Source organism: Staurois parvus, unplaced genomic scaffold (assembly GCF_062004578.1).
Source record: "Staurois parvus isolate SC_StPar_1 unplaced genomic scaffold, SC_StPar_1.0 ptg000558l, whole genome shotgun sequence".
NCBI lineage: Eukaryota > Metazoa > Chordata > Amphibia > Anura > Ranidae > Staurois > Staurois parvus.
Window position 1 is genome coordinate 351,025 of NW_028318354.1, and position 72,089 is coordinate 423,113.

Genomic DNA, 72,089 nt, shown 5'->3' on the forward strand with positions numbered 1-72,089 from the left:
ACAAACACTTCAGAGGGAGTGTGCCCATGTTATGTGTGTGCATTTATAGGTCATTCATAATTGGCACGCATTCTAGCGCGACCGCGTCACTGATCGTGGTTCGCGCATGCGCGATCGCGCAAACGTGGCCATTTTCTTGGAGGTTTTGGCATCTAAATGAATATAGACTCTTGCACATGCGCAGTAAGCGCTCGCGGACATTTTCCAAGTGATTGTTCGGGCAGATAGAGGCTCTCGCGCGTGCGCAGTGAGCTATCGCGATTGCCATTTTGTCGGTGCCTCAGTGCACATATACCAAGAGGTTGTAATCAGATAGATACAGCAAAGGGTCAGGAAACAATCTGGCCTTATCTTACAGTAATATCTCATATTACCACCACATAATTTTATATTTAATGGGGATAAGCTCCCTTAAATATAGTTATACTGATAATCACAAAATTATAGAGTTAATTATCAGTGCTAAAACAAAGGTGCCATCTAGTGGTAGTTTTAGAAACCATTCAGACATTCCAGAACTCTTCTTTTAAGACAAATTTATATTGATTAGCTATTCATCAGAGTCATAGGTAGCGTATGATGAATATCATGAGCGTGGAAAAAATATATTAATAATAAACATGACACTGATGAAAAAAGCAGCCGATACACATGAAAGCCAATCTAAAAGAATCGGTAAAATTAATAATAACTGAATAAATAGTCATAGCGTGAATTTGTCCAGAGTAATGGATGAGTAAATCATCTCTCAGTATTAAAACGTGATGATGTTAAAACACGTATAAAATCAATAGTTCATCAGACCCCCATACACTCCTATGAATGGGTATAATAGGAGTGAGCATGCTTGAGTTAAAATCCAGTGTAATTAAGATATATTAAAAAGCAACTGAGCGCTATATAAAATAAGTAAAAATATTGCTAATATAAGAACTTCAATAAGATAAAGATTCATTATAAATCTGTCATTAAAAATTCAGTATGAGTAGATCAATAAAAATAACAATGTATCAATAAAAATATATCAATAAAAATATCAGTTCCAAAATTCAAAAAATTTCAAGCAGAGATGTCCCCAAGATAGTAGTAATAATAATAAAAATAGAATAAAAATAAAGTTAAAAACAATCAACCAGGGTGTTAAATATTTTAGTTAGTATCAATAAAACAGTTGATATCTAGCTCTACATTCAAGCCTTGTGGTGCTTGAGTGCGTAACAGGTAAATCCACTTTGTTTCTAACATTGAAACAGCTCTCTTTTTGTGCATTCCCCTCCAGTTTTTACTAATTATGTCAATGCCTGTGAATTTCAATGTATGAGGATTCCTGTTATGATGCTGGCGAAAATGCATGGAAAGAGAATGTTCCTTAAAACCTTTTTTAATGTTTGATAGGTGCTCCCGCAATCTATCTCTCAGCCTCCTCGTTGTTCTTCCCACGTATTGCTTTCCACATGAGCAGTTTAAGAGGTATACTACATGTGAGCTGTAACAAGTAATAGTTGATTGAATATCATAGGAAATACCCGTCACATTTGAACTAAAAGTTTTTACTGGTTTCTTATGTATGCCATTAAAGGTACATAGCATACACCTGTTACAGGGGAAGAAACCCTTGGTATTGAGAAAACTGAAAGTCAAGGGCATAGGAGGGTTAATTGTATTAGGAGCCAACATATTTCTCAGTGTTGGTGCTCTCCGGTAAGTAATTTGCGGTAGGTTTGGTAGGGTTCCCCCCAATATAGGGTCATTCTTTAGAATATTCCAATTTTTCTTAATAAGTTTAGATACCTCCTTATATTGCGTGGAGAAGTTGGTAATGAAGGGGCAAATCCTTTCTTCCTGAACTCTGTTTTTAGAGATCAGAAGGTTCATTCTGTCAACATGGGCCACATTGTTAATTTCTCTTTCCAAAACGTCGGCATCATAGCCTTTTTCTATAAACCTTCCTTTTAGCGTATTTGCCTGAGTTCTAAAATCCTCTAGTTCAGTGCAATTTCTCTGGACACGGAGAAATTGGCCCCTCGGTATGTTTTCTAGCCATCTCGGTAGGCGACAGCTATCTTTAGGAATATAGCTGTTCCTATCTGTTAATTTAAAAAATGTTTTGGTGGAGATGTGTGTCCCATTATTACATAGAGTCAAATCTAAAAAATTAATCTCTCGGTTACTGAACTGAAAAGTGAGTTTAATATTTTGGTTATTATAATTAAGGGTGCTGAAAAAATTATTTAGCGTGAATTCATCACCATCCCAGAGAAGTAGGATATCATCTATGTATCTTCGATAGAAGATTAGATGGGGCCAGTCTCTCGAATATATTATATCCTCTTTCCATCTTGACATAAAAAGGTTCGCTAGACTCGGCGCGAACTTTGCACCCATGGTAACTCCAGTCAGCTGTAGGTAGTATTTGTTATTAAACAAAAAGTAGTTGTGTTTCATAGCAAATGCAAGTAATTCAAGTAGGTGCTGCTTTTAAGAGTAAGGTATATCCATGGCTTCATTGAGATAAAACTCCGCAACATTCAGACCATCATCATGCTTTATGTTACTATACAGTGCGGACACATCCGCCGTGACAAGGAGTGTGTATGCCAATGTGGATATCCTTAATATCCATCAACACCTGTTTTGAATCTTTAAGGAAAGATGGAGTTTTACAGACCAAGGGTTGCAGAAAAGAGTCTAAATATTCCCCAATACGGGAACACAGAGAACCTATTCCACTCACTATTGGGCGACCAGGGGGGTTGATGGGATCCTTATGGATCTTAGGCAGACAGTAGAGTATAGGTAGCCTGGGGGCCATGAGGCATAGGTACTCTTTTTCTTTTTTGTTTAGAATACCCAGATCTGATCCTTTCTTGATTAGAGTCTTTAAAATTTTCTTCTATCATCAAGGATATTCTGTACTTGAGCTAGATAATACCCTTTGTCCATCACAACTACGCTGCCCCCCTTATCTGCAGGTTGAATGACCAGATTTTTATTTTCAAGCAAATCTTTGGTCATAGTGTCAATCTGCTTCCTATCATAGGGTTTGTTATTCCATTTTTTCACTCAGTTTTTCTAGGTCTTTAATGACCATATTCTTAAATATATTGATATGAGAGTGGGCCTGTGGATTAAAAAGTGAGGTGTTTCCCAAAATATTAGTTTTAAAACTTGTATTGTCTGTCTTAGCGGGTACTCTGCTGATAAGGTTGGTAAGAAAATGCCTTTTTAAGGATAATCTCCTTGTAAATTTCTGGATATCAATAAATGTATTGAATTTGTTTAGTTTAGCAGGGGGAGCGAATTTGAGACCTCTATTAAGAAGTTCCAATTCTTTGGTAGTGAGGGTTTGACCACTGAGGTGAAAAATGCCCATGTTCGTTACATTTTTCTCCTTTTGTCGATTAACCCTGATCCCTCCTCGTTTTCCTCTTCTCTTATGCTTCTTTTTCTGCCTGAGCCCTTCTCTAAAAAATGATGGGAGTTGGGGACATTATAGTCATTAGGTCTATATTGATGGTTGTAGAATGGTCGTCCTGTAGGGGTTCTATAATCAGGATTATGATAGGGATAGGATGACTGTTGGCTGTGTCGGGAGTCTAGATATGTCTCATTGTAGGTATGGTATTCAGAATCATTATGTCTATTCCTTGAGGGAGTCCTTAAGTAGGGCCTGTCTTACTGTTCATCATAGGGTCTCGTATTATAGAGATCACCTCCTTTTCTCTGGTTGTTATTATGTGTTTCATTCCTAAATTTAGGCTTAGGTCGGAATTCTCCTTTAGGTTGATATTGATTGGACCTAGTATTGGGTCCTTTAGGTTATTGATGGTACTCATTTAAGGGATGTGTTCTCATATCCCTACTTCCTATTCGGGGGTCTTGATTGTATTCTAATGGTTCAAATCTGTTGTGTGTGGCTATGTTATAGCTATGCTTGGGTGTGTTGTATGACAGCATTCTTTGTCTGTTAATGGGAGTTTTTTGGTGTAGTACACTATTCACTGGATGAGAATTCTTAGCTCAATTGTTGTTATGGGCTTGCATGGGCTTAGAGTCTGGCTTATTTAGGGTGTCAAAATCATAATTTTTTGCTTCCCATTTAAATACAGATTTTTCTTTGTAATCATAACAGTCTTGTATAAATTTTTTCTTTTTCTTAATTTTTTGTTCTTTGTCCGTTTTCTCCAAAAGGAGTTTTAATTTATCAGACTCTGTTTTGTAATCCTCATTGTCCATGTAAGGAGCCAGTAATTCACGTGTCTTATTGATCTCCTTATCTAAATGGACCAATTTTTTCTTTTTTCTAAGAATGAGGAACTTAAGTAGGTCAATACCCATATTATTAAAAAAGAGATACCACTCTGATTCGCTATTGACATCTTCGGTTTCAGGTGGTACATCCCACCTGAGTGACCTTGGGACCATCCCTTCTTTGATATACTTCTCCAAAAAAGAGATGTCCCATAATGTGCGTATTTTAGAAGTGGTATGATTAGTGAGGTGGATGAAGAGGCCGTGTAAATTACTATTAGGCTCTTCTTCATAGGTGAAAACCTCTTCTGTGATTACAGAGCGTTTTGATCTGTATTCAAATATATCCATAATGGACAGAAAAGTTGTACAGAAAAGTTGTATGTAAAAGCCCTGCTGCTCAAAATTAAAGGTAACAGATAAATAGTAAAATGGTGGTAATTGAGCGCTGGGAACAGTAGAAATAATGAACAAAAGCTGCTAGCATAAGGCAACCTCTAACCCTATGATAGGAAGCAGATTGACACTATGACCAAAGATTTGCTTGAAAATAAAAATCTGGTCATTCGACCTGCAGATAAGGGGGGCGGCGTAGTTGTGATGGACAAAGGGTATTATCTAGCTCAAGTACAGAATATCCTTGATGATAAGGACACATACACAGAACTACAAAGTAACCCCCTTTTAACATATAAGAAAATTTTAAAGACTCTAATCAAGAAAGGATCAGATCTGGGTATTCTAAACAAAAAAGAAAAAGAGTACCTATGCCCCATGGCCCCAGGCTACCTATACTCTACTGTCTGCCTAAGATCCATAAGGATCCCATCAACCCCCCTGGTTGCCCAATAGTGTGTTAGGAATGGACTGGCCAGCAATGGTGGGACTCACCTGCCTTTTGATCTGCAGTACCAGGGCTGGCCAGCGGGTGCTCCCAGCAATCAGAGACTCAACCTTTCAGCCAGCTAAACACCTGGAACTGATGATGCTGGGGTATTTAAGGGATGGCCAGACCCACAGACTCTGCCTTGGTGTTGTGTTTGTCCTGGGTCCTGTATCTGTCCTGCATCCTGTTTCTGTTCCTTTGCTGACTTCTCCTGCTCTGATCCTGGCTTGTGACCCTGACCATTCCTCTGTCTGACCCTCTGTACTATGCTGCTTGCTACCTGCTGAACCTGGCCTGTGACCCCGACTATTCTCCGCTTGCTCCCCCTGTACCTACCTGCCCAATTGATATTGACCCGGCCTGCCTGACGACGCTTGCTTGTATATACTGTTATCTGTGGGTGGTTTGGTTTGGTTTGTTTGCACTGTATTATGTTTTAGTATTGCACTGCGTTTATGTTTGTACTGTTAGTGTTAATAAATTATATTGTTTATAACATATCTGAGGTCTGCATTTCCCTGCTTCAGTCACACACCTCTGGTCATACCTGGGAGCCCTGACATTACACCAAGGCCAATCCTGACCAGAAGTGGCTGCACAGGGAAGCCATCTTGGCTTGTTGATGGGAAGGATGGATCTGGATGAGGTTGAATATTTATATCTGCTAGTGTTTGATGACAGGGAGTATGCTTATCAGACTCTGAAGGAGTATACCCGGGATGAACTGCTAGAATGTATACGGCTCGCTCATGTTCTAGTAGATCAGGGCACAGAGTTCTCTGAGGTGCAGCCTTTGATAGAAGTTTGTGCTGAGTTGGTTTCATCTAGTTCCCCCGAATGCAGGGATGAATTTTTGCCACCATTTAGTGCAGACCAGGTAGAGTCCCTGGTGTGGTTATTAGAGGATGATGTGGGTTACTTTCTGGAGCGTTATTCCACATGTTCACCACAGACACTAAGAGATTGTATAAACGCAGTACAGTCATTGACCAGACAGGCTTTGTGTAAGCTCAGCTTTGTTCAACCCATACTGCAGACATGGACAGACTTGTTGCACCCAGCCTCAGTCAGCTTACAAAGACCCAGTCCTGCTTCTAATCTATTTCCTCAAAACTCTACTCCTGCATTCCCAACAGCTCCTCCTGCCCTGCTATCTACCGCATGTCAGTACCCTGTTCCCACTCGCTGCACCTATCCTGCCTTTAACCCTGTAAAAGAGCCCTCTGTAGCAACCGCTCCCTCTCCTGTTCCATTCTCCAGTTCTTCTCTGTCTCCAGCTGCTCCATTCGTTTGCAGACCTGCGTTTACTTGCAGTGCTCCAGTAGTTAAAACCAGAAAAAAGCGAAAATTCTTTCCAACCAATACCATCCTGCCAGTATCCAAACCGGTGAGCCTGCCTTCCGTGGTTCAGCCTGAAGCCTCTCTTCAGCCTGATGCCGGTACGCAGCCTGATGCCTCTCTTCAGCCTGATGCCTGTACGCAGCCTGATGCCTCTCTTCAGCCTGATGCCTCTACTCGGCCTAAAGCCTCTACTCGGCCTGAAGCCTCTACTCGGCCTGATGCCTCTACTCGGCCTGAAGCCTCTACTCGGCCTGATGCCTCTACTCGGCCTGAAGCCTCTACTCGGCCTGATGCCTCTACTCGGCCTGAAGCCTCTACTCGGCCTGAAGCCTCTACTCGGCCTGATGCCTCTACTCGGCCTGAAGCCTCTACTCGGCCTGAAGCCTCTACTCGGCCTGATGCCTCTACTCGGCCTGAAGCCTCTACTCGGCCTGATGCCTCTACTCGGCCTGAAGCCTCTACTCGGCCTGATGCCTCTACTCGGCCTGAAGCCTCTACTCGGCCTGAAGCCTCTACTCGGCCTGATGCCTCTACTCGGCCTGAAGCCTCTACTCGGCCTGAAGCCTCTACTTGGCCTGATGCCTCTACCCAGCATGATGAACTGATCCAGCCTGACGATCCTATTAGGCCAGTTGACTCGATGCCCGCTGTTGATCCAGATGATCCGGTACCTGATCCGGTGCCCGCTGTCGAGCCAAATGACCTGATGCCTGGTGACCCAGTGCCCGCTGTCATACCTGGTGACCCGATGCCCGCTGTCGAGCCAGACAATCCGGTACCTGATGACCCGGTGCTCACTGTCGTGCCTGTTGACTCGGAGCCCACTGCCTTGCCAGATGACGCGGTGCCCGCTGTCAAGCCAAATGACCTGATGCCTGGTGACCCAGTGCCCGCTGTCCAGCCAGACGATCCAATGTCTGACCCAGGGCCCGCGGTCATACCAGTTGACTCGGAGCCCACTGCCTTGCCAGATGACGCGGTGCCCGCTGTCGAGCCAGACAATCCGGTACCTGATGACCCGGTGCTCACTGTCGTGCCTGTTGACTCGGAGCCCACTGCCTTGCCAGATGACGCGGTGCCCGCTGTCAAGCCAAATGACCTGATGCCTGGTGACCCAGTGCCCGCTGTCCAGCCAGACAATCCAATGTCTGACCCAGTGCCCGCGGTCATACCAGTTGACTCGGAGCCCACTGCCTTGCCAGATGACGCGGTGCCCGCTGTCGAGCCAAATGACCTGATGCCTGGTGACCCGATGCCCGCTGTCCAGCCAGACGATCCAATGTCTGACCCAATGCCAGCGGTCATCCCAGTTGACTCGGAGCCCACGGTTGTGCCTGGTGACTCGGTGCCCGCCGCCCCGCCTGGGGGCCTGAGACCTGTCGCTCCTCCTGGGGGTCCGGCGCCCGCCGCTCCGCCTGAGGGCCCGAGACCTGTCGCTCCATCTGGGGGTCCGGCGCCCGCCGCTCCGCCTGAGGGTCCGAGACCTGTCGCTCCGCCTGGGGGTCCGGCGCCCGCCGCTCCGCTTGAGGGCCCGAGACCTGTCGCTCCTCCTGGGGGTCCGGCGCCCGCCGCTCCGCCTGAGGGCCCGAGACCTGTCGCTCCGCCTGGGGGTCCGGCGCCCGCCCGCTCCGCCTGAGGGCCCGAGACCTGTCGCTCCATCTGGGGGTCCGGCGCCCGCCGCTCCGCCTGAGGGCCCGAGACCTGTCGCTCCATCTGGGGGTCCGGCGCCCGCCGCTCCGCCTGAGGGCCCGAGACCTGTCGCTCCACCTGGGGGTCCGGCACCCGCCGCTCCGCCTGAGGGCCCGAGACCTGTCGCTCCATCTGGGGGTCCGGCGCCCGCCGCTCCGCCTGAGGGCCCGAGACCTGTCGCTCCATCTGGGGGTCCGGCGCCCGCCGCTCCGCCTGAGGGCCCGAGACCTGTCGCTCCGCCTGGGGGTCCGGCGCCCGCCGCTCCGCCTGAGGGCCCGAGACCTGTCGCTCCGCCTGGGGGTCCGGCGCCCGCCGCTCCGCCTGAGGGCCCGAGACCTGTCGCTCCATCTGGGGGTCCGGCGCCCGCCGCTCCGCCTGAGGGCCCGAGACCTGTCGCTCCGCCTGGGGGTCCGGCGCCCGCCGCCCCGCCTGGGGGCACGATGCCTGTCGCCCCGCCTGGGGGCACGATGCCTGTCGCCCCGATGCCTGTCGCCCCGCCTGGGGGCACGATGCCTGTCGCCCCGCCTGGGGGCACGATGCCTGTCGCCCCGCCTGGGGGCACGATGCCTGTCGCCCCGCCTGGGGGCACGATGCCTGTCGCCCCGATGCCTGTCGCCCCGCCTGGGGGCACGATGCCTGTCGCCCCGCCTGGGGGCACGATGCCTGTCGCCCCGATGCCTGTCGCCCCGCCTGGGGGCCCGATGCCTGTCGCCCCGCCTGGGGGCCCGATGCCTGTCGCCCCGCCTGGGGGCCCGGCGCCCGCCGCCCCTCCTGGGGGCCCGGCGCCCGCCGCCCCTCCTGGGGGCCCGGCGCCCGCCGCCCCTCCTGGGGGCCCGGCGCCCGCCGCCCCGCCCGGGGGCCCGGCGCCCGCCGCCCCGCCCGGGGGCCCGGCGCCCGCCGCTCCGCCCGGGGGCCCGGCGCCCGCCGCTCCGCCCGGGGGCCCGGCGCCCGCCGCTCCGCCCGGGGGCCCGGCGCCCGCCGCTCCGCCCGGGGGCCCGGTGCCTGCCGCTCCGCCCGGTGGCCCGCTGCCTGCTGCTTCGCCTGGTAAACCGATGTGCCTCTGCCCGGAGTCCTGCCCGATGTGCCTCTGCCCGGAGTCCTGCCCGATGTGCCTCTGCCCGGAGTCCTGCCCGATGTGCCTCTGCCCGGAGTCCTGCCCGATGTGCCTCTGCCCGGAGTCCTGCCCGATGTGCCTCTGCCCGATGTGCCTCTGCCCGGTGTGCCTCTGCCCGATGTGCCTCTGCCCGATGTGCCTCTGCCCGGTGTGCCAGTCTTTGATATCCCGCCAGTTACCAGACCCGGGCGGTGGAACATTTTGCCCAGCTAGGACTGTTTGGAGCGTCCTGAGGCCGCTCCTTGGGGGGGGGGGTACTGTTAGGAATGGACTGGCCAGCAATGGTGGGACTCACCTGCCTTTTGATCTGCAGTACCAGGGCTGGCCAGCGGGTGCTCCCAGCAATCAGAGACTCAACCTTTCAGCCAGCTAAACACCTGGAACTGATGATGCTGGGGTATTTAAGGGATGGCCAGACCCACAGACTCTGCCTTGGTGTTGTGTTTGTCCTGGGTCCTGTATCTGTCCTGCATCCTGTTTCTGTTCCTTTGCTGACTTCTCCTGCTCTGATCCTGGCTTGTGACCCTGACCATTCCTCTGTCTGACCCTCTGTACTATGCTGCTTGCTACCTGCTGAACCTGGCCTGTGACCCCGACTATTCTCCGCTTGCTCCCCCTGTACCTACCTGCCCAATTGATATTGACCCGGCCTGCCTGACGACGCTTGCTTGTATATACTGTTATCTGTGGGTGGTTTGGTTTGTTTGCACTGTATTATGTTTTAGTATTGCACTGCGTTTATGTTTGTACTGTTAGTGTTAATAAATTATATTGTTTATAACATATCTGAGGTCTGCGTTTCCCTGCTTCAGTCACACACCTCTGGTCATACCTGGGAGCCCTGACATAGTGAGTGGAATAGGTTCTCTGTGTTCCCGTATTGGGGAATATTTAGATTCTTTCCTGCAACCCTTGGTCTGTAAAACTCCATCTTTCCTTAAAGATTCAAAACAGGTGTTGATGGATATTAAGGATATCCACATTGGCATACACACTCCTTGTCATGGCGGATGTGTCCGCACTGTATAGTAACATAAAGCATGATGATGGTCTGAATGTTGCGGAGTTTTATCTCAATGAAGCCATGGATATACCTTACTCTCAAAAGCAGTACCTACTTGAATTTGCTATGAAACACAACTACTTTTTGTTTAATAACAAATACTACCTACAGCTGACTGGAGTTGCCATGGGTGCAAAGTTCGCGCCGAGTCTAGCGAACCTTTTTATGTCAAGATGGAAAGAGGATATAATATATTTGAGAGACTGGCCCCATCTAATCTTCTATCGAAGATACATAGATGATATCCTACTTCTCTGGGATGGTGATGAATTCACGCTAAATAATTTTTTCACCACCCTTAATTATAATAACCAAAATATTAAACTCACTTTTCAGTTCAGTAACCGAGAGATTAATTTTTTAGATTTGACTCTATGTAATAATGGGACACACATCTCCACCAAAACATTTTTTAAATTAACAGATAGGAACAGCTATATTCCTAAAGATAGCTGTCGCCTACCGAGATGGCTAGAAAACATACCGAGGGGCCAATTTCTCCGTGTCCAGAGAAATTGCACTGAACTAGAGGATTTTAGAACTCAGGCAAATACACTAAAAGGAAGGTTTATAGAAAAAGGCTATGATGCCGACGTTTTGGAAAGAGAAATTAACAATGTGGCCCATGTTGACAGAATGAACCTTCTGATCTCTAAAAACAGAGTTCAAGAAGAAAGGATTGCCCCTTCATTACCAACGCAATATAAGGAGGTATCTAACATTATTAAGAAAAATTGGAATATTCTAAAGAATGACCCTATATTGGGGGGAACCCTACCAAACCTACCGCAAATTACTTACCGGAGAGCACCAACACTGAGAAATATGTTGGCTCCTAATACAATTAACCCTCCTAAGCCCTTGACTTTCAGTTTTCTCAATACCAAGGGTTTCTTCCCCTGTAACAGGTGTATGCTATGTACCTTTAATGGCATACATAAGAAACCAGTAAAAATGTTTAGTTCAAATGTGATGGGTATTTCCTATGATATTCAATCAACTATTACTTGTTACAGCTCTCATGTAGTATACCTCTTAAACTGCTCATGTGGAAAGCAATACGTGGGAAGAACAACGAGGAGGCTGAGAGATAGATTGCGGGAGCACCTATCAAACATTAAAAAAGGTTTTAAGGAACATTCTCTTTCCATGCATTTTCGCCAGCATCATAACAGGAATCCTCATACATTGAAATTCACAGGCATTGACATAATTAGTAAAAACTGGAGGGGAATGCACAAAAAGAGAGCTTTTTCAATGTTAGAAACGAAGTGGATATACCTGTTACGCACTCAAGCACCACAAGGCTTGAATGTAGAGCTAGATATCAACTGTTTTATTGAAACTAGCTAAAATATTTAACACCCTGGTTGATTGTTTTTAACTTTATTTTTATTCTATTTTTATTATTATTACTACTATCTTGGGGACATCTCTGCTTTAAATTTTTTGAATTTTGGAACTGATATTTTTATTGATATATTTTTATTGATACATTGTTATTTTTATTGATATACTCATACTGAATTTTTAATGACAGATTTATAATGAATCTTTATCTTATTGAGGTACTTATATTAGCAGTATTTTTACTTATTTTATATAGCGCTCGGTTGCTTTTTAACATATCTTAATTACACTGGATTTTAACTCAAGCATACTCACTCCTATTATACCCATTCATAGGAGTGTATGGGGGTCTGATGAACTATTGATTTTATACGTGTTTTAACATCATCACGTTTTAATACTGAGAGATGATTTACTCATCCATTACTCTGGACAAATTCACGCTATGACTATTTATTCAGTTATTATTAATTTTACCGATTCTTTTAGATTGGCTTTCATGTGTATCGGCTGATTTTTTTATCATTGTCATGTTTATTATTAATATATTTTTTCCACGCTCATGATATTCATCATACGCTACCTATGACTCTGATGAATAGCTAATCAATATAAATTTGTCTTAAAAGAAGAGTTCTGGAATGTCTGAATGGTTTCTAAAACTACCACTAGATGGCACCTTTGTTTTAGCACTGATAATTAACTCTATAATTTTGTGATTATCAGTATAACTATATTTAAGGGAGCTTATCCCCATTAAATATAAAATTATGTGGTGGTAATATGAGATATTACTGTAAGATAAGGCCAGATTGTTTCCTGACCCTTTGCTGTATCTATCTGATTACAACCTCGTGGTATATGTGCACTGAGGCACCGACAAAATGGCAATCACGATAGCTCACTGCGCACGCGCGAGAGCCTCTATCTGCCCGAACAATCACTTGGAAAATGTCCACGAGCGCTTACTGCGCATGTGCGAGAGTCTATATTCATTTAGATGCCAAAACCTCCAAGAAAATGGCCGCGTTTGCGCGATCACGCATGCGCGAACCGCGGTCAGTGACGCGGTCGCGCTAGAATGCGCGTCAATTATGAATGACCTATAAATGCACACACATAACATGGGCACACTCCCTCTGAAGAAGTGTTTGTACATGAAACACGTCAGGGAGGTGCCCCTTACCTATGTGTGCATATACCACAAGGCCATCCTGATTGGTGGCCTCATCTGTATCTATCTTTATGTAAGTTTTATTGTTTTATTTTATGCTGGATCTTTGACCAAATAAACAAGGCCTACTACACTATTAGTACCCTCTGGGGCTCATTATTTCCACGTGAGCCCGTTTTCTTGAAGGTTCTGATGATTTGGATCTATATGGGACTCCCCCCCCCCCCCTTCATGCTGATGCTGGTCCTGGTGGAATGACTAAGGATGCACCCAGACCAAGGACATCTAGTGGCCGACCTGTAGATGACATCTGCCTGGTTATCACAAGTCCAGAGCACCAGGAGCAGGTCTTGAATGCTCCATGCGCTATATATGCGCTATCTGGTTAGTGCATCGTTTGTACATTTATAAGTACACAAAAGTCACCATTATCTCTGACCGTGGATCGCTGTAACATCTGCACTTAATCACCTCTACACTACTACTCTAAAGACTGAGCTAGCATATGTGTTAACATATGATATTATACCACTTATGGTTTTGATTTACCTGATTGATCCATATGTACTTATTCATATTAGCGCTGCATATTTTATTTGTTTATTTAAAACAGATAAAGACCTAGAAGAAGAGGACCCGGGTAGAAGTAGAAATAGTAGAAATGTTTAAAGGACTTGAAAGATCCATAAAACAGGAACTGGTGAAATTACATAAAGACCTGGGGCAAATATTATCAAGGGTGGAGGAGACGGAAGAAAAACTAGATAAACATGCCCAAATTATACAGAAATTAGAAAAACGGGCGATGGAAATGAGAAAAGAACAAATAAATCTGCTATATAAATTGGAAGACCAGGAGAATAGGGATAGGAGATGCAATCTAAGGATACGAGGCTTTCCAGAAATCTCCCAAGGAGAAGATTTGACAGGAATAATAACGAGAATGCTGAATACTATAATGGATAGAACTATAACAGAGCCCCTCAAAATGGAAGGAGTATATAGAATAGGAAAATACATACAAGAAGATATAAAGGAAAAGCCAAGAGATGTAATAGTGCAATTCCATAATTTTCGGGATAAAGAAGAGCTTTGGAAGAAGGTAAAAGGAAGAGCAGTAATAAAATATGGAGAAATAAATATACAGATCTTTGCTGTTTTAGCAGCGGAGACATTGAAAAGAAGGAGAACTCTGAGACATTTGTTGGAACAGATGAGCAAACAGAATGTTCGATATAGCTGGGGGTTACCAGTGTGTTTGATCAGATGGCGAAATGGACGTTCAGCAAAAATGAGATTCCCCGAAGATCTGAGAGACTTTTGTGAGAGACTTGATATACAAAAAATAAATATCCCTGGTTGGGATAAATCTTCCAAATAGAGAGAAAAATAGGTTACAGGAGGAATTTCCCTTTGTTTGGAGAGAAAAAGAATTGAAATATCTAGGAATAAAATTAACTGTATCCTCCAAGAACTTGTATAAATTGTATTTTATCCCACTGTTAAATGAGATCAGGGATGAACTAAGGAAATTAGGAGGGGGAACCCCATCATGGATAGGTCGTATAAATTTGATAAAAATGGTGATTGTTCCAAAAATATTATATAAATTTCAAATGATACCAATTAAACTACCAGAAGTATACTTTAGATCAATTAAAAAAATGTTAATAAGATTTTTTTGGAGGAATAAAAAACCGAGAATAAGCCAGGAAATTTTATGTAGAAATAAAGAGAAAGGAGGATTGGGAGTCCCAGATATAAAAAGATATTATAATGGTAACAATGGACATATAATGCAGAGGGGGAAAGCGGGTTAAAATAGAAAATATACTAAGTAATACTATATTAAGTGGAATTGTATGGTTACCTCCACAATACAGAGGATTAGCAGACAGTACAAGTTTGTTCACATTTAATGTTTCAAGAGTTTGGGATATTTTACACAAACAGATGGGATGGGAATATAATTCACTGTTAATGCCCTTAGGGTCCACAGAGTTTTTCCCCCTGGGTAAAGAAGGTATCACAGGGAAGTGGATTAAGAAGGAAGATGCACAATTATGGGATATAATGGTGGGGGGAGGAAATAGGATCACTTAAGGAATTGGAAAAAAAAGAAGTTTTTACGAGAATGGACGAGTGGCGTTATTTTCAATTGAAACACTTTATAGGAAAGCTTCCAAAGCCTTTAAGAATAAGAGAGGATTGGAATCCTATTGAGCACTTATTAGGTACATGGGGAGATGGGAAACACGAAACCTCTAAAATATATAAGATTCTCACTGAAATAAACGCAGATATAAGTCCTCCATATATAGAAAAATGGGAAAGAGAAATAGGAGTAACAATAGATGCGGAAAAACAGAGGAAAATGTATAGAATAATAAACGGAAATATAAATATGCAGGAGGTAGAAATGAATTATAAGTGTTTTGCAAGATGGTATATCACACCGAGTGTGACACACAGATTGAGTGGAGATAATTCACCTTTATGTTGGCGTGGATGTGGAGGTAGTGGCACAATGTATCACATATGGTGGGAGTGTTCTAAAATACAAGAGTATTGGGGGAAAAATAGTAAGCTTGATTCAGAAAAATACAGAGGTTGAGATTCTAGTAGACCCAGAGATTTGCCTTTTTCATAGTACTAAGCTTTCAGTTAAAAAATACAAAGAATCTGGTTTATTGTACTATTTGAATGCAGCAAAGGGAATAAAAGACTGGGTGGATAGGGTGGATCAAATATGTAAATTGGAGGAGCTTTATCATTTGAATGAAGATAAGATGGAGAGTCACCATACAAGATGGAACAAATGGGAGGGATTCAAAAGTCAAGGCTAGCCTTAGAGGTTATGGGGGATTGACATAGAATAATATGGAAACATATTTTGTTCTTCTTTTGTAGGGATTACGATCTCCATAAATGAACAGGAAAATGCAGAGCAGAAGTGGTTAGGGATTGAATGGGGGGGGTGTGGTATATAGTTAGGGGGGGGGAGGGATGAAATGATAAATGTTTTGATAATATGCTAAGGTTTTAATGAGTTTGTTTGTATAACTTGTTTATCTGAAAAATTAATAAATATTTACATTTAAAAAAAAAAAAAAGAATACACTATAGTAGCTCACAAGAATCACGTTTAACATTAAAGGTAATTATTTGACTGACATCAATGTTGGTTCCTTCGTTCACCTTCTCTATTCTGCGTCCAATTTCTTCAAAGAAATCGCTGTACTAAAATCCAATGAGAAATGTATCATGGAGCTGATCAGATGGCTGCACAAACGCATAGGAACGTATGATTGGACTCATGTATCAGCTGTTATTGCCGAGTTAGAAGGAAAGAGGTGAAGTGTTTCTTAATGGTTCTACACTGGTTGACTTTATCTTTCAGCTCTTTTGCTTGTTTGTGTTTTTTTTTTTAAACACACTTGGTCAAAAAATGTATAAATAGACCCCATTTCTGCTATATGTAATCATGATTATTATTGTGCGCCCCACAAATTTGTAAAAAAATTACAAGAAACAAACTTAGGCTTTTTTTCTTGTTTTTAACATTTTTTTGTTATTTTCTTGCGGTATTTTTGGCAATAACAGAAAACAAAGCAACCCCTTCTGTCCCCATTTCTTTATTTTTTTGGTATTTTTTTGTTATATTAAAAAAAAATAACAAAATAAAAAAAATAGTAATGAAAAAATAAAAAAGCGATTGTACTGCCTCATTAAGTTGCTCTCATTAGGGTCCTATTTAAACGTGTGTTTTTCCTAGGTGATCTATAAAACCCCCAACATACCCCCCTCTCCCCCCCAAAAAAATAATGCACACATAAATAGCTTCCAGGACCACTTAAAGTGCCCTTAATGACAATAAAAAATAAATTTAAAAACTACCTAAAATTACCATCATTGTCTTCCCCCTGTGCATATGCTAGAGAGCAGAAAGTCCTCCAGCAGTGCAGAGTATTTCAAGGGAGAAGAGTTAAATAGAGGAAGGCGCAGTGCAGCGTATTATAGCAGAGGAGGGTAAAGCCGGCCATACAGTATATGGATCGAAATTTGGCTGGTTCAGCAGCGAACATCCCAGATGTGATCCATGTATGGGCAGACTAGTTGTACTGAAGGCAATCCATCAACTGACTTAGGTACAACCAGCCTGTTGGATTTTTTTTACATACGATTACTGCCGGTAGCCACAGCCGCTAACAGTAATCATCTCCCTGCTCCCATTTACATCTAAACTCCTCGAGCGCCTAGTCTACACCCGCTTATGCTCTCACCTCAACGACAACCACCTCCTCGATCCCCTACAGTCCGGCTTCCGTCCCCTACACTCCACCGAAACTGCCTTACTCAAACTCTCCAATGACCTGCTAACCGCCAAAGCTAATGGCCACTATTCAGTGCTCCTACTCCTTGACCTCTCTGCGGCCTTCGACACAGTCGACCACCCCCTCCTCCTCAAAAAACTACACTCCCTCGGCCTCAGAGATTCTGCTCTCCCCTGGCTCTCATCCTACCTGTCACAACGCTCTTTCAGCGTTACCTATAATGCTACCACCTCCCCCTCACTCCCCCTCTCTGTTGGGGTCCCTCAAGGCTTTGTCCTTGTGCCCCTTCTCTTCTCCATCTACACCTCCTCCCTTGGCCAACTCATACACTCTCACGGCTTCAACTACCACCTCTATGCCGACGACACACAAATCTATCTCTCAACCCCCCACCTCACCCCCTCGGTCTCTGCCCAAATCACACACCTACTGAGCGACATATCAGATTGGATGTCGCTCCACTTCCTTAAACTGAATCTCTCCAAAACCGAGCTCCTTGTCTTCCCCCCAGCCCGGACACCACCCCCCATTGACTTCTCCATCACATCCAACAACGCCACCATCAAACCCGCCCCGCAGGCCAGAGTACTTGGTGTCATTCTGGACTCCAACCTATCCTTCCAGCCCCAAGTCCAATCTTTAACAAACTCATGCAGACTCCACCTCCACAACATCGCCAAAATCCGCACGTTCCTAACCCCAGAAACCACTAAACAGCTCATCCACTCCCTCATCATATCACGACTCGACTACTGCAACTCCCTCCTCACTGGCCTGCCTCGCCGCTGGCTATCCCCGCTTCAGTCGATCCTGAATACGACTGCCAGACTCATTCACCTTTCCAACCGTTTCCGCCACCCCCCTCTGCCAATCCCTCCACTGGCTTCCAATTGCGCAACGGATCAAATTCAAAATCCTAACACTGACGTACAAAGCTGTCCACCATACTGCCCCGAACTACATCACTGACCTAATATCCAAGTACCGCCCAGCACGCACACTCTGCTCCTCACAAGACCTCCTTCTCTCTAGTTCCCTGGTCTCCTCCTCCCACACCCGCCTCCAGGACTTCTCCAGGGTGTCACCCATCCTCTGGAACTCCCTGCCCCAACCCATCAGATTATCACCTACTCTCCTCTCCTTTAGGCGCACCCTGAAAACCTATCTCTTCAGGGAAGCCTACCCCACCCCCTGCTAACTTGCCGACCTCCTCCACTCTTCCTACCACTCCATCCCCCACAGCTATCTCCTCCTGTGCCACCATCCCCTCCCTCCTAGATTGTAAACTTGAAAGAGCAGGGCCCTCAATCCCCTCATGTTTTGCATTGTATTGGTATTGTTCTGTCACATGTTCTGTCCCCCTTTGTAATGTACAGCGCTGAGCGAACTATTGGCGCTTTATAAATACTGTATAATAATAATAATTGTGTTTTGCTGGCTGGGAAGTCTCCCTGCTGGCATAACACAATAGTGCTGTGGAAGGGTTTTCACCATTAAAACTGACTGTGTTGATGGGGGAATCAAGTGATTTTTTTTCCTTTTACCCGTGGTGGTAGGAAAGAAAATTGTATCATCTATGGGCTGTTTTCGATAGAGGAAGGAACAGAGTCCTCCAGCAGTGCAGAGTATGGCAGGTCATAGACAATGTGATCTTCTTTCCTGCAATCACGGTTTGCAGAAAAGGAAAATTGCTCGATTCCACCATCAACACAGTGCTGATAGTGGAATACCCCCCCCTTGGAGATTTTATGTTCTCCCAGCGAGGGGGTGTTGGAAGCCATCCCTACCGGGAAAACACAGTGATTATTGTGGCTATAGCTGCTGGCAATAATCGCATGTAAATATCCAACATGCTGGTTGTACTCAAGTCAATAAATGGATTGGGTACAATCAGTCTGCCCATAGATGGTTCAAATCTCAGCTGGTCCCTGCTAATCCGGCCAAAATTCAAACCATCTATGGCCAGTTTATTTCAGGAGCGGAGAGTTAGAGGAAGTAGCAGAGTCCTCCAGCAGTGCAGAGTATTTCAGGAAAGGAGAGTCAGATAGAGGAAGTAGCAGAGTCCTCCAGCAGTGCAGAGTATTTCAGGAAAGGAGAGTCAGAGGAAGGAGCAGAGTTATCCAGCAGTGCAGAGTATTTCAGGAGCGGAGAGATAGAGGAAGGAGAAGAGTCCTCCAGCAGTGAAAAGTATTTCAGGAGAGAAGAGTTAGAGGAAGGAGCAGAGTCCTCCAGCAGTGCAGAGTATTTCAGGGGAGAAGAGTTAGAGGAAGGAGCAGAGTCCTCCAGCAGTGAAAAGTATTTCAGGAGAGGAGAGTTGGATAGAGGAAGGAGCGGAGTCCTCCAGCAGTGCAGAGTGTTTCAGGAGAGGAGAGTTAGATAGAGGAAGGAGCGGAGTCCTCCAACAGTGCAGAGTATTTCAGGAGAGGAGAGTTAGATAGAGGAAGGAGCAGAGTCCTCCAGCAGTGCAGAGTATTTCAGGAGAGGAGAGTTAGATAGAGGAAGGAGCAGAGTCCTCCAACAGTGCAGAGTATTTCAGGAGAGGAGAGTTAGATAGAGGAAGGAGCGGAGTCCTCCAGCAGTGCAGAGTATTTCAGGAGAGGAGAGTTAGATAGAGGAAGGAGCGGAGTCCTCCAGCAGTGCAGAGTATTTCAGGAGAGGAGAGTTAGATAGAGGAAGGAGCGGAGTCATCCAACAGTGCAGAGTATTTCAGGAGAGGAGAGTTAGATAGAGGAAGGAGCGGAGTCCTCCAACAGTGCAGAGTATTTCAGGAGAGGAGAGTTAGATAGAGGAAGGAGCAGAGTCCTCCAGCAGATCAGAGTATTTCAGGAGAGGAGAGTGCTAATCCTTTGGGCAGCAAGGACTTCTCATATCACTTTATATTTGTAGACGGGGTTTTCTTTAACGAAGGCTGTGTTATAATAATTACAAACATAGTCCTTCACTTGCTGCATATTCTACTGACAACATACTGTATTATGATTTATAGGGACCAAATTCCAGACAGAAATGCGCCTGAAGTCATCCATCAAGCAGGTTTTGAAATGTGACTTTGAACAGGAAAATATAACTACCCCGGAGGTGTTGCCTCTTGCTGACTGCATTCTTAGTTTTTTGTTACTGGATTCTATCAGTAAACATGAAGAGGAATATATGAGTAACCTGGGAAAGGTCACAAAACTGCTAAAACCCGGAAGCCACCTGTTACTTTTTTCGATAACACATAAGAGTTACAGGTGAAACTCGAAAAACTAGAATATCGTGGTAAAGTTCATATATTTCAGTAATGCATCTTCAAAGGTGAGACTAATATATGAGATAGACTCATTACATGCAAAGCAAGATAGTTCAAGCCGTGATTTGTCATAATTGTGATGATTATGGCTTACAGCTCATGAAAACCCCAAATCCACAATCTCAGAAAATGAGAATATTGTGAAAAGGTGCAATATTCTCGGCTCAAAGTGTCCCAATCTAATCAGCTAATTAAGCCATAACACCTGCAAAGGGTTCCTGAGCCTTTAAATGGTCTCTCAGTCTGGTTCAGTAGGAATCACAATCATGGGAAAGACTGCTGACCTGACAGTTGTGCAGAAAACCATCATTGACACCCTCCATAAGGAGGGAAAGCCTCAAAAGGCAATTGCAAAAGAAGTTGGATGTTACCAAAGTATTGTATCAAAGCACATTAATAGAAAGTTATGTGGAAGGGAAAAGTGTGGAAGAAAAATGTGCACAAGCAGCAGGGATGACCGCAGCCTGGAGAGGATTGTCAGGAAAAGGCCATTCAAAAGTGTTGGGGACTTTCACAAGGAGTGGACTGAGGCTGGAGTCAGTGCATCAAGAGCCACCACACACAGATGGATCCTGGACATGGGCTTCAAATGTCGTATTCCTCTTGTCAAACCGCTCCTGAACAACAAACAACGTCAGAAGCGTCTTACCTGGGCTAAAGAAAAACAGACCTGGTCTGTTGCTCCGTGGTCCAAAGCAGGGGCGTATCTACCACCAGGCAAACAAAGCGTTTGCCTAGGGCGGTGTTAAATATCGCGACACTTATATTATTTAAGTGTCTGTCTTAGGCATTTGAGGTAAAGTGTTCTAGTGCCAGGCTGATTTAAAACAGTGTGACTTTTATTTAATTCACACTTGGCATCAACATAAAATGAATACAAAAGATAAGATAAAATACAGAGTAAAATATAACAAAAGTTGTAGATTATGGAAAAAGAAATAAGCTTTGGAGAAATGTCTAATCTCTTGCCTGTTCTATGACAAGTGTTTCAGTCTTGGCAAGGAAGACAACAGGTGTATCAAGGCTTTGTAGGCCTTAAGAAAACAAAAATGTCAGTGCGTGTCAGCTGTATAATGTATTGATGTGTGTCTGTGAGTGTGAGTGTGTGTGTGTGTCTCTCTATCTCTAAGGCACATCTTATATATATTTTACCAGACCAACCCACTAAACAGTTATTTCCTAATTCAGTGTGAGCTAAATAAGTAAAAGCCTTTTTTGTACTTCTTCTATACTTATAACTCTTAGTGTCCATATTTGTAAACCTTCTAAACATATAACTCTTAGTGTGACGTTATCTTCAAACCTCTTAGACGACAGAAATACATGATACTGTTACATGATATACAATGGCTTCACATATCTTTAGAAAGGGACAATTGATCACATAAATGCATATAACCAACAATAATTGATACTAAACTTATCACACACTATTCCTAACTAATAAATTAATTATATGAAATAATTATCCAACTAACTATATTATAGATTAGACATGATTTTCTTTATAAAAGACATATACCTTCTTTGCTCTACTGCATACCAATATCTTTTTACATTCCAATTTGCTATTCTTAAAAGAAGCTTATGACCTGCTGACCTCTTAGACATGAATATACCATGGTTCATCTTTAACACCTGTTTTCCAAAGCTTTCATACACACGCAAAGTTAAAAATGACTTTACTTGTCATTTTAGAGGAGACACTGATATGAAAAGATACAGACGTCTGTTTTATGGTGAATTAATTTCTTACAATATTCCCCCTAAATATAATTTATTATATAATATTATATATACATTCATACTTCATTCATGACCCAACTATACACGCTCTGAATCAGTTGTTCCAGATGCACCATTTTCTATAACCAGGTCAGTTAGGTCAGAGGTAACCTTCCTTCTAATAATACCTGACAGGATTTTTTCACCTTCTTTCATTTGTTTCTTAATCAATTTGTAAAATTGTTTCATTCTAATCATAATACAGATTTGAAATAAAATACATAAAATCATAATAATAAATATAATAATTAATGGGTGTAATAATATATTTCCAACAGCTGCTGTTACTGAGGTTTTTCCCCACATTGATACAGTATTTTTAAATTTTGACCACCATGAACGACCTGAAAATTCAGACCAATCATGTTCTATCTCTAGTAGATTTCCTTGTTCATGCTTAAATATTATTTCTGCTTTCTGAAGTTCTTCAGACAAAGCAATTAATAATCCCTTATCCTTTTGTATGATCTCTGCCCATTCCTTCCATGGAAACTCATCTACTTGAGATATATTATATTGTATAGGTAGAACACTCACATTTTTCATAAGTATATTAGTTAAATTTACTCTAATTCCATTTAAACTAATTCCTGTAAGATCTCCTTCTATACAATACAAGCCTCGACTCAGGATATCTGTATGTGTGCAGGATAGGGAGAAAGCTTTAACTGTTTCAGTGTCTGTCATGACTTGAAAACATGCTTTCCTCTTTCCTATGACAGTGACTATGTCAAATGAAGTTTTTACTTTTTCTATTCTTGCTGTACATAATCAATGATTATGAAAACAAGAGTGAAAAATACTTTTGTCCTGATTAGGCAAACATATTACTTTTGATTGAAAATGTAAACAAGAAGATAAATCTAGTTGTTCTGGTTCAGATGTATTAGTATCCAAAGCAAAATCTACAAACCGTAATTGATAATATAACAACTGAGTATTACTAACTGGCAATCCTAAAACTGTAACTGGAACTAACATTTGTTCTTTCCCAGCTATGGGAATCATTGAGGTACCAAAGCATTCATGTTGATCACATCCTACCCATTTATTTACCCATAAATCTATATGATTTTTTGCAAATACATATTCATTAGGTAAACTTTGCAAAAGACTTAGAGGAGTTATTCCACTTTGGAATGCTTGTGCAATTATTTTAAAATTGGTAGAATACTCTGTCTGTATTTCTAGACCTGTTCTGGCTATGTGGGAATGTTGTTCTCTGTCCATTAAATTCAAAGTAACATCTTGTAAGTGGACTACAGCTGGGCCTATAACCGTAGCTGTCTTCATTTAACATATTTTCTAATATTTGATTTACATTTCTTTGAACTTTAATACTTTTACTACCCACTAAGCCCGCTGTTTCCAGATCAGACTTTAATGTATTAATATCCATACTATTGGTAATACTTCCAATAGTACCAACTCCTCCTAGAATTCCTTCTACGATACCTCGTTTATTCCTGTTGTTATTTTTATTATTAGTTCCAAACCATTTATCCATACCCAATTCCATATTAATTAAATATTCTTGACATTGAGGATACTTTGATGAAATTTTCCATTCGGAAACATTAAATTTCCAAATTATAATCACAAAATGTCCTTCTCTTAAGAGATGTCTGGGTTGGAAATGATTAATTTGAAATGGACTAGAAGAAATACATTTTTCATCAGTACACTTAATGTTCTCAGGAGATGAAATTATAACATTTGCAGTATCACATTTCATTGGATTATTTTCTAATGATATGCAACATTCATACAGTCAGGTCCATAAATATTTGGACATCGACACAATTCTAACATTTTTGGCTCTATACACCACCACAATGGATTTGAAATAAAACAAACAAGATGAGCTTTAACTGCAGACTGTCAGCTTTAATTTGAGGGTATTTACATCCAAATCATGTGAACGGTGTAGGAATTACAACAGTTTGCATATGTGCCTCCCACTTGTTAAGGTACCAAAAGTAATGGGACAATTGGCTTCTCAGCTGTTCCATGGCCAGGTGTGTGTTATTCCCTCATTATCCCAATTACAATGAGCAGATAAAAGGTCCAGAGTTCATTTCAAGTGTGCTATTTGAATTTGGAATCTGTTGCTGTCAACTCTCAAGATGAGATCCAAAGAACTGTCACTATCAGTGAAGCAAGCCATCATTAGGCTGAAAAAACAAAACAAACCCATCAGAGAGATAGCAAAAACATTAGGCGTGTTCAAAACAACTGTTTGGAACATTCTTAAAAAGAAGGAACGCACCGGTGAGCTCAGCAACACCAAAACACCCAGAAGACCACAGAAAACAACTGTGGTGGATGAGCGAAGAATTTTTTCCCTGGTGAAGAAAACACCCTTTACAACAGTTGGCCAGATCAAAAACACTCTCCAGGAGGTAGGTGTATGTGTGTCAAAGTCACCAATCAAGAGAAGACTTCACCAGAGTGAATACAGAGGGTTCACCACAAGATGTAAACCATTGGTGAGCCTCAAAAACAGGAAGGCCAGATTAGAGTTTGCCAAACGACATCTAAAAAAGCCTTCAGAGTTCTGGAACAACATCCTATGGACAGATGAGACCGAGATCAACTTGTACCAGAGTGATGGGAAGAGAAGAGCATGGAGAAGGAAAGGAACTGCTCATGATCCTAAGCATACCATCTCATCAGTGAAGCATGGTGGTGGTAATGTCATGGCGTGGGCATGTATGGCTGCCAATGGAACTGGTTCTCTTGTATTTATTGATGATGTGACTGCTGACAAAAGTAGCAGGATGAATTCTGAAGTGTTTCGGGCAATATTATCTGCTCATATTCAGCCAAATGCTTCACAACTCATTGGACGCCGCTTCACAGTGCAGATGGACAATGACCCAAAGCATACTGCAAAAGCAACCAAAGAGTTTTTTAAGGGAAAGAAGTGGAATGTTATGCAATGGCCAAGTCAATCACCTGACCTGAATCCGATTGAGCATGCATTTCACTTGCTGAAGACAAAACTGAAGGGAAAATGCCCCAAGAACAAGCAGGAACTGAAGACAGTTGCAGTAGAGGCCTGGCAGAGCATCACCAGGGATGAAACCCAGCGTCTGGTGATGTCTATGCGTTCCAGACTTCAGGCTGTAATTGACTGCAAAGGATTTGCAACCAAGTATTAAAAAGTGAAAGCTTGATTTATGATTATTATTCTGTCCCATTACTTTTGGTCCCTTAACAAGTGGGAGGCACATATGCAAACTGTTGTAATTCCTACACCGTTCACCTGATTTGGATGTAAATACCCTCAAATTAAAGCTGACAGTCTGCAGTTAAAGCACATCTTGTTCATTTCATTTCAAATCCATTGTGGTGGTGTATAGAGCCAAAAATGTTAGAATTGTGTCCATGTCCCAATATTTATGGACCTGACTGTATATGCCTCTGTCATTAAGATTTGGACTACTGTGTTGATAAAGTTATTGTTAGTCCAATCTACATTTCCAAGATTACTCTTACGAATTATATTAGTAGAGCTATGGAAAAGACTACCCAAAAATTCACCATTTCTTTTCCAAGTTAATAGGGAATTTTGAGGTAAATATATTTGTGTAGTACATATCACATTTAAATCATCCTTTCCTTCAATAATTTTAACAGCTTGAGGAGATACTTTTATATCTGGAATAATCAGGTCTACAATTGAAATAGTCACTCTCACTTTAACGTGAGCTGAACCTCTTGTTATTTGAAAATCCCATACTCTAATTACATCTCCTTCTTCATCTCCTGTAATCTTTAAGTGTTCAGGATCCATAAACTGTAAATAATATTGGGTCAAAAACCAAATATCTGTTTTGGATCCTCCTACAGAAGAAGAACCTACTCCATCTCCAGTTACATCGCCAGTCCAAATTGTAGACTCATTTCCTTTTAAAACTATGGACCAGAATCCCATCTCAGTTAAATTACATTCATATGTACCAGTTTTATTATCATGTACATATGATCCTTGCATTTTTGTAAACTTTGTTTTAGATTCTATTCTAGCTTGTATTTCAATAGAGTTACTATGAAGAAAATAAAATTGCATACAACAAGTAGCTCCATGACCTATACAAGCAAGTCCATACAAGTCTACGGCTGTGTCAATGTCACTGTATCTTGGAAAATGTCTCTTGTTTCTGGATAAAGGCAATTCTCTTTTATGCAGGGTCTCAGACTTGTTCTTCTCTGCTGGGCTGGAAAAAGTCATATAAGTTTTTAGGAATAAAAATGTCATTAATGAGAAAAGGAGTCCTGTGATGACGAATTTTCTCCTTTTTAATGTTTTCTTTCTTTCCAATTTTCTGATGTTGTCAGTATTTCTTTTTGGAGTTTGATGTTCCTCCCATATTTGATTATCAGATGTCATTTCTGCAAAAGAAATGCAGTATCATTATCTTGGCATAAACAACTTGCATTGATCAGTGTGAACCCATATTTTTTGTTGTCTCCGTGCAATTTTAACAGAATTGAGAGGTCTTTGGACTTGTATCATTACACCAAGTGTGTCCAAAATTTCAAAAGGACCTTCCCAATTACTTTGCCACGGCCCACTTTTTCTAAATGTTTTAATCATGACTTTTGAGGAGTGTGGAGGGATCATTTTCTGCATGCGAGTAGCTGCATGTGGCACAATGGCATTTAGATTGTCTTGCAACATCTGTAACCATTTGGTTTTCTCAATTGCTTCTTTCTGCGGAGTCGACAAAAAAAACGGTTCATGTGGAAAAACAAGCGGCATTTTTCTACGTGTCATCAGTTCAAATGAACTGTATTGTGTAGATGAAGATGTTGTACTTCTGATACTCATCAGAACAAAAGGTACAGCATCTACCCATGTATGTCCTTTGTCTAACAACATTTTAGCAATTCTGGATTTGATAGTCCTGTTCATTCTTTCCACAATACCTGCAGATTTTGGATGGTATGGAACATGAAATCTTTGCTGGATTCCCAAAATTTTACACATTGCCTGCATTACTTTACCTGTAAAATGAGTTCCACGATCTGAACTGATGTCAATTGGGATCCCCCAAGTTGGAAAAACATGATTAATTAACATTCTTGCAGTTGTTAGTGCATCGTCTGTGCGTACAGGTAAAATATCAACCCATTTTGAGAAAACGTCAACAATTATGAGAGCATATTTGAAACCGTTTTTTCCTGTTGGTAATGGTCCTATATAGTCAAGTTGTAATGTGGATCATGGACCATTAGCTGGAGGAGTTCTTTGTAAAGGAGGTTTCTGTCCTTTTGGCCTGGGGTTCACTTGAGCACAAATAAGACAAGATTGAATTACATTGTCTGCAGTTTCATCCATTTTTTCCCAGAAAAATTTCTCTTTGAGAATCTCTAGCAATCTCTGCTTACCTACATGGCCTAAACTTTCATGATTGTATTTTGTGAAGTCCACTTGTAAATGTTTTGGTATGACAGGACGCAGAACCCCGTTTAAGTCATGAAACAAAATCTCGTTTTCAAAAACAAAGGAAGGTTCTGTATCAACCTGAGAAGCAGAAAGGGATGGGTCCTTTTTCTGTTCTTCTGCAAATGAGGGGATCTGTGTATCTGTTTTTCTGACTGTGTTTACTGAAACTACTTCAGATGGAGTCTCTGACTGTTCATTAACAGCTGCTTCTTTTGCTAATGTGTCAGCTATCATATTTCCTATGCTCAGCTCATCATTGTCTTTCCTATGCGCTGGTACTTTAACAATTGCATAGGCACAAGGGTTTATTCCTGCTAGTGCAAAAATTGACTCTAGTATTTCTCTGTGTGCTAAAGCTTTGTTTGAAGCATCTACAAAACCTCATCTTTTCCAAATTGGAAGATAATCAGTAAGAGAACGCACAACATATGAACTGTCACTATAAATCACTAGTGGACCTTGATTCTCTTCTTTGTCTACAGTTAACACTGTCTCAATGGCTATCAGTTCTGCTTTTTGTGCTGAAAAGTGTCCTGGAAGTCTGTGTTGTATGGCATATCCTCTCTTTGGAAACCAGATTGCATAACCTGAAAAATACTCCCCTGAGACACAATAAAGTGAACCATCCACAAACACAGGTTCATCAGTCTTCTCTGCTTCTCTGCGAAACAGAGGAGAGTGAGTGTCTTGGACTTCACATGAACACTCATGTTCTGATCCATTATATTCCATCAATTGATCGAGTACATATTTGGCATTATGTTCAACCTGGATCTGTTTGGGTGATAAAGCCAACAACCATTGTGAAAATCTTTGATTGGAAACACCTGGGATGTTTTTTTCAAGGAGAAATTTCAGGGTGGAATGAGGTGTTTGTAAGATAATTTTGTTGAATCCTACAATGTGCTCAGTTGCTTTTACTGCATAGTGAACTCCTACCAATTGTTTAACACATGTGTCAAAACCTTTCTCAACAGGTGTTAAAAGCCTAGAGAAATATGCTAGGATCCTCCAATTTCCTCCTTGTAGCTGAAGCAACACCGAAGAAATAGCAGTTTCAGATGTATGCACCTGCAAAGCAAACGGTGCTTGCTTTTCTACTGTAGTTAGGGCTGGTGCTGTCTGCAAATCTTTTTTCAAAGATTCAAAGGCCTTTTGCTGAACTTTTGTCCAAGGACCAAAACCATTTTCCTCATTATTCTTTAGAAGTTCATACTGAGGTTTTGCTTTATCAGCAAATGACTCAATGAACTCTCTAGAAAAATTCACTAATCCTAGGAATTGTCTTAGTGCTTTGAATGTTGTTGGTACAGGAAGTGCAGCAATAGCATTAACCCTTTCTTGCAAAGGTTGGCGTTTACCCGGACTGATCTGAATGCCGAGAAACTTGACCTCGCGTTTCATGAGCTGAACCTTACGAGTATTCAGCTTGAGACCTGCATCTTGCAGCAGATCAAACAATTCTGCCAAAAGGGTTAAATGTTCTTGCTCATTTTCTGTTGACAACAAGATATGGTCCACATGTTGTAGGATACATTCTGGCCTAGAAAATTTAGATAGGACATCTGCTAAAGCTTGATGAAATATGCTTGGACTCAAATGTAGGTTTTTCACAAGACGTGTGAAGGTATACTGCACGTTTTCAAAGCAGAAGGCAAATTTATATTGACAGCTTTTAGATAAAGAGATTGAGAAAAATCCATTTGCAATGTCAATCACAGAGAACACTTTTGCTTTTGCATCAATTTGGGACATTATATCTGGTGTATCTGCCACTATTGGAGCGCAGCTTGGGGTATATTTATACAGCATTCTGAGATCTACTAGAAGCCTGAATGATTTAGGGTCATCACGTTTAGGTACTACCCATAATGGATTGTTTGTTACAGAATTTGTTTTTCTGATAATACCTTGTTACAGAAGCTCCTGTATGACTATTGATACTGGTTCAATAGATTCTGGTGGCAATTTGTATTGCTTCTGTGGGGGCGGATCCTTGCCTTGCACGTCTACTTCTATGTCTTTAAATAGACCGGCTTCATTTTTGCCTTGGCTCCAAAGATTTTTGTATGATTTGACCAATTGTTCTAATTGTTGATTGTCACCACTATCTGGCCATTTATGATCTGCAGCAAGCACTTCTGTTAAACAGATGCTGCCGACCTCACAGTAATCTGCTGGGTCAATTACCACAGGCTTACGATTAATGGAACCTTTCCATACAATGCCATTACCAAGGTCAATTATCCAACCTCTTCGTTGAAGGATATCTGTTCCAATGATATTCTCTGCACCTTGACAATACCAAATATCAATCTCAGTATCCAAATAATCAGGGATTTCAAATGAAACATTTTTACACATTGAAGCTTTCGAATTACCTGATCCGTTAAATCCAACAACTGTACATACTGTTGCATCTGTCAAAAGAGGTAATCTTACACCGTAATAGAGATTTCAGCACCTGTATCAATTAGAAACTTGAGCTTTTGTCCATTCAATTTCAATTTTGCTTTAATGTAAGGGCGTCCACATTTATCTAGACATATTGGTGTTACATATTCTAGATCATGAGACTTTATTTCCTTTTTATTGTCTAGTCACGGAGTAGGCAATAATGGAGCTGAATTAACAGTGGTTGACTGCAAGTTCTTTTCAGTCAAACCGCTGCTGACCGATAACTCTCTGATTTGTTTTATCAGAGGAGCATAGGGAGAAGAAGATTGAGTTTCTTTCTGACTAGGAGGAGCAGATGGTTCAAGAGAAATAAGTCCATTTTCTTTACCTAAATTTCTTGAATCCTTTATCTGCATATCCTTTAAGAATTTTTTACACTTCCATTTTAAATGTCCAGGTTTTTGACAGTAGTAACAAGGTATTAGCTCTCTCTGTCTCACCTGCTTGTATCTGTCACTTTTACTAAGAGCAGTCATTCCTGTCTTGGCTGCAGTTTGACCGTTCCTATTTAAAGTTTCATTTTGAACTAGAGCTATCTTAGACTTGAGATAGTTCTGTTTCATTTGTCTTCTGATTTTATCAATTAATGAACAAGCATCTGTAATCGAATGTTTATCTTGTACAATGGCCAAAGAAGTTGGATCAAGATATTTACATTTTTTTACAAATGCTTTTATCATACCTGTATCGTTTTCATCATCTACGCCCAAGACCATTGTGTATGCCTTTGTGAATTTAATTTTAAATTCATAAGGGTCCTCTCTAACTGAAGTCTGTAATGAGTCTAGTACTTCTAAAGAAGGTACTTCCTCACCTGTGGTACATAACAACAATTGTCGTAATCTGTCTGATGCGTCACTATGTATCTCCTGTCCGTCATCGTCAATAACAGGTGATTGCACAAGTAGTCTAGCAAAATGTGCAGGTATCCATAAATAATAGATACGGTTACGCTGTTCGTCAGTCAAGTGATAACGATCTGTATAAGACTCGAAGATGTCCGCATTATAAAAGGCATCGGCCTTTGAGTCATACACTGGAATATCTTTTAAAATTTTAATTAATTGATCATGAATTTGTAATTTTAATTTAGCTGCACGGTCTAGTAGTTTTTTCTTTCTGACTTCGGTTTCGTCATCTGCGTCATCTTCCCCCATTTCAGGAATGCAGGAAGCTTGAGGCTTTGACTTTTTAGAATCAATCTTTTTACCACCTTTTGTTAATACAGCAACCTCTGTCATTCTGTAGTTTTAACAAAAGATTTGTTTTAGAATCAATTTGCTCCTCAAGATTTTCTATGTAGTTAAAAAAAGAATGTCACAATTTGGACAATTAACCTCCCTGGCGGTATGATTATTTCAGATTTTTGGTGCTGAAAGCGGTACCATTTTTTTGCATGGAAATATGTTTTTTTTTTATTGTAGGGCTGTAATTTTTAGGAATAACTTACTGAAATCTGTCCGAACAAGAGTCTAGTAAACATCCCGGGTATGATAAAATTTGAAACACTAAATCATAATTTATAATTTAATAAATATTCATAAAAATAATAATATAATAATAAATTTAATTTAATAATATAATCAAACCAAAAACACTTAAATTTGAAATATAGCGCCAAGTTCGCAAATCACTGAGCAAAGTCGCAAAATCGTTTTCACTGTTTGATGACGAATTTCCCCACAAATCATTATCACTCAATTCTGCAAGTGGTTCTGATTTACTATCGCTGTTCTCTAGCTGGTCTAAAACCGCTTTTGACCTAAAGTGACGCTTTTTGGACACCATGGACATTTCTCAGTTTCCAGGCAATAAGAACAGTAAAAATGCAGGCAGGACACAGGACAAAGCACTCGGGACAAAATGTATGTGAAATGGTTTGATACAGGAATGGAATACTATGTGATTTTAGTGAATGTCACTTTTTGTCATTTTTGAATTTCCCGCCGTTCTGTCCCCCGTACGTCTCGACGCTCACAGGGGACGGAACCCAGATGACAGATGCTGTCATCCGCCGGATTACATTGTCATGGACACTGCAGGAGGGACACCGTGGGAGCGCAGGACAAGGTAAGTGATACAGGGATTGTGGAGCAGCGCCGCATGGTATTCCCGAGTGTAGCTCGGGGTTACCACTTGTGGTACTGAAACCTTACCCCGAGCTACACTCGGGAATACCGCCAGGGAGGTTAAGAGGATCTTGAGACAAATTTTCATGCATTTCTGTGTTCTGTACAGTGCTACATTCTGTCTGCTTTAGTGTAGAAACACTTTTAGCAGGTAAGTCAATATTCAAAATAATTTTGTTGAATATTCTTACCAACTTTAAGATATTAGATATCTTCTTATGCTGTTTGTTTACAGTAAATCTAGATTTATCTATCTGAACATTGGCCTGTAAACATTCCTTGTACATGTTCTGCCATAATTTACCATCATCAGGATATAAAGAAACATCCTTAAACTCTAACTTGCTTTCTATAGCTAGTTTATCAATAAATTCCAAAACTTTTACTCACCGTAATCAGATGATTTTCTTTTTTGCAGCCGGAGGCTCAGTCACTGGACCTCTCGTCCACGTCTGACGAAACACAAACGCCTTCACTTCTAGGTTCTTTTCACCGTGTTTTTCCCAAGACTTGATCAGTCTGTGCTTTCTCCCCCTTATCAAGGAATGAAAAACCGGAAATTGTGGAGGTGGCTGGCTTAGCCAAATGTTAAATATCGTGACACTTATATTATTTAAGTGTCTGTCTTATGCGTTTGAGGTAAAGTGTTCTAGTGCCAGGCTGATTTAAAACAGTGTGACTTTTATTTAATTCACACTTGGCATCAACATAAAATGAATACAAAAGATAAAATACAGAGTAAAATATAACGAAAGTTGTAGATTATGGAAAAAGAAATAAACTTTGGAGAAATGTCTAATCTCTTGCCTGTTCTATGACAAGTGTTTCAGTCTTGGCAAGGAAGACAACAGGTGTATCAAGGCTTTGTAGGCCTTAAGAAAACAAAAATGTCAGTGCGTGTCAGCTGTATAATGTATTGATGTGTGTCTGTGAGTGTGAGTGTGTGTATGTGTCTCTCTATCTCTAAGGCATCTTATATATATTTTACCAGACCAACCCACTAAACAGTTATTTCCTAATTCAGTGTGAGCTAAATAAGTAAAAGCCTTTTTTGTACTCCTTCTATACTTATACTCTTAGTGTCCATATTTGTAAACCTTCTAAACTTATATTCTTAGTGTGACGTTATCTTCAAACCTCTTAGACGACAGAAATACATGATACTGTTACATGATATACAATGGCTTCACATATCTTTAGAAAGGGACAATTGATCACATAAATGCATATAACCAACAATAATTGATACTAAACTTATCACACACTATTCCTGACTAATAAATTAATTATATGAAATAATTATCCAACTAACTATATTATAGATTAGACATGATTTTCTTTATAAAAGACATATACTTTCTTTGCTCTACTGCATACCAATATCTTTTTACATTCCAATTTGCTATTCTTAAAAGAAGCTTATGACCTGCTGACCTCTTAGACATGAATATACCATGGTTCATCTTTAACACCTGTTTTCCAAAGCTTTCATACACACGCAAAGTTAAAAATTACTTTACTTGTCATTTTAGAGGAGACACTGATATGAAAAGATACAGACGTCTGTTTTATGGTGAATTAATTTCTTACAATAGCAGAGGAGGGTAAAGCCGGCCATACAGTATATGGATCGAAATTTGGCTGGTTCAGCAGGGAACATCCCAGATTTGATCCATGTATGGACAGGCTAGTTGTACTGAAGGCAATCCATTAACTGACTTAGGTACAACCAGCCTATTGGATATTTTTTTACATACGATTACTGCCGGTAGCCACAGCCGCTAACAGTAATCATTTCCCTGCTCCCATTTACATCTAAACTCCTCGAGCGCCTAGTCTACACCCGCCTATGCTCTCAGCTCAACGACAACAACCTCCTTGATCCCCTACAGTCCAGCTTCCGTCCCCTACACTCCACCGAAACTGCCTTACTCAAACTCTCCAACGACTTGCTAACCGCCAAAGCTAATGGCCACTATTCAGTGCTCCTACTCCTTGACCTCTCTGCGGCCTTTGACACAGTCGACCACCCCCTCCTCCTCAAAAAACTAAACTCTCTCGGCCTCAGAGATTCTGCTCTCTCCTGGCTCTCATCCTACCTGTCACAATGCTCTTTCAGCGTTACCTATAATGCTACCACCTCCCCCTCACTCCCCCTCTCTATTGGGGTCCCTCAAGGCTCTGTCCTCGGGCCCCTTCTCTTCTCCATCTACACCTCCTCCCTTGGCCAACTCATACACTCTCACGGCTTCAACTACCACCTCTATGCCAACGACACACAAATCTATCTCTCAACCCCCCACCTCACCCCCTCGGTCCCCGCCCGAATCACACACCTACTGAGCGACATATCAGACTGGATGTCGCTCTACTTCCTTAAACTGAACCTCTCCAAAACCGAGTTTCTTGTCTTCCCCCCAGCCCGGACACCACCCCCCATTGACTTCTCCATCATGTCCAACAACGCCACCATCAAACCCGCCCCGCAGGCGGACTTGGTGTCATTCTGGACTCCAACCTATCCTTCCAGCCCCAAGTCCAATCTTTAACAAACTCGTGCAGACTCCACCTCCGCAACATCACCAAAATCCGCACGTTCCTAACTCCAGAAAACACTAAACAGCTCATCCACTCCCTCATCATATCACGACTCGACTACTGCAACTCCCTCCTCACTGGCCTGCCTCGCCGCTGGCTATCCCCGCTTCAGTCGATTCTGAATACGGCTGCCAGACTCATTCACCTTTCCAACCACTCCGTTTCCGCCACCCCCCTCTGCCAATCCCTCCACTGGCTTCCAATTGCGCAACGGATCAAATTAAAAATCCTAACACTGACGTACAAAGCTGTCCACCATACTGCCCCGAACTACATACACACTGACCTAATATCCAAGTACCGCCCAGCAGGCACACTCCGCTCCTCACAAGACCTCCTTCTCTCTAGTTCCCTGGTCGCCTCCTCCCACGCTTGCCTCCAGGACTTCTCTAGGGTGTCACCCATCCTCTGGAACTCCCTGCCCCAACCCATCAGATTATCACCTCCTCTCCTCTCCTTTAGGCGCACCCTGAAAACCAATCTCTTCAGGGAAGCCTACCCCACCCCCTGCTAACTTGCCGACCTCCTCCACTCTTCCTACCACTCCATCCCCCACAGCTATCACCTCCTGTGCCACCATCCCCTCCCTCCTAGATTGTAAGCTCGAAAGAGCAGGGCCCTCAATCCCCTCATGTTTTGCATTGTATTGGTATTGTACTGTCACATGTTCTGTCCCCCTTTGTAATGTACAGCGCTGAGCAAACCATTGGCGCTTTATAAATACTGTATAATAATAATAATAATTGTGTTTTGCTGGCTGGGAAGTCTCCCTGCTGGCATAACACAATAGTGCTGTGGGAGGGTTTTCGCCATTAAAACTGACTGTGTTGATGGGGGAATCAAGTGATTTTCTTTCCTTTTTACCCGTGGTGGTAGGAAAGAAAATTGTATCATCTATGGGCTGTTTTTGATAGAGGAAGGAACAGAGTCCTCCAGCAGTGCAGAGTATGGCAGGTCATAGACAATGTGATCTTTCCTGCAATCACGGTTTGCAGAAAAGGAAAATTGCTCGATTCCACCATCAACACAGTGCTGATAGTGAAATACCCCCCCCCCCTGGAGCTTTTATGTTCTCCCAGCGAGGGGGTGTTGGAAGCCATCCCTGCCGGGAAAACACAGTGATTATTGCGGCTATAGCTGCTGGCAATAATCGCATGTAAATATCCAACATGCTGGTTGTACTCAAGTCAATAAATGGATTGGGTACAATCAGTCTGCCCATAGATGGTTCAAATCTCAGCTGGTCCCTGCTAATCCGGCCGAAATTCAAACCATCTATGGCCAGTTTATTTCAAGAGAGGAGAGTTAGATAGAGGAAGTAGCAGAGTCCTCCAGCGGTGCAGAGCATTTCAGGGGAGAAGAGTTAGAGGAAGGAGAAGAGTCCTCCAGCGGTGCAGAATATTTCAGGAGAGAAGAGATAGAGGAAGGAGCAGAGTCCTCCAGCGGTGCAGAATATTTCAGGAGAGGAGAGTTGGATAGAGGAAGGAGAAGAGTCCTCCAGCGGTGCAGAGCATTTCAGGAAAGGAGAGTCAGATAGAGGAAGGAGAAGAGTCCTCCAGCAGTGAAAAGTATTTCAGGAGAGAAGAGTTAGATAGAGGAAGGAGCAAAGTCCTCCAGCAGTGCAGAGTATTTCAGGAGAGGAGAGTTAGATAGAGTAAGGAGCAGAGTCCTCCAGCAGAGCAGAGTATTTCAGGAGAGAAGAGTGCTAATCCTTTGGGCAGCAAGGACTTCTCATATCACTTTATATTTGTAGACGGGGTTTTCTTTAACGAAGGCTGTGTTATAATAATTACAAACATAGTCCTTCACTTGCTGCATATTCTACTGACAACATACTGTATTATGATTTATAGGGACCAAATTGAAGACATAGAAATGCGCCTGAAGTCGTCCATCGAGCAGGTTTTGAAATGTGACTTTGAACAGGAAAATATAACTACCCCGGAGGTGTTGCCTCTTGCTGACTGCATTCTTAGATTTTTGTTACTGGATTCTATCAGTAAAAATGAAGAGGAATATATGAGTAACCTGGGAAAGGTCACAAAACTGCTAAAACCCGGAGGCCACCTGTCACTTTTTTCGATAACACATAAAAGTTACAGGTGAAACTCGAAAAACTAGAATATCGTGCTAAAGTTCATTTATTTCAGTAATGCATCTTCAAAGGTGAGACTAATATATGAGATAGACTCATTACATGCAAAGCAAGATAGTTCAAGCCGTGATTTGTCATAATTGTGATGATTATGGCTTACAGCTCATGAAAACCCCAAATCCACAATCTCAGAAAATGAGAATATTGTGAAAAGGTGCAATATTCTCGGCTCAAAGTGTCCCACTCTAATCAGCTAATTAAGCCATAACACCTGCAAAGGGTTCCTGAGCCTGTAAATGGTCTCTGTCTGGTTCAGTAGGAATCACAATCATGGGAAAGACTGCTGACCTGACAGTTGTGCAGAAAACCATCATTGACACCCTCCATAAGGAGGGAAAGCCTCAAAAGGCAATTGCAAAAGAAGTTGGATGTTTCCAAAGTGCTGAATCAAAACACATTAATAGAAAGTTATGTGGAAGGGAAATGTGTGGAAGAAAAAGGTGCACAAGCAGCAGGGATGACAGCAGCGTGGAGAGGATTGTCAGGAAAAGGCCATTCAAAAGTGTTGGGGACTTTCACAAGGAGTGGACTGAGGCTGGAGTCAGTGCATCAAGAGCCACCACACACAGAAGGATCCTGGAAATGGGCTTCAAATGTCGTATTCCTCTTGTCAAACCGCTCCTGAACAACAAACAACGTCAGAAGCGTCTTACCTGGGCTAAAGAAAAACAGACCTGGTCTGTTGCTCAGTGGTCCAAAGCAGGAGCGTATCTACCACAAGGCAAACAAAGCGTTTGCCTAGGGCGGCAATTTTTAGGGGGGTGGCACCGCCCCCGGAAGAAGGGACCTTGAAACCAGCAGCAGACAGACCCATGCAGGGCCGCCAGCAGAGGGGTACCTTCGGTACTCTTGCAGTGGCCCAGAGGACAGCAGGAGGATCGATGGGGAGGGCAGTTGCAGAGCGATGCTCCTGTACCTCTCCCTCCAGCAGGTGACGAGCCGGGACCAGGGGACAGCTTGGAGCAGGGAGAGGAGAGGATCCGAAGGAGGTGAGCTGTGCTGTGGTCTGTGGATCTCCGTCTCCCTCCCTGCCCTGACAGATCTTATGGGACTGCACTCACCTCCCCCCCTCCTCCTTCCTGCTGCATGGAGATCAGCAGCCTTTGGAGGAGGTGTGTATTTGTAGCCCCATATGATGTGAGAAACGGAGAGAGAAAGGGGGAGAAGAGAGAGAAGAGGGGGAGAAGAGAGAGAAGAGAGTGAGGGGAGAGAGAAGAGAGGGAAAGAGAAGAGAGTGAGGGGAGAGAGAAGAGAGGGAGAGAGAAGAGAGGGAAAGAGAAGAGAGTGAGGGGAGAGAGAAGAGAGCGAGGGGAGAGAGAAGAGAGGGGGGAGAGAAGAGAGTGAGGGGAGAGAGAAGAGAGGGAGAAGGGGGAAGAGAGAGGGAATGAAGAGAGAGAAGGGGGGAAGAGAGAGGGGGGGAGAGAGAGATATAGTGGGAAGAGAGAGAGAATCATATATATATATATATATATATATATATATATATATATATACACACTTATTAAATCTCTCGCTCTCTCATTGGGGGGGGAGGGGCGCAACATTTTTGTGTTGCCTAGGGCAGCACAAAGTCTAAATACATCAGTGGTCCAAAGTCCTCTTTTCTGATGAGAGCAACTTTTGCATTTCATTTGGAAACCAAGGACCCAGAGTATGGAGGAAGAATGGAGAGGCACACACTGCAAGATGCTTGAAGTCCAGTGTGAAGTTTCCACAGTCTGTGTTGATTTGGGGAGCCATGTCATCTGCTGGTGTTGGTCCATTGTGCTTCATTAAGTCCAGGGTCAATGCAGCCGTCTACCAGGAGATTTTGGAGCACTTCATGCTTCCTTCCACAGATGAGCTTTATAGGGATGTTGACTTCATTTTCCAGCAGGACTTGGCACCTGCCCACACTGCCAAAAGCACCAAAACCTGGTTCAATGACCGTGGGATTACTGTGCTTGATTGGCCAGCAAACTCGTCTGACCTGAACCCCATAGAGAATCTATGGGGCATTGCCAAGAGAAAGATGAGACATGAGACCGAACAATGCAGAAGAGCTGAAGGCCGCCATTGAAGCATCCTGGTCTTCCATAACACCTCAGCAGTGCCACAGGCTGATAGCTTCCATGCCACGCCGCATTGAGGCAGTAATTGCTGCAAAAGGGGCCCAAACCAAGTACTGAGTACATATGCATGCTTATACTTTTCAGAGGTCCGATATTGTTCTATGTACAATCCTTGTTTTATTGATTGCATGTAATATTCTAATTTTCTGAGATTGTGGATTTGGGGTTTTCATGAGCTGTAAGCCATAATCATCACAATGATGACAAATCACGGCTTGAACTATCTTGCTTTGCATGTAATGAGTCTATCTCATAGATTAGTTTCACCTTTTAAGTTGCAATACTGAAATAAATGAACTTTTGCACGATATTCTAATTTTTCCAGTTTCATCTGCATATTACTGTCGGAGGGGAACAGTTCCATATTTTTGCATACAATGAGAGCTTTGTAAAAAAACGCCTTGGATAAGCTGAGGTTAGTCACTGATTACTGCGCCTGGCAGAGGAGACGCAATGTGAGCGATCTCACCGATTACACAGCTGTTATGTTCACCGTAGCCCACAAGGGGGAGTCAATGATTGTAGCTGACTGCATGCATCTCATTGTCTTTCCAGGCGACAGAAACACTGAAACTGCGCTAAAGTAAGGACTATTAGTTTGCATTAGTCTCACTTTTAAACTCCTATCCTGTTGCAATTTGCTTTAATGAATCTTACAATTTTAACACAGATCATTCAGAATTTAAATCTGTATTCACCTTCCTTGGAATAATTTTTGACATCCATTACCCCAGGTTCACACCTAAGCGTTTTCTGCAGCATTTTGCAGAAACGCAGTAAGTCCATTTAACATAATTTCATATGGGACATTTTCACATCTCTGCGTTTTCACCCGGTGCATTTTATGGAAAGGTTCAGGGACTTTTTTGAATGCAAAAAGTTGCATTTTTAGTTCTGTAGACTTCAATGGAACCCCTGGAGAAAGGCATTTAGCACATTCTTGAAGCGTTTTTCATGCGTTTTGCGTTTTAAATCTGCCTAGCAACAAGAAAAAAAAAACCTAGCCTGGACCTAGCCTAATGCTGTATTCACAGTTGAGTGATTTGTAGCTTGAAGCTCGATGGTCCGAAAATGCTGGATCTTTAAAAAAATCAATTGTTCTCCATGGTGACTGTTCACACCTGATCACTGGAACAGGCACCATAGAGAACAATTGATTTTTTACAGTTTGAGCGTTGTTGGAGCTTCAAGCTTCCAGCTATGGGTATTGCAGCAGAGTGTGATAAACCAACCTACCAGCCAGGGCTCCCTGTCTGTTAAAAAAAAAAACCGAAGCCCACAACTACATTTTAGGAGAAGCGCCTTCCAATCCTCTGCAGTCAGTAATGGCTCCGTCCTGAGTTATTTGTAGGGATGGAGCAGCTGTTAGGACCAGTGCCCAGCAGTGTATTTAAATTTTGTGCTGCCCTAGACAACACAAAAGAATCTTCCGCCCCCACCTCTCCCGGTGACATCTCCTCCAGAGCAATTGAAGTGGCAGATGCAGTGGCTGTCCATGGCCATGTACGGGTGGGGGGAGGGGATCTCCCAATGCCGGTATTCCTGGTGTGACACTTCCCCCACCCTGGAGATCAGGTAGACTCCTCTGGACAGCGGCTCTCCTTCCCAGGCGGTCCGTGACTTTTTCCCCCCCGGAGGGGGAGGTGCTGCCCCAGGGTGTACATGCATCCCGGATTGTTCCTTTTTCTCCCCCCACCCCCACCCCCGGCTTCCTGGTGTCTCCAGGAATCTGTCTCATACAGGGGCGGACTGACCATTTAGAAACTCAGGCACTGCCCAAGGGCCTGGGGTCAGTAGGGGGCCCCATGAGATGCCCCTGGTACCTTTTTCATAGGCTTTTTTGAGTTTGGGCAAGGACACAGGGGCCCCATGATCCCCTATTGCCCGGGGCCCCATGAGTTGTCAGTCCACCCCTGGTCTCATATCAATGGTCAGTCCACCGCCATGAGGGGCAAGGGTGGCCAGGGCGAGGCACAGACTGGCACCGGCCAACAGCCTCAGCACACTGGAGGAGAGGGATCACACCCCGGGCATCAGCATCAGCCTCAGCCCGACCGCTGCCCACAAGTCTCTCCAACTTGAGACCCCTGTACATCACCGCAAACCCCTCAACCAGAGAAGGAGAGACTCACCATCCAGTCCCGACTTCCCTTTGTCCGGGGGGGGGGCGCACCACCCCCTGAAAAATGCTGCTCAATGGAGGATTTGGGTGGTGCCCAGCATTCTACTACTTTACAGTAAGAGCTGTGAAAACGTGGAAGAGACTACATCAAGAACTATTTCTGGCCAGCTCAGTAGATGGTTTTAAAAAAAAGAGCTGGATGCATTCTTAAATGCACAAACTATAACTGGTTACTAACATTTATATGTAATAACAGCACAGTGGCTAAATGGTTAGCATTTCCGCCTAGCAGTACTAGGGTCGTTGGCTCGAATCCCAACCACAGCATCACCTGCCTATAGTTTGCATGTTCTCCCTGTGCCTGTGTGGGGGTACTCCAGTTTCCTGCCAAAAGACATGCTGGTAGGTTAATTAGCTCCTGTCTAAATTGGCCCTACTATGTGTGTGTGAATGTGAGTTAGGGACCTTAGATTGTACGCCCCTTGAGGGTTAGGGACTGATATAAATGTACAACATATATGCAAGTGCCTCGTAAATTGACGGCGCTATATAAGTACCTGAAATAAATAATACCAGAGGTAGTTGATCCAAGGAATATCTGATTGCTTTCAGGGATCACAGACAGAAATGTATTTTGTCCCCATTAGAGCAAATTGGACCACGATTCCTATAGGTCAGGGGTCTCCAAACTATGGCCCTCCAGGTGTGGAGGAACTGCAAGTCCCATGAGGCCTTGCAAGACTTTGACAGTCCCAGCAAGACTCCCAGAGGCAGAGGCATGATGGGCCTTGTAGTACTTCAACAGCTGGAGGCCCATAGTTTGAGGATCCCTGTTATAGGTTATTCAGCTGTGGGTATAGAATTCTGTATAAGGAGATTTTCTATTTATTTATTTTTTCTCTACTGGTTGAACTGGATGTACTTTCGTCTTTTCTCAAGCTGACTATGTAACTACGATTTAGATTTCAAATTGTTTTGCAGGAAACAATTAAATGAATGACTGTGTATACATGCATCTTTATATGTACAGTATGTGAAGTGGTTGGACTGAAAGTGAAACAAACAAAAAAAATACAACTGAATATTTTTTAGTTGACATAACGTTCAGTTTTAATTTTGCCCCGGACTCACTTAATGGGTACCTGTCAGGACATAAATATAAAAAGATGCAAATGTATTATTGAAGGCCATTTATTAAGACCTATAAGGCTTTTACTTATATCTGATTATACTTGTAGTTAAAAGAAATTCACAATAAAATGTGATGCTAATTTCCTGGCTATTCAGTTTGTGGGAAATCTTGATCTTACTGTTTCCAAAGTATACACAGCATTGTCACATGCTTTCCAGCAAACATATAATTAAAGACTAGTGACAGTGCACAAATATTTAGGCAACGCTGCAAGCACTACAGAACAGCTCACCACTAAATCTAAAATGTGGATAGATTTATAACCCATCAAATTCCTTTTAGATTTACTACCCATTTAAATGTGGATAGATTTACATTACTCTGACTTGTGTTTTTGAATAGTATTACTGGAAGAAATAATGGTACCCAAAGTTTTCAGCTTACAGGTGAAACTTGAAATATTAGGTCGTGCAAAAGTTCATTTTTTTCAGTAATGCAACTTAAAAGGTGAAACTAATATATGAAATAGACTCATTACATGCAAAGCAAGATAGTTCAAGCTGTGATTTGTCATAATTGTGATGATTATGGCTTACAGATCATGAAAACCCCAAATCCACAATCTCAGAAAATAAGAATAATGTGAAAAGGTGCAATATTCTCGGTTCAAAGTGTCCCACTCTAATCAGCTAATTAAGCCAGAACACCTGCAAAGGGTTCCTAAACCTTTAAATGGTCTCTCAGTCTGGTTCAGTAGGAATCACAATCATGGGAAAGACTGCTGACCTGACAGTTGTGCAGAAAACCATTATTGACACCCTCCATAAGGAGGGAAAGCCTCAAAAGGTAATTGCAAAAAAAGACAATTATAAACAAACAGCGCAAACATAGACCTCTAAATAAAATCAATCTGTAAAGTGCATAATATATCATAAATAATATTAGTAGTGAAAGTCCATCATAGTAATAGACAACAAAAGTTCGTGAATCACAAAAAATTCGTGCAAAAAAATCCAGAAATTCTTCAAATGCAAAGAAGACTTCCACCTTCCACCCGTGCAAACCAACATCAATTACACTCACCAGATTTAAGTGAATGAAACGCCTTTTAGGAATTTTATGGGATCCTAAACCCTCTTTCGTATCCACTCTATAGGATTCCTCACCATCAGAATAGGCTCCACCATACAACCAGGGAGAGAAAATCTCAGATAGTGTGATATTGCTAATTACCGTTTTTAAATAAAATCAAGGATTAAGGCCACTCACATTTCAATCACTTTAAAAAGGCATATTTATTGAAACAAGCTTCTTCCAGATGGACAATGAGTGTTAGACAACCTCCTCAGGAATCTCACATCACAGCTCCAGGGTACAGCAGAAGCTCCACAGAGAAAACCATGCACAGATCCCAAAAAATGGCCGCTGGAACGCACCGCTCAGCGTGCGTTCCTCTCACCGGAAGTGACGTCAGACGTACGTGGTAAAGACCGGAAATGCGTCAACGCGTTTCGCCCCTCCCATCGGGCGTTCTAATTGCAAAAGAAGTTGGATGTTCCCAAAGTGCTGTATCAAAGCACATTAATAGAAAGTTATGTGGAAGGGAAAAGTGTGGAAGAAAAAGGTGCACAAGCAGCAGGGATGACCGCAGCCTGGAGAGGATTGTCAGGAAAAGGCCATTCAAAAGTGTTGGGGACTTTCAGAAGGAGTGGACTGAGGCTGGATTCAGTGCATCAAGAGCCACCACACACAGACGGATCCTGGACATGGGCTTCAAATGTCGTATTCCTCTTGTCAAGCCTCTCCTGAACAATAAACAACGTCAGAAGCGTCTTACCTGGGCTAAAGAAAAACAGACCTGGTCTGCTGCTCAGTGGTCCAAAGTCCTCTTTTCTCATGAGAGCAACTTTTGCATCTCATTTGGAAACCAAGGACCCAGAGTATGGAGGAAGAATGGAGAGGCACACACTGCAAGATGCTTGAAGTCCAGTGTGAAGTTTCCACAGTCTGTGTTGATTTGGGGAGCCATGTCATCCTCTGGTGTTGGTCCACTGTGCTTCATTAAGTCCAGGGTCAACGCAGCCGTCTACCAGGAGATTTTGGAGCACTTCATGCTTCCTTCCGCAGAGGAGCTTTATGGGGATTCTGACTTCATTTTCCAGCAGGACTTGGCACCTGCCCACACTGCCAAAAGCACCAAAACCTGGTTCAATGACCGTAATGGCAGTAATTTCTGCAAAAGGGTCCCAAACCAAGTACTGAGTACATATGCATGCTTATACTTTTCAGAGGTCTGATATTGTTCTATGTACAATCCTTGTTTTACTGATTGCATGTAATATTCTTATTTTCTGAGATTGTGGATTTGGGGTTTCCATGAGCTGTAAGCCATAATCATCACAATTATGACAAATCACGGCTTGAACTATCTTGCTTTGCATTTAATGAGTCTATCTCATATATTAGTTTCACCTTTTAAGTTGCATTACTGAAATAAATGAACTTTTACACAATATTCAAATTTTTCGAGTTTCACCTGTATAACAGGGAATGGAGTTTGAGTTAGAGAACGCTCCTTGATATTTCATGGGTATTACACAACAAACTAACCATTAGCCCTGGTTCACACTGATGCAGTGCAGAATTGGCAGCAGTTGCTGTGTGAATTCCGCATCACAGTCCTACCCCGTTCATGCGAACCGCTGCGGGTGTGTGTTAAGTTAACAACACCCGAAATCGGTCCGCGAAACGCGGTGCGATGTGCAGAATCTGATCGCATGGATGTGAATACCCATGCAATCCGATTCTATTGTGAACCAAAAAAGGGTCCTGCATGTTTTTAATGTGGATGCGGTGCGATTTGAGCCATACACAATGTATGGCTCAAATTCGCATCGCACAGAATTTGCATGTGATTTGCACAGGAATGCAGTGCGGTCTCTGTGCGAATCACATGCAATATGCCGCACCACACAAGTGTGAACCTGGGCTTACACAGAATGCAATTATATACCAGAGTGGGCACTCCCATAGCTACTGATTACCTTCACTTGGATTTTGTAGCTGCTTTACAACCTTCATTCCTGAGTACTGCTGCAACACACAAGGTTTGATGAAGCATCGGGTGCACTATACCATGTTTTCTGCTACTGCAGTTGTGCGTAAAGGTGCCATTTTATAATACTTGGCACCAGGGGCGGACTGACAACTCATGGGGCCCCCGGGCAATAGGGGATCATGGGGCTCCTGTGTCCTTGCCCAAACTCACAAAAGCCTATGAAAAAGGTACCAGGGGCATCTGATGGGGCCCCCTACTGACCCCGGGCCCTCGGGCAGTTTCCAAATGGTCAGTCCGCCCCTGCTCGGCATGCAGTGCCACATGTTATCGTGCAATAACTTGTGGCCAGATGCATATTTTACTGGAGAGTCCTGCAATGCATCAATTTCAATGGGCACTTGGGCAAAAAAGGGTTCTTTTGTTATTCTGTAACATTAGTGTAGTGGGTACAAATGATTTCTTCCTCCCCCACCCCCCTTCACTTGGTCTGAGTGGTGACAGGAGAGGAAACGGGGATTGCTCCCCCCCCCACACACACACACTCAATCAGCCTGCAGGTGCTGCGGGGAGAGAGGCAGAGCGGCTCTTTGTATTCCCGCTGCTCACTCTTTCCTCCTGTCAGCACCAGAGAGATTAACCACTTGCCCTCCTGAGGATTTTCCCCCCCCCCCCTTCCTGAGCAGGCCATTTTTTGAGATATGGCGCTGCATTAGTTTAACTGACAATTGCACAGTCACGCAACGCCGCACCCAAATTAAATTTACATAATTTTTTTTCTCACAAATAGAGCTTTCTTTTGGTGGTATTTGATCACCTCTGCGTTTGTTATTTTATGCACTATAAACAAAAAAAGACTGACAATTTTGAGAAAAAAAAACAATATTTTTGACTTTTTGCTATTAAACATGTCCAGTAAAAAAATGAAAAAAATCAAATTTCGTCATAAATTTAGGCCAAAATGTATTCAGCTCCATGTCTTTGCTAAAAAAAATCCCAATACATGTAATTTAATTGGTTTACGTGAAAGTTATAGCGTTTACAAATGGTGGTGTATATATACTGGAATTGTTTTTTTTGTTTACTAGTAATGGTGGTGATTAGCGACTTTTAGAGGGACTGCGGCAGACATTCTGACATTGGGGGGAAATTACTTGGTGTCCCTGACATTCCCAGAGACACCAATACAGTGATCAGTGCTAATAAAAAGCACTGACACTGTACTAATAGCACTGGGCAGGAAGGGGTTAACATCTGGAGCGATCAAAGGGTTAACTGTGCGCTGTGTGAGTGCTTTACACTGTAAGCATTCTGCTTTGTATGGTTCGGCTATGCAGACTGTGTTCAGCTTACAAGTACTTTTACTTCTAAACAGGTGTGTGTTCATTATTTGGTATTATCTATAGCCAGGAAAAAGGTATTTTCTGTTGGTGCCTTAATACTTGTCTGCAGTGTTTCACATTCATCCAGGTGTGCCAGTGGGGCTGAGGTTGTTCTTAGAGTCTAGGGTCAGAAAAGAGAACCCACAATTACTAAGCAGCTCCTTTTGGGGGTGGCGCTACATTAGATATAAAAAGTGGTATGATATCACAGATATTCTCCTGATTTAGCGACATTGCAGATACTCTACTAATTCAGTAGGCAGCAGAGTTGACAGATTTCCACAATTTGAATAGACATTTTGGGCTTCCTTCCTTCTCTTTGTACTATTATGAGCCACATGGAAATGCAAATTTGTATGTTGCAGTTGTGCAGAACCACCTAGGAACCAACATAATGGTTATATGAAGATGTCGGTGTACACTATGGGGGGGGGGGGGTTGGGTCATTCAAGTGTAGCGCCTTTCATGAACTTCAGTCCAGTCAGTGAAGTACATTTCAGGGCTTTTTCCCCACTTTTATTAAAAAATAAAAGTTCAAAAATCCACACATGAGGGATACCCTTGCAGGGATTCTCAGCATCACAACAAAAGTGGAAAATTGTCCAACCTTCTGGTTATCTGGACTGCGTAATCTCCGAGCCTGTCTCCGCACAGACGCACCATGTTATGTCATTTAGTCATGTGACCAACTGCTGCGCTTGGGCTGCAGAGACTCCTTTCTAAATGCACAGTCTGTTATTACCTCTCAGGTGTTGGCTTGGTCAGATTAGATCACCTCTGCTTGTGGTCAGGATAGACAGGATAGTCTCTTCACACATGCTGCTCCTGCTGCGTCTTGTTTCCAGGGGAAGTAACTGCAAACCATAGACAGACCCCTGGCTAAGGGCCAGTTCACACCTGAATGTGTTCGTTCATGCTTGCATGTTTGTGTGTTCCCTTGCGTTCCGTTTTTAACAACCCATTCATTTCAATGGGCTGCCAAATGAATGGAAACATGCAATGAGTATGGCGAGCAAAACTTTTAAAAATCGTGCTGCGCCAAACCACATGGTAATGTGGTTTGGTCAGGGCTGCTGATAGAAACCACGGGGCCCCATATAGCCAGCCTAACAGGGCCCTCTCCAAAAAAAAAAAAAACAACACAGTTTACTATGCTTCAGCTATGAATGTACACAGTGAGTGATCAGCACCAATCACTCATTGTGTTCATTCAGGAAACAAAGGGGTAACGTGCTTACTGGGCCCTTCCTGCACTCTTCCTCCTCAAGGATCCTATTGTGTGCTTGCAACTGCTAGTGGAAAGGAGAGGAGGGAAACTGGTAGCACTGTGGAGGTGGGGGCACACAGGGGGGGCCTGGGCAGTAGGGGGAAAAGTATAGTGCAAAGGAAGGGTGATTGGTGTGGTGGGGGTGCAATTACTGGAACTAATCACTCTGCAGCAGCTGCCAGCAGTAGGGAAAGGAGAAGAAGCCAGCTTTCAGTTGCTGCAGAGAGAGCCATACAGGGGATCGGTTCCAGTAATTGCCCCTCTGTCATGTCAATCACTCTCCCTGCCCACATCCAATTCACCTGCTAGCCTGGACCCCATACAGGAGGACTGGTAGTACCCCCTTATCCACAGCCCTGGGTTTGGTGGCCACAAACATGCAGAGTTTGTTAGATGTGCTTGGGGTACCAATAACAATTACTGGCACCCACTTGCATCTAACAAGGTCAGTGCATTCCTATCTGGTGTGGGAAACTCTTGTGGAAATGCACCTTTTTCTTGTGTAAACAGGCCCTAGAAGAGCTGCAGGCTTCTTGTAAAATGAGAATCCAATCTAGGTGTTTCCAATTCTGGAGAAAACATTGAAACCCATTTTCTCCACTTAGAACAGACATCCCAGAGATGTCATCTGTCATCATCTGTGTCCCATTGGGGGAGATTTACCTTCACTTCCTGTCTCAAAGCCAAAACAGGAAGTGAGAAAATCTCTGTAAATTAACCGCTTACAGTCAGCTGAAAGCATATAGATGGTGGGACGGGAGCAGTGCTGATGCAGGCTACTGTACTGGAACGTCAGCCCGCATCTGAGGCTCGTGTGCGGCTCCTAGAGTGCGCTGTGCTGCCCGGACACAACGGATCACGTGACATGAAATCGGTCATATAGCACGTGATCCAAATTGTCCAATGAGGACATAGTGTAAATGTAAACATAAGCCGCATGGTGTGGCTTCTGGCTCCTTCTCCTCACACAGATCTGCCTGACAGGAGAAGAAGCTGTTTACAACAGTGCAAGTGCGAATATAGAGGTACAGCACCAGAAGTCACTTTACAGTGTCCCTGATCACTGCCCAGCTGTCACCAGTGCTGCCATACCAGTGCCTAAATCAAACCAGTGCACTAATCACCTCCCTACCTGATCACCGCCATACCCTTTGGTTCCATAATTTGCAAATAAATTATTTCCAAATCAGCCAATGTCATTGTCTGGATTTTTTTTCTCATTTTGTCTCTCATAGTTGAGGTCTACCTATGATGCCAATTACAGGCCTCTCATCTTTTTAAGTGGGAGAACTTGCACAATTGGTGGCTGACTAAATACTTTTTTGCCCCACTGTATATATATATATTATATGTTGAAATGCTTTTTCTATATATTGCAAAATATATGAAAAATATTTTTAAAAATACATTTTTAAATATACCCTGTCTTTAAAAATACATTTAATCTATATTTTTGTAATGCATTTACAAATATATGTAAAAACATACGGTACAATGACTTTTTTATATGTTAAAACAAATTCTGAAGAATACATTTTTCATATATATTGTAATATATAAAAAACACATTTCAACATACAGTGTGTGTGTGTATATATATATATATATATATTTTTTTTTTTTTCATTTATTTTTTTTAAATATATTGAATATGACCAAAATTGTAGTATTTCAAATATATATCAATATATTTGGGAAGAATATTTTTAAAATATATTTTTCTTCCATGTGGGTAAACAGCCTCCCTTTTAGCTGGCTTCAGGTGGTGACTAGTTACATTGGTCAATAAAATTATAATGTTTTGTCTTTTCTCCTATATTTATTTTTTTCGTATTGTAATTTTATTGAAGGTTAACATTTACAAAAGAAATGGAACACAAAACCGAATGAAAGCCAACCAGCGGTTACGGAGGGTTTGACAGTAACGAAAATACAATATATACCTTGCATCAACAGTACAAAAGCATTGAGATACCATAGTCATCATTTATTTGTTGAACATATACCATGAAAAATTTACAACCGATAAAGATGTTAGATTGTATCTGAAGAAATCAAGAAAGCAGAGAAAGGGAACTGAAGAAAAAAGAGAGAAAGGAAAAGAAAACCTGCACTTCAAGATAGACAGGATAAGTGGCCAAGGTTTGTGAGGAGAGCAGGCATCACATTTTTAGGAGCTTTGAGGGATTAATCTCCTGGCAGCTGTCAATATCTGTGCACTAAGTTTTTTAGAGTGTTTAGGAATTCCAGAAAAGGGTAACCTTAGGAGGCAGAGTAAAGGGTCCAATGGGAAGGATATTCCCATATTTTTAGTTTGACAGATTTCTATTTTAATTTGTGAAAAGAAAAATCAAACACTTGAGATATTACTGTATACTGTAAAGGAATCATATTGAAAGCCCTGTGGAAATCATCCTTCAGTCAGGTGTATCCTCATGACTGTTCTGGGAAAGTAAATATCAGTTATGTAATGATGTTGAATTGCATGTTAATGAATTTCCTGAGCTTATACCAGATGAGTATATATGGAACTCTGACAGTAAAAAAATAGTAACAGATTGAATGCAAAGAGCAGAAGTGAGGCCTATTCCGTAGGACGATGGATTCCTCGACACACAAGTTGTATCACAAAGATGGAATGCACTCCAGAAATCATTTGGAATCATATTTTTCTGGCAAGAAGGACATGGTCTTTGTTGACGATTCTTTGACATTTCCAATGATGAATCTTCACTATTATTTGAACAGGGGTATGTACAATATATATATCAGTAGATCTAACATACAAAACACCTTTATATTGATAGAGATAGGGGCTCATTCACACATTCGGCTACTATTGTTGCCACTTTGAAAAGCTCATTCTCTGTGCTGTATCTATAAAGGAGCAGCATTACCACCCTAGGAGAGGAAGTTTATTAGGAATACAGAACATAGTTACTTAGTTAGTCTGGCTGAAAAAAGAAAAAAGTCCATCCAGTTCAACCATAAAAAAAAGTTATAATCCTACACCCACAGTTGATGCAGAGGAAGGCAAAAAACCCAGCAAAGCATAATCCAATTTGCTCCTGCAGGGGAAAAAAAGTATTTCCTGATCCCCCGAGAGGCAATCGGATATTCCCTGGATCAACTTTACCTATGAATGTTAGTATCCAGTTATATTCTGTGTATCTAAGAAAGAATCCAGGACTTTTTTGAAGCAGTCCAGTGAGCTGGCCAGAACCAACTCTTGAGGGAGTTTATTCCACATTTTCACAGCTCTTTCTGTGAAGAAACCTTTCCGTGTTTGGAGATTAAATTTCTTTTTCTCCAGACGTAAAGAGTGCCCCCTTGTCCTCTGTGATGACCTCAGGGTGAATAACTGTACACGGAGTTCACTATATGAACCACTGATGTATTTATACATGGTGATCATATCCCCCTTATGTATTATACATGGAGATCATATCCCCCCTTATGTATTATACATGGTGATCATATCCCCCTTATGTATTATACATGGAGATCATATCCCCCCTTATGTATTATACATGGAGATCATATCCCCCCTTATGTATTATACATGGAGATCATATCCCCTTTATGTATTATACATGAAGATCATATCCCCTCTTATGTATTATACATGGAGATCATATCCCCCCTTATGTATTATACATGGAGATCATATCCCCCATTATGTATTATACATGGAGCTTATATCCCCCCTTATGTATTATACATGGAGATCCCATCCCCCCTTATGTATTATACATGGAGATCGTATCCCCCCTTATGTAATATACATGGAGATCGTATCCCCCCTTATGTATTATACATGGTGATCGTATCCCCCCTTATGTATTATACATGGTGATCATATCCCCCTTATGTATTATACATGGAGATCATATCCCCCCTTATGTATTATACATGGAGATCATATCCCCCCTTATGTATTATACATGGAGATCATATCCCCCCTTATGTATTATACATGGAGATCATATCCCCCCTTATGTATTATACATGCAGATCATATCCCCCCTTATGCATGGTGATCATATCCCCCTTAATCTTCTCTTCTCAAGAGAGAATAAATTCAGTTCCTCTAATCTTTCCTCATAGCTGAGCTCCTCCATGCCTCTTATCAGTTTGGTTGCCCTTCTCTGTACTTTCTCCAGTTCCCCAATGTTCTTTTTGTGAATTGGTGCCCAAAACTGAACTGCATATTCCAGATGAGGTCTTACTAATGATTTGTATCGGGGGAAATTATATCTCTCTCTCTGGAGTCTATACCTCTTCTAATACCAGAGAGGATTTTGTTCGCTTTAGAAACCGCAGCTTGGCATTGCATGCCATTATTCAGCTTGTGATCTGCCAGAACTCCCAGATCCTTCTCCACCATTGATGTCCCCAGTTGTACCCCCCTAGTATGTATGATGCATGCATATTCTTAGCCTCCAAGTGCAGAATCTTACATTTATCAACATTAAACCTCATTTGCCACCTAGTTGCCCAATTACACAGTGCATTGAGGTTGGCTGGTTAGTTGAAGACATCCTGTAAGGATGTTATTCCACAGCACAGCTTGGTGTCATCTGCAAATACTGAAATGGGATTTTTAATCCCAGACCCTATATCATTTATAAATATATTAAAAAGTAAGTGTCCCAACACTGGCAATCTTAGACCATTCAGAGTATGAATCATTAACCACTACTCTCTGATTACCATCTGTTAGCCAGTTTTCTATCCATTTACATATGGATGTTTCATCTCCCACTTTCCTCATCACCCGTGACATAGAGCTGGACAGGGTCATAACACTGCTTCACATAACACTGCAGAGGGTGTAGGACAACACTTGGTTTTTGGTAGGATCATCAGGCATTTGTTTTTGGAAATAAAACAAAAGCATTTCAGTTGGAGGTGCAACACAACCAAACATCCATTTGGCCATTCACTGGACGTCCCACACAGCCAAAATTTTGTCCAAACCTTTGTTCCAACTGAACCATCAGCTCATTCATAATCATTAACAGTGCTTTAGAAAATACAACAAAGGGCATAGGACAGCACTAGGTTTTTGGCAGGACCAACAGGCATTTTGTGCATTTAGCCCTGGTTCACACCGCAATTTCCAAAGTGGTGCGATTTGCTTCCATTTAAAATGCGACTTCAAAGTAGCGCTGATATAGACACAATGGAGATTGCAATTCCATTTACCTTGTAGTCTATGAGAGTTAAATCGCACTGAAGTGGTGAAAAATGAATGCAGGAACTATTTTTCAAATCGAGCTACTTGAAATCGCACCTATTAGGACAGTGTCATGGAAATGCATTAGATGTGACTTCAGGTGAGATTTAACAAATAGAACAACACACTTTCATTGGTATATTTAACAGATCAAAAGAAAAGCAAATATGAGAAGTGCATTGCTAGTGTTTATCTAAACCTTAAAGGGGAACTGTACTCATACCAACTTGATAAAAAAATGATGGGCTCCATTCACAGAGGTATTTAGGAAACGCAGTAAAATACAGCTTAGCATTTTTCCAAAAAAATTTAAATTCACTAAAAAACGCTACTAAAATACTACATGCGCTATTCTATGAAGTGATGCGGTATTTTAGTCATTAAAACCTGCAGTAATTTATCGTCGACGATAGCCAGCGTCCTTAACAACCAGTAACCTTTATGGTTGTTAAAAAGCGAGCGGCCGCTGAGTCCCTAACATCCATGACTCATCCACTGTTTGGGGGGGCATTTATTTTTTTATTTCCTTTGTGAATTGAGTTTAACACTGTTTTATACAGTACTTACAGAGCATTTTGACCTTTTTGCTGTAAATACCTGAAAATGGCATAGTGAATTGAGATTTACAAGATTGCATGAGATATTTAAGGAAAATGTGTCCGGACACCTAAATACAGCATGTGATCTGCTTTAGTGAATGTAGCCCAATGTTCTATAGCAAGGAACATACATTCCACATTAATAATTATGCTACCAGAATTAGTGTGTGCTGTAAATTGCCTCCAGCATTGTTCCTGTCTCTTCTTGCTGGAAGCTGCCATTTTGCTGAAGACTAGAGATGAGCGAATCGAACATGACGAAGTGGAATTCGTTCCGAAGATTTGGAAAAATTCTATTCGCGACGAATCCGAAGATTAGCAAACTTCGGATGCACGAATCGAATTTTCCCAAAAATGGCGGCGACATGTGTGGCGACGGAGAAAATGGACAGAGAAGATGGGGCGGGGATCTCTGGGAAGGCGCGCAGACAAGGCGCGCTGACCCATAATGCATTCATGACATGTGATCGCATTAGCCAATCAGCAGCCAGCCAGCACTGTGTAATGGTGGAGCTATAAATCGCGGCCATCTTAGAATTCTCCATTAGCCTCCGGTCATTCAAGAGAGACAGACCTGTGTGTATTAAGGGACAGAGTTAGGGCCACAGAGACTTTAGGGCCACAGAATCGTTACTCAGGGACACAGAATCGTTACTCAGGGACACAGAATCGTTACTCAGGGACACAGTGTTCAGTGTTGTGCGCATTAAGCCAGACACCAAAGGGCAGCACAGACCTGTTATTACTCGCTCAAGCATGGCTGAACAAAACCAGTCTCTACCACAAATTGGACCCAGACCTGCCCAGGGTCTCGTAACTAGATTGCACGGAGGAGTAGAGTCCGTTATCGGAATTAAATAGACAAAACGCCACACCAAAAAGAGTGGCCATTTCCAACACTTATTCCAGAAAGAGGAACAACCCGTTTCATATACGGCCCGTAGACGTTTCACGTCTGCCACATTCAGTCGATTTAAGACGCAAGCTCCACTTCCTGTGGTCTCTGACCGTCAATATACCTTTAAGTGTCAGCTTTGAAGCTATATTCCCTCCGGAGCACTGACACTGGTGCCCTTCCGTCAACATGCCTTTAAGTTTCAGTTTTCAACCATATTCCCCACAGAAGCCAAACTCTTGGGTATCCCAGAAGCTGCTCAGCGGGTCAGGGCAATAAAGCTCCCGGTTCGCAGGTTGTTCCGTCTTATGGATGGAAGTACGACGGTATATGATCTTCTTCGCACCCACGGCATTACCTCATAAAATTTCTGCATTGCATCTGCAATCACAACGCTGACTTCCCGGATCGCCACTCAGCCATTGGACTCTTGATAGTCGTCTCCCCACACTGCTGCTGGGGGGACTTTTTAACCTAGGCCTGTGTATGGCCTTCAATTGAAGCTGCTTCCGCTCCGCCACTCTGCCATTGGACTCTTGATAGTCGTCTGCCCACGCTGCTGCTGGGGGGACTTTTTAACCTAGGCCTGTGTATGGCCTTCAATTGAAGCTGCTTCTGCTCCGCCACTCTGCCATTGGACTCTTGATAGTCATCTCCCCACACTGCTGCTGGGGGGACTTTTTAACATAGGCCTCTGTATGGCCTTCAATTTAAGCTGCTTACGCTTCGCCACTCTGCCATGGGCCCCTGTACCGCCTCCTCTTGCTGCTGCCAGGTCCAGAGTGTGTCATGGGTCCCTGTACGGCCTCCCATTGCTGCTGACTTCATCGCCAGACTCTGCCATGTGCCACTTTCAGGTCTCCTTACACTGTTGGTGGGTTCCATTTTGTGATAGGGTGCTGTATGGCCTTCCATTGCTGCTGCCTCCACCGCCACCCTGCGCCATGTGTCTCTGTCGTCTGCTCACGCTGCTGACGGCTTCCGCTTTTTAACCGAGGCCTGTGTTTGGCTTCCGAATACTGCTGCCTACACCGCTACCCTGCGCCATGTGCCTCTGTCGTCTGCTCACGCTGCTGCCAGGTCCATACTGATTCATGGCCCCCTGTACCGGCTCCTCATGAACGTGGTTCAGCGGGTTTGCATCACTTAACGGCAAATCATTGACAAACGCTGGGACGTTCAGTGTTGTGCGCATTAAGCCAGACACCAAAGGGCAGAACAGACCTGTTATTACTCGCTCAAGCATGGCTGAACAAAACCAGTCTCTACCACAATTTGGACCCAGACCTGCCCAGGGTCTTGTAAGTAGATTGCACGGAGGAGTAGAGTTCGTTATTGGAATTAACTGTGAGGGACTTTTAAACCTAGGCCTGTGTATGGCCTTCAATTGAAGCTGCTTCTGCTCCGCCACTCTGCCATTGGACTCTTGATAGTCGTCTCCCCACGCTGCTGCTGGGGGGACTTTTTAACATAGGCCTCTGTATGGCCTTCAATTTTAGCTGCTTACGCTCCGCCACTCTGCCATGGGCCCCTGTACCGCCTCCTCATGCTGCTGCCAGGCCCGTAATCTGCCATGGGCCCCCGTACCGACTCCTCATGCTGCTGCCAGGCCCGTAATCTGTCATGGGCCCCTGTACCGCCTCCTCATGCTGCTGCCAGGTCCAGAGTGTGTCATGGGTCCCTGTACGGCCTCCCATTGCTGCTGTCTCCATCGCCACACTGTGCCATGTGCCACTTTCAGGTCTCCTCACACTGCTGGTGGGTTCCATTTTGTCATAGGGTGCTGTATGGCCTCCCATTGCTGCTGCCTCCACCGCCACACTGTGGCTCCACACTCTGGTTTTGGCCCCGTGACTGCCCAAATGAGTGAAGTGTGTGGTGATTCTAAGATCGACGGCACTCATCTGCATGTCATACTGACTGACAGTATTATTTCTCTTCCCCAGCAGACTCCAAGAGCATTTAAATTAAAGGTACAGTGTTCTGCACTAATATAAAGGCTCTCTGAAGCCTAGAAACACCCTTTTTATAAGTTAAATTCGCAGCGAATATATTCGGCTCGAAGCTAATTTATTCGGCGAATTCGGCGAATCAGCCGAACCGAATTTTTGAATAATTCGCTCATCTCTACTGAAGACCAAAGCCCCTTAGCAGCAGTAAATATTTAGGCTGCCAGAAGATTGGCCTCTGCAATTTCGGCACAGTTACAATCAATACCAAATTAAAAAAGAAAAAAGCGCCGCTTACAAAAAACACCAAAATGTCAGGAGCATATCTCACCCAAAATAAATTTTGGCAACAATAATCCTAATTAAAAGGTATGCACTAATAACAAATTTATACAAAGGTGTATGTCATCATCCAAAAAACATTAGTGTTTTCAATAAATAATTATAGTGTCCAAACATAAATTAGTGTCCAAAAAATATATATATATCTTCAGTGACTTGAACCAATTGTGAAAAATCCACCACCAAAGGAGATTAACTCACCAGAGCTAATGGCTGGTCAGATTATAAACCAGCAACAGCGCTTGTGCTCTGGGAGCAATGAACCCGATGTCCAAATAGATATGGTGATGTTTCAGATACTTCCAGATAATAATAATCCATAATAATCTGTGATTATTATTATCTGGAAGTATCTGAAACATCACCATATCTATTTGGACATTGGGTTCATTGCTCCCAGAGCACAAGCGCTGTTGCTGGTTTATAATCTGACCAGCCATTAGCTCTGGTGAGTTAATCTCCTTTGGTGGTGGATTTTTCACAATTGGTTCAAGCCACTGAAGATATATATATATTTTTTGGACACTAATTTATGTTTGGACACTATAATTATTTATTTAAAACACTAATGTTTTTTGGATGATGATATACACCTTTGTATAAGTTTGTTATTAGCGCATACCTTTTAATTAGGATAATTTCGGCACAGTGCCTAAAAATAGAGAGAAACTGTGCAGCTCAGGGTGAGACTGCATTACCGGATTTTATACAGTATAGACCAACTTTTCTCAACCTTTTCAACGATGAGGAACCTTTAAAATAACTTTCCGGTCTCAGAAAACCCCTACTAAAAATGACTATATCTACAACTCATGACATATTAGTGTGATGGTCATTGGGAAGAATTATACAGAATTATATAGATAGCTAAAAACATTTAATGGATTCAGTGGGAACTTATCTGAGAGGCAGAAATAGCTCATGGAACCCTAGCAACCTCTGCAGAGACCCTTGAGTTCCATACAACCCTGGCATAGACACTTATTTTTCATATATATACCTGCAAATGTATTTATTACAGGTACTTATATAGCAGGTATAGATATGTATGCAGTGCTTTACATATACAGTCATGGCCGAAATTGTTGGCACCCTTGATATTTCTCCAGGAAATCATGTATTTCTCACGAAACGTATTGCATTAACACATGTTTTGCTATACACATGTTTATTCCCTTTGTGTGTATTGGGACAAAACAAAAAAAGGGAGGAAAGAAAGCAAATTCGACATAATGTCACACAAACCTCCAAAAATGGGCTGGACAAAAGTATTGGCACCCTTTCACAACTGCGGATAAATAAGAATGTTACAAGCATGTGATGCTCCTGTAAACTCACCTGGGGCAAGTAACAGGTGTGGGCAATATAGAAATCACACCTGAAAGCAGATAAAAAGGAGAGACGTTCCCTTAACCTTTGCATTGTGTGTCTGTCTGTGCCACACTAAGCATGGACAACAGAAAGAGGAGACGAGAACTGTCTGAGGACCTGAGAACCAAAATTGTGGCAAAATATCAACAATCTCAAGGTTACAAGTCCATCTCCAGAGAACTAGATTTGCCTTTGTCCACAGTGCGCAACATTATCAAGAAGTTTGCAACCCATGGCACTGTAGCTAATCTCCCTGGTCGTGGACGGATGAGGAAAATTGATGAAAGATTGCAACGCAGAATAGTCCGGATGGTGGATAAGCAGCCCCAAACATGTTCCAAAGACATTCAAGCTGTCCTGCAGGCTCAGGGAGCATCAGTGTCAGCGCGAACTATCCGTCGACATTTAAATGAAATGAAACGCTATGGCAGGAGACCCAGGAGGACCCCACTGCTGACACAGAGACATAAAAAAGCAAGACTACAGTTTGCCAAAATGTACTTGAGTAAGCCAAAAGCCTTCTGGGAAAACGTCTTGTGGACAGATGAGACCAAGATAGAGCTTTTCGGTAAAGCACATCATTCTACTGTTTACCGAAAACGGAATGAGGCCTACAAAGAACAAAACACAGTACCTACGGTAAAATATGGTGGAGGTTCAATGATGTTTTGGGGTTGTTTTGCTGCCTCTGGCACTGGGTGCCTTGACTGTGTGCAAGGCATCATGAAATCTGAGGATTACCAAAGGATTTTGGGTCGCACTGTAGGGCCCAGTGTCAGAAAGCTGGGTTTGCGTCCAAGATCCTGGGTCTTCCAGCAGGACAATGACCCCAAACATACGTCAAAAAGCACTCAGAAATGGATGGCAAAGAAGCGCTGGAGAGTTCTGAAGTGGCCAGCAATGAGCCCAGATCTAAATCCCATTGAACACCTGTGGAGAGATCTTAAAATTGCTGTTGGGAAAAGGTGTCCTTCCAATAAGAGAGACCTGGAGCTGTTTGCAAAGGAAGAGTGGTCCAAAATTCCGGGTGAGAGGTGTCAGAAGCTTATTGATGGTTATAGGAAGCGACTGATTTCAGTTATGTTTTCCAAAGGGTGTGCAACCAAATATTAAGTTAAGGGTGCCAATACTTTTGTCCAGCCCATTTTTGGGGTTTTGTGTGACATTATGTCATATTTGCTTTTCTGCCTCTGTTTTATATTTGTTCCAATACATACAAAGGGAATAAACATGTGTATAGCAAAACATGTGTTAATGCAATACCTTTTTTGTGTGAAATACTTGATTTTCAGGAAAAATATCAAGGGTGCCAACAATTTCGGCCATGACTGTATATTGTACATTCACATCAGTCCCTAACCCTCAAGGGGTGTATAATCTAAGGTCCCTAACTCACATTCATACATACACATACTAGGGACAATTTAGACAGGAGCCAATTCACCTACCAGCATATCTTTGGAGTGTGGGAGGAAACCCACACAGGCACAGGGAGAACATGCAAACTCCAGGCAGGTGGTGCCATGGTTGGGATTTGAACCAACAACCCTAGTATCGCCAGGTGGAAGTGCTGACCATTTAGCCACTGTGCTGTCCAGCCTGAAGTGACCTAGCAGAACCTAATTTTTTGACTAAAGTTTCACTTTAAAATAACTCCCACAGCATGGTGAACAGAACCCTATAAAAAGGTAAGTGCAGGCATTTTGAGGTGCTTAGATTTAGATGTTAATAGGGCATGCCTTTTTTTTTTATGGCAAGTTAACTTTAAAGCCTCATGCACGCCAGGCATTTAGCTGCAGTTGGAGAGCCCAAGCAACTGTCAGGCTCTAAGTTGGGTTTGAAAGACTGCTGGTGGCTTTACTGGATGGTGCACCTGTGCCCTCCAACCACAACTAAATACCTGAGGCTAAACGCCCAGTGTGCATGAAGCCTTAATGCAATGTTTGATTAGAATGTACTTAACACCCAATTCTGTGATATCCCTGCAGAACACATAAAGGGCAATCTTTTGATTGATCTCAGCATTGGTTCCTTCATCCACCATCTCTTATCTGGGTCCAAATTCTTCAAAGAAATCGCTGTACTGAAATGCAATGAGCATTGTATTATGGAATTGAGCAGATGGCTACACAACCGCACCGGATCGTATGATTGGACGCACACATTAACTGTTGTTGCCGAGTTAGAAGGAAAGAGGTGACTTGTCCTTTAATGGTTCCACTTTTGTTAGCTTTATTTTTCAGCTCTTGCCTGATTCTTTTTAAAACCACACCGATTCTATCCATAAGGGCTCTAGTCTTTACACTGACAGCTTGGGGGGTGGTAACAACAGTTGACAAGGCTATACGCATGCAGCAACCATGGTGCTTTTCTTCACGGCTGTGACAATTTTAATTCAGGCTGTAGAGTTTGAAAGGTTGTGCTGTCTGTCATACTCACCCAGTGAGATTAATGGGGCTGCACCACAACCGCAAGTGAAATGCTTGGCTTGCAGTTGCATCCAGGGGCGGACTGACAACTCATGGGGCTCCCGGCAATAGGGAATCATGGGGCCCCTGTGTCCTTGCCCAAACTCAAAAAAGCTTATGAAAAAGATACCAGGGGCATCTCATGGGCCCCCCTACTGACCCCGGGCCCTCGGGCAGTGCCCGAGTTTCCAAATGGTCAGTCCGCCCCTGGTTGCAACACTGTCCTGCAATATAAAATTGCCATTCAAGAATTAAAAAAACAAAAAACAAAACATGAAATGTGAAAGTTGCACGAAAAATGTTACAAATAGACCCAGATCTGATATGTGTATTCCTAATCCTAATATAAAATTGCCATTCAAGAATTAAAAAAAAAACAAAAACCGTGAAATGTGAAAGGTGCAGGAAAAATGTTACAAATAGACCCCGGTCTGATATGTGTAATCCTAATCATTATCATGCTTGTGATAAAAAAAAATGAAAACTGCTAAAAATTAGTGTAAAACGTACAAAAAAAACAAACTTGAGCCTTTCATTTTTTGTTATTTTGTTGTTTTTTGGGCAGTATTTTAACCATTTGCCGCCCACACTGTGCTGTAGGCGACGCAACATACTGGTATGTCACTACCTACTGGGTTTAGGGTGTGCGCATACATGCCCTCAACCCGGCATCCACTGATCCACTGTGATTGCACACGGCAGAAGCCAGTCAACAAGTCCTGGCCAATGATTCACAGCCAGGACCTGCTAATCGGCTGTGTTCAGTCCCAGTCCAGAGCTCTGTGTTGGTAAACAACACAGAGCTCTGAACAAAAGCAGCAATCTTGTCAGTTTCGTATCCCTGCAAAAAGTGTTAGATCTCTTAGTAAAAGCAGGACATTTTACAAATATTGCACATAGTTAGGCACATATTTAACCCCTTGATTGTCCTAGATGTTAACCCTTTCCCAGCCAGTGTCATTAGTGTAGCACTGCCCCCTTAGAAGTCGCTAGAGATTTGGGTCCCGCTATAGACCTGCACAGCCAGGCAACACACATTTTTCACACAGACTTGCATCCAGGAGACAGTAACCAGTTCAGCTGAGTTTTTCAGGAGATGAGAGTTAGAGGAAGGAGCAGAGTCCCCCAGCAGTGCAGAGCGTTTCAGGAGAGGAGAGTCAGAGGAAGAAACAGAGTCCTTCAGCAGAACAGAGTATTTCAGGAGAGGAGAGTCAGGTAGAGGAAGAAGCAGAGTCCCCCAGCAGTACAGAGCGTTTCAGGAGAGGAGAGTCAGAGGAAGAAGCAGAGTCCTTCAGCAGAACAGAGTATTTCAGGAGAGGAGAGTCAGGTAGAGGAAGAAGCAGAGTCCTCCAGCAGTGCAGAGTATTTCAGGAGAGGAGAGTTAGATAGGATAGTTAATGTGCCTGATCAGGTAAAGCCTATCAAGTCCGAAACAGTGGATAAAACTATTTTTGTGCCTTTTAACACAGTGACTAATGCTGACAGTTTGCCCAGTGACACTCAGTCTGGTGACCCCATATCCAGCAATGCATTGACTGATAATGTTAGAGCTCAGCAAAATGTGCATTTAAAAAAAAAGAAGACATTTCTGCAGAGGGACTACAAGTGCCAGCAGAACCCAATAACCCTTCTTTGGCCAAATCCAAAGCTGCTTGACCAGTCACAGCTGCTGAGCAAGGCTCTATAGTGCAGCATCAGGTGACCGGTGGTATTGCAGTGGAGACTGTTACTGCACCTGATGGAAAGGTTAATGTCTGTGTGACTGATAACAGGTTTTCCAATACAAGTGTGATGGACAATCCTACCAGTGCAGGTGTGATGGACAATCCTACCAGTGCAGGTGTGATGGACAATCCTACCAGTGCAGGTGTGATGGACAATCCTACCAGTGCAGGTGTGATGGACAATCCTACCAGTGCAGGTGTGATGGACAATCCTACCAGTGCAGGTGTGATGGACAATCCTACCAGTACAGGTGTGATGGACAATCCTACCAGTGCAGGTGTGATGGACAATCCTACCAGTGCAGGTGTGATGGACAATCCGACCAGTGCAGGTGTGATGGACAATCCTACCCGTACAGGTGTGATGGACAATCCTACCAGTGCAGGTGTGATGGACAATCCTACAAGTACAGGTGTGATGGACAATCCTACCAGTGAAGGTGTGATGGACAATCCTACCAGTGCAGGTGTGATGGACAATCCTACCAGTGCAGGTGTGATGGACAATCCTACCAGTGCAGGTGTGATGGACAATCCTACCAGTGCAGGTGTGATGGACAATCCTACAAGTACAGGTGTGATGGACAATCCTACAAGTACAGGTGTGATGGACAATCCTACCAGTGAAGGTGTGATGGACAATCCTACCAGTGCAGGTGTGATGGACAATCCTACCAGTGCAGGTGTGATGGACAATCCTACCAGTGCAGGTGTGATGGACAATCCTACCAGTACAGGTGTGATGGACAATCCTACAAGTACAGGTGTGATGGACAATCCTACCAGTACAGGTGTGATGGACAATCCTACCAGTACAGGTGTGATGGACAATCCTACCCGTACAGGTGTGATGGACAATCCTACCAGTGAAGGTGTTATGGACAATCCTACCAGTGCAGGTGTGATGGACAATCCTACCAGTACAGGTGTGATGGGCAATCCTACCAGTGAAGGTGTGATGGGCAATCCTACCAGTACAGGTGTGATGGACAATCCTACCAGTACAGGTGTGATGGACAATCCTACCAGTGAAGGTGTGATGGACAATCCTACCAGTACAGGTGTGATGGACAATCCTACGAGTGAAGGTGTGATGGACAATCCTACCAGTGAAGGTGTGATGGAAAATCCTACCAGTGCAGGTGTGATGTACAATCCTATCAGTGAAGGTGTGAAGAACAATCCTACCCGTAGAGGTGTGAAGGACAATCCTACCAGTAGAGGTGTGATGGACAATCCTACAAGTGCAGGTTTGATGGACAATCCTACCAGTACAGGTGTGATGGACAATCCTACCAGTGAAGGTGTGATGGACAATCCTACCAGTGCAGGTGTGAATAACAATCCTACCAGTAGAGGTGTGGACAATCCTAACAGTATAGGTGTGATGGACAATCCTACCAGTGCAGGTGTGATGTACAATCCTGCAAATAACAGGTTTTCCAATACAAGTCAATCCTATCAGTGCAGGTGTGAAGAATAATCCTACCAGTAGAGGTGTGGACAATCATAACAGTATAGGTGTGAAGGACAATCCTAACAGTAGAGGTGTGAAGGACAATCCTACCAGTAGAGGTGTGAAGGACAATCCTACCAGTATAGGTGTGAAGGAATATCCTACCAGTAGAGATGTGAAGGGCAATCCTACCAGTATAGGTGTGAAGGACTATCCTACCAGTAGAGGTGTGAAGGACAATCCTACCAGTAGAGGCATGAAGGACAGTCCTTCCAGCTCAGATCCATCTTTGAATAGTAATATGCAGACTAATACTGCCCTACCATGTGGGGCCTTGGCTCTGATAAGCATACCTTTGCTCAGGTGGTAGGCTCTGCCCCTGGTAATGTCATTAAGCCAGGGCTGCAGTCAAAGGGGAACTCCACTTCCAAGCAGGATTTTTCCCCACAAACTGCCACATTGAGCACCCCATGTCGGGTCTTGGGTTTCTGACCTCAGCCGGGGGTCTGAGGTGAAATGTCATCATGCTTAAATGTGAAGGTCGTGCAATCCCTTCAGCAAGGCATGTGGTAGTTGATCTAATCTTGGGAATGGGTTTTAGGGCTAATTACCTCTATGCCCTCATTCATGTAGCTGGGAGCAGGGAGTACACTATAAGCTTCACCAGGCCAGAGGGTCTTGACCTCTTTTGGGAATGATATGAGGCTCAGTGCAGGTCAAGCCCAGAATGGGAAGGTCTGGCACCAGTTGCTGTCTCACAGAGATCAACAGTGAAAAAATATAACTGTCATCCTCAGTAATGAGAGTGTTCCTGCTCAGGACCTAGAGGTCTGGTTGAGGCATTATGAGGAGGTTTTGACAAAATTGGATAAAATTCTTGATGAGCGCAACATCTGGACTGGGGGTTGGTCGGTGACGGTCATGTTGGCCAGGGATGGGAAAATTGTCCGTCACCTGCCCTCCTCCGCTTTTATAGGGAGGGATAGGGTGACTATTTTTTACCCTGGTCATCCAAAGCTGGGGTCACTGGTATGGAGAAAAGGGGCATTTTAGCTCCTCCTGTTCAGCATTAATATGTTCAATGTGTCGGGATAAGGGTCATGTGGCCAAGGACTGCACCCAGATAAGGTGCAACCTGTGCCTATGCCTTGGCCACCCCTACAGCCAATATTCTGAGGCTTGACACAATGTGGAGAAAGCAGTGATAGAAGAACTATTGAGGCTGGACAGATTGGAGGGTGAGGCCCCTGGTGTAACATCCTCCTCTTCGGTGACTGTCTCCCCTTATTCTGTTCAGGATCCCTCCCCAGTTCCACTGGCCACCCCTCCTCTGTCTGTTAGTATTCCTTCTGTGCCTGTCTCTGCATCCCCCCAACCTACTGTACCCACTCCCTTGTGTCAGAACCTTCCAAATCTGTGCCCCCTGAGATGTTATCCCCAGTGAGTCTTCCCCTCCCAAGTCTGACTTGAAGGAAGGTGCCCCCCCACCAGGAGTGGTAGAGGGTGGCAAAAATTGTGCTGCTGTCTCTTCTGTAAAGAAATCTTCTGTGAAGACTTCTAACAAAAAATCAAGAGGTGAGAGCATCTATGAGTCTGACTTGCAGTACCTAGAGGGGAGAAGGAAGGTTGTGAGGCAGAAGAGGCAGGCATTGAGGACGGAACAGGGACGGGAAACTCCAGTGCCTGTCTCCAACCGTTTTTGGGCCTCCAATTTAAATATTTCCTCATCAGGCACTTCTGATGAGCGTAGTTTAGAATCTGTAATGGAGTTTGAGGAGGCCTCGAGAAAGAGAGAGGCTTCTGGTGATGAACAGCAGAGGGGAGCTAAGAAGCAATCCACCCAATAACCCAAATGGTGGTTCCCCCTCCGCTAAAAGTGGCGACAATAAATGTTGCCAGCATTAAGTCAGTTAACGCTCGTTCTATGGTCTTCTTTTTGTTCAGCCAAGTAGATTCTGAAATTTTATTTTTGCAAGAGACTAGGCTCACCTCTTTGGCAGATACTCATATGGATAAGAGAGAGTGGAGGTATGGTCCATCTTACTGGTCTCTTGCGGCCGAACCTTACAGCGGTGTGGCGGTGTTGTTTAAAACTGACATGGTAACTGTCTGGCGGGTTATTGAGGTAGAGATTGGGAGATGTATGGTCTTAGACATCCTTGTGGGAGAGCAGGACCTGTACCTAATTAATGTTTTAGGGGCGCACACAAAGTGGGACAGGAAATGCCTTTTTACAAGGATCAAGCAATTTCTTTTTTCATCCCAGCAAGTGGTCTTTGGTGGTGACTTTAATACTGTGGCTAGGCCAAAGGACAAGAAGAACTTCAAAGACAAGCTGGGATATGATAGCGTTTTTTTTTAATAGTATGGTTAGGGATGCTGGTCTTGTAGATGTGCACATTAAGCACCTCCCAGATGACACACGGTTCACCTTTCATCGAGGTAATAGCCAGAGTACGATAGATAGGTTTTTTCTAAAGGAGACCTCTGCTTTCTCTCCCCTAGTGGTGCATGCAGTAGAGTTCTCTGATCACTGTATGCTATCTGTGGTCTTGAATGCTTTAAATTCCCCTCAGAGTGTCAAGGGCATCTGGAGATTGAATTTGACTCTCCTCAAGGAAGAACATCTCTGAGATGAAACTCCTCCTAAGGAAGTGTCAATATGACCGGCATGCCTCTTTGCTTCTGGAGAGGGACTATGGGAAGTACCACTCACCCGACCCTTAAGAGAACTGCAAACAGGTGTAGCTGTTAAGACGGTCATTTGCCTTAAGGTTAGTACAGGTTCCTTGACAAAGTCCAGGTCAGGGATCCTGGAGGTCATGAGGTCCTTTTATGCTGAACATCTTGGGAGGAAAGAACTTGACCGAGGCAAGATGGAAAGATGTTTGGACTCTACTCCAGGTCTAAATGGTGGAGATGTTCCATTGATGAATTTGACAGAGGAGATCACAGTTGAAGAGATGATAAGGGAAATTGAGCAACTAGCCATCAAAAAGTCACCTGGATCAGATGGTTTTACAAAGCTTTTAAGTCTATTCTGGCCCTGCATTTGGCAGAGATTTTTAACAGCTGCCTCACTGAGGGGACTCTTCCCCCTTCCATGAGGCACTCAGCTGTGATTCTTCTGTCAAAAGGTAAGGATCCTTCGATGACTAAGAATTGGCACCCCATCAGCCTTCTGAAGGTCAATGGAATGTTTCTAGCGAAGATACTTTTCTGGTGCTTATCGTCAGTAGTAGAGTCTTTGCTTTCTCGCCATCAGCACTGTTCAGTCCAGAGTGGGAGCACATTCACAGCGGTGTTAGCTGTCTGGGAGGCCCTGGAGCAGTGCAGGGTTGCAGGCTGGGGAAAGTATTTGCTGACTTTGGATCAGGCAGGGTTGATTGTGTCAACCATGAGTACCTGTGGCTACTCCTTAGTAAGTATGGTCTGCCATGTGGCTTTGTCAGTTGGTTGAAAGTCTTGTATAAGGGGTTGTAAAGCTTCCCTCTTGTTAATGGTTGGGTTAGGCATTCCTTTGTGGTTGGCTCTGGGGTGCTCCAGGGTTGTCCTCTGAGTCCCCTGCTCTATGTGTTTGCAATCGCCCCCATCATCAGGAGGCTAGAGAGAAGCATGTTGTATGGGGTACCAGTGGGGCTCCCGGGTGAGCCATATTTGATAGTTGTTGCCAATGCGGACATTGTATCAGTGATTGTCACTGGGACGGATGAAGCAGAGAAGGTGGTCTCTGACATCAAGGTACTCTGAAGATCAATAAGGATAAGAGTAAAGTTTTCTGGATGGGAAAGGAAAGTGAGGTGTTTGATCTCCCGGACGCCATTCCAACACCCCAGGAGAAAAATTAAGATATTAGGCTTTGAATTCAGACTTGGCGATTATGGCCTTATTATTATTGGTGATCAGCTGGAAGAGATGGAAGTTATCTCTGAGGGAAAGGATTGATTTGATTAAGACTTACCTGATTCCGGTCTTTTTACAGTATATGTCAGCTTTGTTTGCATCTTGCCAGTGTCTCTCTATGCTAGGGTCTCTAATGTGTTCTTCCAGATGCTGTGGGGGAGCAGACTGAACCTCATCAAGAGGAATGTCACCTGTCTGTCCAGGAGGGAGGGAGGCTTAGGTATGGTCAACCCAGTTCTTTTCACTGCTTTTTCTCAAGTTTAACATTAGTATTATGCTTGCAGTGGAACCTCCTTGATGGGCAGGCATGTTTGAAGGTGGTCAAGTGAAGAATCTCAGGGGTCATCGTGGTCAGCTTCCAGCCTACATCTCTCCATGCCTGAAGTTGCTGCGGCAGTGGCGATTATCAGCTGAAGATCTCAGATCCGCTCTGAGGAAAGTCCTTATGAGCCGAGTCTTGAGCGAAGTCTTTCATGACCCACTGGCCTTAAGGGATTGCCCAGGTGAAATTCCGAGGGAAGAGTTAAGGCTGATTAACTTGGATAGAGTCCCCCTTAAATTTAGGGATCTGGCCTGGCTGTGCTTCCACAGGAGTCTCTATGCTCGGGGCAATTTGAAATACCGCAGTTAGATGGATCAAGGTTGTCCTCGGGAGGAGTGTGCACGTGAAGGGGAGACTATAGACCATTTTCTGCTTCGTTGCCCTTTTAACATAGAGATATACAAACAGGTGGGGAGGGCCCATAGTGTTCCTTTTCTCTCTAGGCTGTGTTATGCTGAGTGGATATATGGAGCATTCAACACTGGTGGGGTTTTTTTGTTCAGATACACTTTTTTTTAGTTAGTCTAGTAGTCCGTTATTTCACCTGGAACGCACGGTGTCAGGTCACCACTCAGCATAAAATCCTTCCTGTTCAGGTGGTGGTGTGTGACATTTTGCATGAGGTGGGGAAGATTCGGGTGCTTGAGAGAGACAAGAGGGGTCGGGGGGGTTTGGTTGAAGGTGTGGAGGGGTTTCATGCTCCCCTGACTACCAGGAGTCTCTTTCCGGGGTGTGGCTGTCTGTCTCTTATCACCCTAGTTTTTTTCCTTGATGCTTAATTTTTGAAAAATGGCTGCGTACATAGGTGCCATGGGTTGTGCTTCTTAGGCCCTCTCTGTTGCTTTATGTAAATAGTTTTCTATAGTTTGAAAGTTTTGGTAGTAGACTCTCTATATATTGTATATATTCTGAACGTGGATGTGCATTCCTTTTGTTTTCTGTTGAAGTATGATTGTATAATAATAATAATAATAATAATAAAAGCACCTGTGCGCAATCTGAAACAGGCTAATGTATAAAAAATATCACAAACTAATTTGCTGCTGCTAAATCCTCATATGATCACACCACATATCTGAACAGCAATAGAAAAAACAGGACAGCGCTACAGACAAAGAATGCTGAAAGTCCGTTATGTGAACTTTCAGCATTCTTTGTCTGTAGCGCTGTCCTGTTTTTTCTATTGCTATGACTGTACTATGGTTTTGATTTTTACTTTAGTATAAAATTTTGTTGTTTGATTCTTTTCAATAAAAGATCAACAGAGGCCATAGATGGGTCGAAAATCGGCCGATTTTTCGGCCAAAAATAAAATCGGCCGATTTTCGGATCGTTAGTGGGCTATTTGTTCGGCCGTTTTTCGGTATTTTGGCCGATTTTTTTATCGGTAAAGTTGGAAAAAAAACGGCCGATTTTGCCGATTGGCCGATTTTTGCGGCAATGATGGGCAAATCGGCCGATTTTTTACCGATAAAAAATCTGCGCATGAGCAGTGACCTGCAAGAGGAAGACAAAAAGAAGAAAAAGAAGAAGAGGAAGAAGAAGAGGATGAAGATGATAATGATAAAGAAGAGGGTGATGATGATGAAGAAGAAGAAGAAGAGGATGATGACGAAGAAGAAGAAGAGGATGATGATGAAGAAGAAGAAGAAGAGGATGATGATGAAGAAGAAAAAGAAGAAGAAGAGGATGATGATGATCATGAAGAAGAAGAAGAGGATGATGATGAAGAAGAAAAAGAAGAAGAAGAGGATGATGATGATGATGAAGAAGAAGAAGAGGATGATGATGATGAAGAGGAAGAAGAAGTAGAAGAAGAAGAGGATGATGATGAAGAAGAGGAAGAAGAAGTAGAAGTAGAAGAAGAAGAAGAAGAAGAAGAAGAAGAGGATGATGATGATGAAGGAGAAGGAGAAGAAGAAGAAGAGGATGATGATGATGATGAAGAAGAAGAGGATGATGATGAAGAAAAAGAAGAAGAAGAGGATGATGATGTAGAAGAAGAAGAAGAAGAAGATGATGATGATGATGAAGAAAAAGAAGAAGAGGATGATGACGAAGAACAACAAGAAGAGGATGATGATGATGAAGAAAAAGAAGAAGAGGATGATGATGATGAAGAAGAAGAGGATGATGATGATGAAGAAGTAGAAGAAGAAGAAGAGGAGGATGATGATGATGATGAAGAAGTAGAAGAAGAAGAGTGTGATGATGAAGAAGAAGAAGAAGAAGAAGAAGAAGAAGAAGAAGAGGATGATGATGACGAAGAAGAAGAAGAAGAGGATGATGATGAAGAAGAAGAAGATGATGATGAAGAAGAGGATGATGATGAAGAAGTAGAAGAAGAAGGATGATGAAGTAGAAGAAGAAGAAGAAGAAGAGGATGATGATGAAGAAATAGAAGAAGAAGAAGAAGAAGAGGAAGAAGAGGATGATGATGAAGAAAAAGAGGAAGAAGAGGATGATGATGAAGAAAAAGAAGAAGAAGAGGAGGAGGATGAAGAAGAAGAAGAGGATGATGATGATGAAGAAAAAGAAGAAGAAGAAGAGGATGATGATGATGAAGAAGAAGAGGATGATGATGAAGAAGGAGAAGAAGAAGAAGGATGAAAAATAAGAGGAATTCCAGTCCGGCAAAAAGTGTCCCTGCAGAGAGCTCTGCTATTTCTTTGACAGTTCCTTGACATTTACAGCGGTTGCAACATTATATCTATTTGTTTCCGAATAAAAACATCTGTATCCTAAATAAATACAAATAGATACATTGTTGCAACCTCTGTAAATGTCAAGGAACTGTCAAAGAACTGTCAAAGAAATAGCGGAGCTCTCTGCAGGGACACTTTTTGCCGGCTGTAGACGGGATGAAAATTGGCCGTTTTTTTTTAGCATTGATGGTAACGTCGGTCGCTTGAACGACCGATTTTTCGTTTTTTAAAAGAAAAATCTGCCGTTCTTCTCCCCGTCTATGGCCTGCATTAGATGGAGGAAGGAGCAGAGTCTTCCAGCAGTGCAGAGTATTTCAGGAGAGGAGAGTTAGATAGAGGAAGAAGCAGAGTCCTCCAGCAGAGCAGAGTATTTCAGGAGAGAAGAGTGCTAATTCTTTGGGCAGCAAGGACTTCTCATATCATTTTATATTTGTAGACGGGGTTTTCTTTAACGAAGGCTGTGTTATAATAATTACAAACATAGTCCTTCACTTGCTGCATATTCTACTGACAACATACTGTATTATGATTTATAGGGACCAAATTCCAGACATAGAAATACGCCTGAAGTCGTCCATCGAGCAGGTTTTCAAATGTAACTTTGAACAGGAAAACATAACTACCCCGGAGGTGTTGCCTCTTGCTGACTGCATTCTTAGTTTTTTGTTACTGGATTCTATCAGTAAAAATGAAGAGGAATATATGAGTAACCTGGGAAAGGTCACAAAACTGCTAAAACCCGGAGGCCACCTGTCACTTTTTTCGATAACACATAAAAGTTACAGGTGAAACTCGAAAAACTAGAATATCGTGTAAAAGTTCATTTATTTCAGTAATGCATCTTCAAAGGTGAGACTAATATATGAGATAGACTCATTACATAGAAAGCAAGATAGTTCAAGCCGTGATTTGTCATCATTGTGATGATTATGGCTTACAGCTCATGAAAACCCCAAATCCACAATCTCAGAAAT

The 72,089-nt window shown here is 43.0% G+C and overlaps 1 protein-coding gene and 1 pseudogene across 1 annotated transcript in view; both read left to right on the forward strand.

Annotated features, from left to right (window-relative positions):
* Positions 1 to 13,122: 13,122 nt before the first annotated feature.
* On the forward strand, positions 13,123 to 39,771 carry LOC149450926 (nicotinamide N-methyltransferase-like; annotated as a pseudogene).
* A 10,922-nt stretch (positions 39,772 to 50,693) lies between these two features.
* Positions 50,694 to 72,089, forward strand: part of LOC149450927 (nicotinamide N-methyltransferase-like) — a 25,844-nt gene continuing 4,448 nt past the window's right edge. The window contains exons 1-2 of the mRNA XM_089691256.1: positions 50,694 to 50,892; positions 60,526 to 60,733. Coding sequence (XP_089547382.1) covers positions 50,742 to 50,892; positions 60,526 to 60,733 — 359 coding nt within the window. The 5' untranslated portion in view covers positions 50,694 to 50,741. The remainder of the gene's footprint in view (positions 50,893 to 60,525; positions 60,734 to 72,089) is intronic.